The sequence below is a fragment of the Triticum aestivum genome, chromosome 7D (assembly GCF_018294505.1).
Source record: "Triticum aestivum cultivar Chinese Spring chromosome 7D, IWGSC CS RefSeq v2.1, whole genome shotgun sequence".
In the NCBI taxonomy this organism is placed as follows: Eukaryota; Viridiplantae; Streptophyta; class Magnoliopsida; order Poales; family Poaceae; genus Triticum; species Triticum aestivum.
This window is the reverse complement of record NC_057814.1, coordinates 575,169,781-575,241,869: the sequence shown is the minus strand read 5'-3', so window position 1 is coordinate 575,241,869 and position 72,089 is coordinate 575,169,781. Positions and strand designations below refer to the sequence as shown.

At 45.1% G+C, this 72,089-nt stretch overlaps 1 protein-coding gene across 2 annotated transcripts; it reads right to left on the bottom strand.

Moving 5' to 3' along the window:
- Positions 1–40,228: 40,228 nt before the first annotated feature.
- On the bottom strand, positions 40,229–42,156 carry LOC123166451 (protein G1-like2). 2 transcript variants are annotated; one of them, XM_044584256.1, is made up of 2 exons: positions 41,896–42,156; positions 40,229–41,398 (listed from the first exon to the last, which is right to left on the bottom strand). In XM_044584256.1, the coding sequence occupies exon 2, from the start codon at positions 41,367–41,369 to the stop codon at positions 40,563–40,565; it is 807 nt and encodes a 268-aa protein (XP_044440191.1). In that variant the 5' UTR covers positions 41,370–41,398; positions 41,896–42,156; the 3' UTR covers positions 40,229–40,562. The 2 variants fall into 2 exon arrangements, with proteins under 2 accessions (XP_044440191.1, XP_044440189.1); XM_044584254.1 differs by having other exon boundaries at positions 40,229–41,439; positions 41,896–42,080.
- Positions 42,157–72,089: the final 29,933 nt, after the last annotated feature.

Below are 72,089 nucleotides of genomic sequence, written 5' to 3'. Positions count from 1 at the left end.
ACTCGAGAACGAAAGGAGGAGCTACCATCACCGACGGTCGCAAATGTCAGAGAGGAATCAGTGAGGGAGAGTTCCACCATATATATATGAGAGGACGAAGAATCCCGACTGTTATCGTGGGGGTCGCTTCTCCTTTGTTCCCGTGTGCTAGACATTTTGGTGTAATGCACACGGGGACAAACGGAGGAGCGACCATCACCAACGGTCGAATGTATACACCACGTGAGCTGAGAGTTTTCAAGAAAAGACTCGACAAACCGATAGTCAACCCGTGATGAATAATAATGATCTAACTTAGGTTTTTTAGTACATATATTTAATTGTAGATGTTTAATATTTCAAATATGAACATAGAAAATGTCGTACTCGGACGACGAAAGTCTCCCGGGGGAGTGCGACTGGTGCCACGACGACCGAGGTCAGTGCGACAGGCCTCACCTGGACGAAGATTGGCGCTTCAGTATTAAGCTGGAGGAGACCTTCGATGTTGAAACGGTACGCAACGACGACAAGTGTTATTTTTTCGTAATTAAGCACGACTTCAACTATTTCAACGTGTACTTTTCATCTTTTACAATTCGGCTAGCTTATCCCATGCCATGCAAGACACTACGTCTTGGAGCGGATGGGTTTTGAAGACCATGAAAGTATGGAAACAAAGAAAATTCACCTAAGGACCCATCATGATATAGATTTTGAAGTAAAGCTGTATAATTCTGAGAGCGTAACCCATTTTGGTTGCAAAAATTGGGAAGCATTTTGCAAGATGTATGGTTTTGATGAGGGTATGCTTGTCACCATGGATCTTGGTGATCCTGACATCGAGCAAGACAATATGGACATTTGGGTCCTTGTTGATACGCCTCCAATTCTACCGCTATGTGAGTTTCTGAAACATAGTTATTAGCTAATTTATATTGTTCATTTCATAATAGTTGACAGCTTATTTTCATTGATAGCTTATTTTGATTGTTCAAACAATGTGCGGAACATGGTAGACAGAACCTACTACACCGATGGCTCTGAGTTAACTTATAAGGAGAAAACTCATCTGGTCGGATTTTGTACTGATATTGAGAATTACAATATCTACATTCAAACTCCTCAACATTATGGTCAATACATGCCACTAGTGCACGTGTTGAACTACGGTAACTACTATGGAGATACCCTGGTAAGATTTCTTACTATTACGTCATCCGTGCATATTTTGCATAGTTCTAAAACTAGTACATCATTGCTAACTATGAAGTTATTACTATGTTTTTCAACAGATAATCCCAGAGGATTGTGTGCCTCATTTGATGTATCAGAATGGTAGGCTTGATGTTTTGAATATACAACCAGGTCATCCTACAAATCTCAACTGTCCATACCGGATTTCTAAAAGAAGTGCAAACATGCAAATCAAAGAATGGAAAAATGTATGGACAGTCGCAAGGAGGTTCTTGGAAGCAAAATGAAGCGAGGCGCAAGAATTGGAGACAGGATGATCTCCATTCTCCATAATGGAGAGTCAGGGTCTATATTGTTTTATGCTATTTTACCTTAAAGAGGGTATTTCGGTCCTACCTAATACTGATGATCATGTGCTAAGAACAATTAAGTAGGGTTGGTTCGATGACTGTGAGGATGATGATCGTATGACTTGTTATTAATAACGAGTAGAAGTTGTATGATGATGATTAGTAGGACTTGTTATTATATATGATGATGCATGATGCGCGCATGAAGAGTTATTATATATCAGCAGGTGAAATGAACATGGATTGGATTGAAGTGAAGGCAACATGCATGTGGTGCGTGTCGAAAGTAGTACAATCCAAACTTGATCAAGTTAGGATTAGTATTACTTTCGACATGCACCACATGTTGCCTTCACTTCAATCTAAGCCATGTTTAGGCATAGCAGTACATAGCGTTGGTAAACCAAGCACGGAGATATAAGAGAGGACACTTCTCTCTAATAGCTACCTAATAACAACCTAAATTAACCCCCCAAAACCCCCAAACCCCCCCCCCTTTAAAAAAAAACCCCAGCCCCTGAAATGCTGATGCGTGGATGCCTATTGGTCCCGGTTGGTGTCACCAACCCGGACCAAAGGCCCTCCGTCCTGGGCTGGCCGCAGCGGCCACGTGGAGGACCTTCTGTCCCGGTTCGTGTAAGAACCGGGACTAAAGGCCAAGGGCATTAGTAACGACCTTTTAGTCCCGGTTCACAAACTGGGACAGAAGGCCCTCAAGAACCGGGACAATAGGCCCTTTTTCTACTATCTAGTACTACTCGTACTACTGCGCTTGGCTCTTCGCCTCTTCGAGAAGTCGAACAATGATGGTACTCCGCATGTTGGGTACTACAGTGTATGCCTCTGACAATCTGACACCGAATGGACTGATGCATGTCCACCGAGGGTAGGTTGCATTAGTCAAAAGGCGTAAGCGAGCTTCACCTTGTCCTGCAAGCTTCTCCTCGTTTTGCGAGTTGACGGGACACACCAAAAAGTAGTGCTAGTCCATACTCCCTCCTTTCCGGTTAATATGGCTTAATCTTTTTTGCGGGTAAATGAGAGAGCTTTATTCATATATATGCATTCTTAGGACGATCAGCCAAGACACTGGTCACTAGGAAGCGAGGTACCCCGCAAAAAAGAAGTAGGAAGCGAGGTGTTTCATCAAGCCAGCTCTCGGCCACATTCAAAGTGCAGCAAGCACGGTTCGCACGAAGATGCACCGCACGGTTCGCACGAAGATGCGCCGCAAGGTTTGCTGGCTTGTTTACTTTGCGCTTGGCTGTTCGCCTATTCGGGAAGTCGAACAATAATAGCACTAGTAGTATAGTGTATGCTTCTGGCAATCTGACACCGAATTAACTATTGCACGTCCACCGGCTGAGCAAGGGAGAGCTTGCATTAGTTAAAAGTTTCTCCTTGTCCTGCGAGCCACCGCGCGCAAGCTTCTCCCGTCCTGCAACCTTCTCCTCATTCGGAAAGTTGACGGGACACAACAAAGTAATGCTAGTCCATACTGCCTCCTCTCTGGTTAATATTGTCTTAATTTCAAACGAGATAAATACACTGTCTGTCACTGTATATTTGTAAAAATACGGTCAGTGGACTTCATAATACGCTCATTGCGCTCAATATATATATTTTCCGGTGTTTATACGGTCATTAGCTCACCCTGACTGAGTATGTGTGTGCATGCACGTGTAGGTTGAGCACTTGAGCGTGACCTTGTGTGTTCCGTCGTGTGCTCGGACATGCATGCATTAGGGCGTCGCGCGCGTTTTTGCGTCCATGTGTACGTGTGACTGTTGCATACACGTAGGGGGAGTACGTGTAGGGGCCACTAAGGAGCAGTCAAATCACACAGTAAGTTAGTCGGAAGAAGCAACCATCATTTCACTCTTGAATGACACGTACGCAATATAAAATGGTTGATATGGAGAGAAAAAGAAAACCACTATATATACACTAGCATGAGCCTAAGCTACAAGCCTGCTTGCTTAGGTTGCCCTCTTCACAAGCATAGAACGACGGGCCTGATCCCGCAGCTGGGGGAAGCGAACAATGTTCTGCGTAGACGCGGTCGACATCGGCGAGGGAGAAAACCCACAGTCAGTGCGTCCCAATCGGGTGTCACCACGGTATGGGCCGATGCCGCGTCCCAACCGCCCTTCTAGCTACAGCCTGACGTCCCAGGTAGTCCATCTTCCTTTTGGAGCCGGCTTGCTGCACTGCCGTAGCTCCATCTCCATGTCGATCTTTCTCTACTTCTACCGGCTTCTACTTGTGATGAGTTTATGTCTCATGAACTAGTGCCAGTACTATTATTCTAATCACACTTCTTCAATATCTTTGCCATCAGGGATGCTCAGGTCGATTTTAGTGGAACTGCACAAAAGCATCGTATGATCCGAGGGTGCTAGCCGTCTTTCCTTTGACAGGTTCTACCTGGCCAGGAAATTAAATCATGTTTAGGGTTTAGGGTTTAAGTCGTAGTGACCCCATCAGTAGTTTTTCTTTCGTACACGCTCTCACAACTTTTTTCTTTAGTTGTGAAGTAAATATTGGCTATGATCTGTGAATCATTGAGATGCATCAGCATGCGTGTTAGTTTTACTTTGTATTTGATGGAATGTTGTAACGCGGCAACCTTGGAATATGAATGAAAATGGAGTGGAAAGTTTCCGTTTTTCCGGAGAAGAAATGGAAACGGAGAGAAACCAACGTTTCGTTTCGTTGGATCGTGCCATCGAGCTAAACCAACGTTTAAATCACGTCTGTCGTGTTCGTGTCTCACCCTCCTCCACGACTCAACCCCACACGGTCGCTCGGCATGCCACTCACCGCAAACCGAGTATACGATAACTTTCCCGCCTGCTTGTCAATGGATCGCGCCATGGAGTACTAGCACTACTGGAAGAGATTGACGAGTTGGGGGAGGACAGCTAGCTGTAGCACGGACTCCCAAGAACTTTTTACATGCATGTTGTAGCCGGCTATTGCGACCTTTGAACGCGGAGCAGCCGCGTGCACCCGGAAGCGGCGCGGGCGACGCTCTCTCGGCTGGCGCGCCGCTTCAATGCCGGCGCCAGTGAGAGGTCGCGTCCGCTCTGGCCCGGCATGAATGCGGCACTAACCGTTTCGGGCGGGAAGCACGCGCGGGTGATGAAGAGGGTTCGGGTTGGTCAGGACCGGCCGTGGCAGCGGTCCGGACGTGCGCAAACAAGGGATGTTGTACGTTAATATTGCTGCGTATATAATTAACAACGTAAATAATGTGCCAGTTGGACAAATATGATTGGAGATGGAGATGGAAATGGAATTTTACGTAAACACGGATATGCATGTCTATGTCTATGTGTGTGTGCGCGACGACTCTCGCGACCTGGAAGCGGGGGCGTGTTTTTGATCAAGTTTTCTTTCTTGGTACGTTAGAAAAATTGTCCGCCAGTTTTCGTTTCTTTTTTCCGGGAACGCGCGTATTCTATTTAAAACCACTGCTATGGAGAGATTTTTTTACTCCATTATAGCCTCTTGTTTGACAGAGTTTCTCGCGTCTCGCTCTCTCACCCTCTCCATATCAAAACAAGATGACAGTGTCCACTCTATCTCTCTCCTCACCAGTGGTCACAGATGAGGAGGTGCAGCGTTGACGTTGTCGCCGTCGGCGACGGAGGAAGCCGATGCGCACCGTCCTCTCGGAGCCGGCGTTGGCGCGGACAAAGATCCTCCGTGCCCTTGTTCGCTGCCGTCGTGTGGGCAGATCCCGCCCGCCCGCCTAAACGACATCTCGCCCACCTGAGGTATAACTTCTTGTACTGGTCCAGCTCCCCAGGTCACTGCGTGCAGGTTTTCTTCTATGCGACTACTCCCCAGCTCCCCATGCATAGTAGCTAGGGTTCGTCGGCTGGTCCAACATCACCTACTAGTACTATTATAGAGGAAATGCCACTCGAAAAGTTGTCCTGATTTATGCCTCGGTGGAGGTATACATGTTGTTTCGACAAAAAGTACATGGTGGTTGTGCGGTCATTGTCCATATGGTGGTAGTACTATCACTGGTTAAATGAGGAAATGCTTTTTTTCTCGGGTATCCCGGTTTAGATCCCATCAAGATAATTATGATGCTTCTATTTGTTGGTGTACTTTTGATTAATTCTAATTGACAATTGAGATGTCGTTGCTAACCCTTTTTTAAATTTTTGGAAACAGCGACGCGTGTCTCCATACCTGGGCATGTCTTCCTCAATTTTAGTGGAGCTGCACAAAATTGGATGGCCATTGTTGTTCCGCCTCACTGTCCTCTGCCACGTGGTTCTTCCTACCTCGAGCTTGATTACTGAGAAGAAAGAGACCACAGTGAGGATTTGTCGAACTTCATAGGTGCCTCACCCAAACTTGATGCCAAATGGATGATGCATCACCACGATGACCTATCGATGCTCATGGTTGCGCCTCATGGTTGCGTCGGCTGGTGAAGCTGATCGATTTTCAATGAAAAACAACCTGTCTTCCATCAGTGCTCTTTGCTTGTTACGCACAAAGATGATATCTTCGTCAGTTCACCTTGGTTGCATTGGAGACGCAGTCGTCTTTCACGTTGGTGCAATTTTATCACACAATTGGCTATCAACCAAATGTTTCCTCGAAGAAGGATCGACGTTGGTACTAAGAGCATAAGTTTTGTATTGATTTCTAAGCCTTCTCACAACTTTGTCTCCAGCTCCCCTGTAATTTTATTTGTCCAGCTATTAACTTTGATTTTAAAATGGTGTGGACTAAAAACCCAAATGGACGTAGTAGCCCTCCATTTTTATTTACTCCGCATATTAGATTTGACTGAAGTCAAACTTTGTAATACTCTCAAACCTTTCCGATAATTGAAATTAAAATTCTTTATTTGTACACACTCTCACACGTTTCCGATAATTTGGCGCATGTGTGGTTGTTCACTTAAGGGAGGGTAGTGTACCACACGTGAAGGACAGGAAGTGCAACCAGGACGCGTGGGCGTGGATCGTTAGTTCATCGGAAGTAGTACTAGTTTTCTTCACTGTACATTAAATAAAGAGTTTCGTTTCGTACTTACACAATTTAAAACGATAGTTATGGAGAGAAAATGAAAACCACTCCACTATATATTAGTCGTATACACGAGAGTACTATATGGATGCAGCTTCATTGACTTAGTGCACCTGCCTTTGGATTTATGACAGGTGGGCCCAAACTGTGGCTGGCTCACCTGTCATACAGCCAAAAGCAGGTGCAGTGAAGGCACCGGAGCTCAGTCCGTACTACAGTAGTATATATATAAGCGGGAGCCTCAGCGCTTGTTCGCCAGGGTTTGCACTCTCCACACGCTCGCCGCACTACATATCTGTTACACGCTGGAGGCTCAGCGTTCATTTGCTAGGGTTTGCTATATTCACAGTCTCTCACCGTCTCTTCACCAGATCTAAACAAGACTTCGTTGGCCTCTTGTCTCTCTCTCCCCCTCACAGCTGGTGAAGGAGGCGTCCGTATCCCATCGCACCGGGAAGGGGAGGAGGTGCAGCGTTCACTCTAGCGCCTTTGGCGAGGGAGGCAATCCACTGCCGGCTGCGCTGTTCTCTTTCACCCAGCGCCTGTGCGGGAGGGCCACCGACCCCTTCTTCCTCGCTGCCGTATGTAGTGTGGGCAGATCCGACCTCCCGCCGCACGCCTTGCCACATCCCGACGACCCTAAGGTATAAGTTTATTTGAAACCGTCGTTGCTCTAGCTGCATGTGGATCTTTTTCGATCTGCAGTCGAATCTAGGTCTTGGTTCAAAGAGGAAAGAAGGGTGCGGTGGGCTGGAGCAAGAATCTAGGACGTGGTTCAATGAGGAAAGGAGGGGCGGAAAGTAGTATAGACTGGCTATCCAGCCGCTTTGTAGGTCGAAAAGGGAAAAAGAGGGTAACCCAGTACACACATCTGTAAGGAACCGATCTCTTTGTTGAAAATGGAAAGAAACTGGGGGGTCGGGTAGTTTGTGCAGGACTAGATTTGCTGCCCTCACATAGGAAGAAGGTTCAAAGAGAACAAATATGGGACCAGCGCATATATGCTGCTTGACTACATGCTTTGCATCACCCATTTATACGTGTGGACGCACATGGTGCTGGCATGTCCCATACAGCTATCTTGCTGTTGTTAATCTAAGAATGTCGCCGGAAAATTGAAGCAATGCCACTGTTAAAAGTAAATTACATTTTTTAACGAATGTTGTTTCAAGAGAATGTCTCTGTTAATATGAATCAATGCAACCGTTTTAGAAATGCTACTGTCCTACTTTGTTTTCCATCCAAGATAAGTTAGATGCTTCTTTCTGTCACCGTTTGTTTCATCCTCCTTTATCGGCAAGTAATTGTTTCCTTTTTTGCCTCTGTTAAAATAGGGCTATCGATTCAACTTGTTGCTATTGCGACATTTTGCTTCGCTACTCGAAACACTTATGTTTTAAGAGTGTTTTGTGCAGTTCAACTTGAATGTCACACTGGTGACTTTGCTTAATTTTGGTGGAACTGCACAAAAGGAGATCGAGATTCGTATTTTACCTTTGTCGGTCTCATGAAAGGTCAGTACAGGCCTTCATCCACATGATTGTGCAGTGTGCTTTGAGATGTTGTGCTACTTGTATTGGTACTGTTTTAAATAAATGTTGAATTGAAGCTATTGTATTGCTGTCTTTTCCCATTAAGTAGTGAACAAAAATGGGACCAACCCAGACATGATGCTTGTTGCTTTGTTACAACAAACTCTGCATCACCCCCTTTATAAGTAGATGGAAGCACATACCGTTGTTGCGCCCACTCTCCCCTGGAACTGTTTATGCTTTTCGTTAATCTAATGCCGCTGGTAAAATTAAGCAATGCCACTCTCAGAATTAATTAACTACTGAATCTTAGTTCAAAACTGCAACACTTGTTAGGAATGGTACTATCCTGCTTTGTAGTTCTTTCTACATGTTTAACCAAGGTATTGTTAAGATAATGTCTCTGTTAAAATGAATCAGTTGCATTGTTTTAGGAATGGTACTTTTCTGCTTTGTCGTTCTTTATACATGTTGAAACAAGGCATTGTTAAGATAATGTCTCAGTCAATATGAATGAATCACACTGATGGAGAATTGCAACTCTGCTGCTTTGATTCCCATTAAGATAAAGTAGATCAGTAGATGCTTTTCTTCTGGGAGTACAAGTCATCAACCGTTATTTCTCAGTAATTGTTTCCCTTATACCTATTGTTGCTTACAGGGATATCAAAATTAAAGCTCGGCTTTATTCCGACTTCGATTTTAGTTGAACTGCACAAAAGGAGCCAATGTGTCCAAGGCAAACTGCTGCCTTACTGGGTCCAGTTGGTCGTTCCACTTTGCAGAAAGAAGCATTCACTGTTTGCGCTACATTACAGAAGGAATGACCGAGAAGCTTTACAGAGTATTATTAGACACCGGTGACATGACTAGTCTGCAGAGACCATTGGCAATTTAACAACACGTGGAGTGCCCTGGGCAAAAAGTGCCCAAACAAGTACAAGAAGCTACGACAGGACTCCACAATCATCGGCATTACATATTTTGAATGGGAAAAGCTCGTCAAAGTTTAATCATTGATGTTAGCAAGAAGACGTTAGTTTAATATATTGGAATTGGAAAACCTTGTCAAAATTTGCTCATTGATGTTAGCCAGAAGACATGCATTTGATATTTTTGAGTAGGACGCCCTTGCTGTGAGCAGCGTCGAGTGTTTTTTCCTATTCATGTGTTCAGTTTAGAAGTAAATAGTTACTCTGCTGAGATATTCTTGTGTTAAGAGTTTGTTCTGAATATTGTCTATGTAATGCCAGGCCTTGTGTTTGATTGCAAAGTTGAGCTTGGAATGTTGTGGCATGCGGCATCACGAGCTGTTCACCGTGCCTCCTGAGAATAATGCTTCGTATTGTTTTGCATGTCGATCTAATGCCAGTGATTTGCTTGTTAAGAAGGTCATCCTCTTCTGTTGTTTCCGTGCTTAAGAAGTTCATCGTCTGATGTTTCATTCATAGCCTATACGACAAGTCGGGTAGGTTAGATGTGAAACCATATGATCTTCCGACCAACTCATGATATTAGGCCGTGATTGGATCGTCGTTTTCCAACCAAAACCGCTTGTAAAACTGACGCTTGTAAATTAAAGCAGATGGTCTCGGGCGAAGGCGCTTAGTTGGTCGATTTCGACTAGTAAAATATCGGAAGTACTTCACACACGATAAAAACGCTGAACAACACTCGGACGATTGCTAATCCAACCGTTAGCTGCTTTTTCAGCCTTGCCCATGGATGGCATGATACGCACGTTGTGCATGTATCGTCTGGTAATGTCGTCCATATAGTAGTGCTCGTAAAATATACAATGGTCTCTCAAATTACACGCGTAACCCGCCGGTTTTACTTACAGACCTCGGGCCCTCGGTTTCATTACGCCTATATTTTACACGTTGTTTCCGATGACGAGTAAATTACACTTGTATGTTAATACAGGTTTGAAATAAACGAGAGCTCCCAAGCGCGGCCTTACCGTTTCATGCCGTCTCAGTTTCTCGAAGGTGCTCATAGGTGTCCGATGATCCTGGCTTCCTGAATGAGCAGCGGGCGCTATATCAGACCATCCGTAGGGCCCGCGAGGCCCTCTCCATTGTCCTTCGAGTTGTTGCGCTCGCCGTGGCGCCGAGCATTGTTAACATCGTCAACGAACATGAGGATTTAGGAGATGACTTTATTTTGACTGGATGACACTAGGGACCCACTAGGGCCATAGTCGTACGTACGCAACTGCCTCCTTATTATGTACAACTATATTTTTTTTGCTTTCTCCTGGTTTCCTGACATCACGGTCCCACACCATTGTCAACCTATGTAGTCAATATAAACGAGAGAATTGCACAAGGCGCGGCCGACAGCTGGGACCAAGCAGCTCGAGCAGTATTTGTGTTTTTGAGGCATGAGCACTGCAGAGTTTTTCTTAGCGATGATTTCGTTGTTGTTTAGAGGAGAGCAGGGTATTAACTGGGCGGGCTGTGGCCCGTCTAGCCCAGGCCAAATATCCAGCCCATATACTAATTTTTTCAAGATGAAAATGGCTAGCCCAGCTATACGTCTTTTTGAGGAATACCCAGGCAAGGTCAACTTGTTATTCTCCGCCCTGTTCGGCTGTAAATCTTTCCTAGGAGGGATGCATTAGGCTTAACAGGAAAATGGGCTTTAAAAAATAATAAATGGGATGTAATTATAAAAACTGGGCAGTAACTATAAAAAATGCACCAAACACGAAATTAGTTTATAAAATATTATTTATGGATTTTGAAAAACTTAAATTTTCATTGTTGCGCGCGCAATGTTTCGTTGGATTTTTACGTAATACAAATTAATATTTAATCTGACTAGAAATTTCGGGATAAAAATATTTCGGATCCCATGTGGGAAGTTTTATTGAATTCTGTCTTCAACGGTTGGTTGAAATTATTAATCGTTGTCCTAGCTAGAAAATGGGTTGTACTTTTAACAAACTGTAAATGGGCTGTTGTAAGTTCCATTAGAATTCAAAAATGGGATGTACATTCTTACAAAACACAAATGGGCTATAAGTTCTCTGCCACACACTTGTGGGCCTACTAAGTGATGCGTCCCCTAAAAAAAATAAGTTGACGCGTATGCAAGGCTTTGTCAACTTATTATAGTCAACACATGGTTCTAGCAGCAGTGGCCATTGGATGTCTATCCAACGGATGTCGTGCTTCTTCTTCAATCTCGGATATTCTTAGCTTCGGCCGCCCAAAAAAGATTCCTCCCCCTGACATCTGGGGCGCACCGTTTCGGAGGCTGACCTGTGGGGCTACTAAGTTGGAGCGTACCAATGGCTTTGTCAACTTAGTCAATATAAACGATTCTAGCTTCAGTGACCGTACGATGACCATCCAACGGTCGTAGTGCTTTTTCAACCTCTGGTCTTCTTGGTCCAGGCGCCCAAAGCAGCGCCGGTCGTGCCGCCTGCTCCTGCCTCTCGTGGCCGGCTGTGCTGCCGCGGAGGCCTCACCGCCCCCATACTACTCCCACCGCTGGCCAGGCCATCCCTCCACTCACCCACACCCCCTGTTATTCTGCGGCGACGGCAGCCTCACACCGCAGCCGAACCAGTGAACCATCGTACTCCTCTCCGCGCGGGCTTCCACTGCTGCGTCTTCCCCGGCTCCGTGTCGTCCCATTCCTAGGCCTCGCCGTCGTCCACCGCCCTGGTGCTCTCGGCGCGGCGTGGTCAACGTGGTCAACGACCGACTTCCATCGAAAGAGTACTGTACGTGGAGAGGCTGACAGCTGGGTTCACGGCGGCCACAAGGAAGTGCCTCCTTATTACGCGCAAAATAATTATTCCTCCACCTGACAGCGGGGACCCACCGGACGGGCCACCAGTATTTTGCGAAAAAAATTGTTTCCCCCTGACTGCTGGGACCCACCGGACGGGCCACCGTATTTCGTGAAAAAAATGTTCCCCCCGATGTCAGCTCGGACCCACCGGAAGTGCCTCCTTATTACGCACAAAAAATGAATACTCCCCGGCTAGCTGGGACCCACCTTGGTGGGAGGCTGACTTGTGGGCCTACTAAGTTGACGGGGACGAAGGGCTTTGTCAACTTTGTCAATATGAACGATTCTAGCTCCAGTGACCGTACGATGTCCATCCAACGGCCGTAGTGCTTCTTCAACCTCTGGTCTTCTTGCTCCAGCCGCCCAAAGCAGCGCCGGTCGTGCCGCATGCTCCTGCCTCCCGTGGCCGGCTGTGCTGCCGCAGAGGCCTCACCGCCCCCTACTATTTCCACCGCTGGCCAGGCCCTGCGGCGACGGCAGCCTCACACCGCAGCCAAACCAGTGAACCCTCGTACTCCTCTCCGCGCGGGCTTCCACTGCCGCTTCTTCCCCGGCTCCGCGTCGTCCCCTTCCTAGGCCTCGCCGTCGTCCACCACCGTGGTGCTCTCCGAGCGGCGTGGTCAACGTGGTGAAGGAACGACTTCCATCGGAAAAGTACTGTACATGGAGAGGCTGATAGCTGGGTCCACGGCCACAGCCCAGTTTTTTTGTGATTTGCCAAGTCGCTTTGTCAGGCCTGTTGGGCTGCAAATCTTTCAAGACGAGGAGAGCTTTCATTCGACTGGCCGAGAAAATGGCCCATCAGTAATGAGAAATAGGCTGTACATTTTTAAAACACATCAAACCGGCAATTAGTTTCAAATATCTTTTTTTCATTTCAAGATTTTAAATTACATTAATTTTTATGTGTGGAGAATTTGTTGGATTTTATATTGATATACATTTATTTTTAATATTAGTTTGAATGTGAGTCGAAATTTCGGGATTAAAAACAGTTCGGACCGCACCGACCGCACCGAAATATGCAAAATTTCGTATAATTTTTTAACCGTGGCCACAATATGGGCTGTAATGCTAACAAAAAGAATATGGACTCCAAAAAAACCTTAAAATTAGCAAATGGGCTGTAAATTATTAGAAATAATGGCAGATGGGCTATATGCTGTTTTCCATAGATTTGAGGCTTTCCTAAAAACAGGTTGACGCACAAGCACTGACTATTGGATGTCCATCCAACGGCCATCGTGCTTCTTCAATCTCTGCTCTTCCTGCTCCAGCCGCTCAAATAAGCGTCGGCGGGACTGCCTGCTCCCTCCTCCCCGCGGCCGGCTGTGCTGCCGCGCAGGCCTCACCGCCCCACCATACTCCAATCGCTGGCCTAGCCATCCCTCTACTCACCCACAGCTGCTGTTATTCTCCGGCGACGGCAGACGAATCAGTAAACCCTCATACAGTCGTACTCCCCTCCGCGTGGGAAACAACTGCCGAGTCTTCCCTGCCTCCGTGTCGTCCCCTTCCTAGGCCTCGTCGTCGTCCACCGCCATGGTGCTCTCGGCGCGGCATGGTCAATGTGGTCAACGACCGACTTCCATCGGAAGAGTACTGTGCGTGGAGACGCTGACAGCTGGGTCCACGGCCGCAGCAAGGAAGTGCCTCCTTATTACGCGCAAAATAATTATTCCTCCACCTGACAGCGGGGACCCACCGGACGGGCCACCGTATTTGGTGAAAAAACGTTTCCCCTGACTGTTGGGACCCACCAGCTACACCTTCGCACGCAAGGAAGTGCGTCCGGGCTAAAAAAAACGATTCGCCCCCCTGACTGCTGGGACCCACCAGCTACATCTTCGCACGCAAGGAAGTGCCTGACAGTCGGGACCCACCTGGACGAAGCGTACGTAGCGTTGTCATTCTGGTCGCGAACGTGTACGTACATATATACTGGTGGATGTAGAGGCGCGCACGTGTCGTAGTAGAGGCACGCACGTAGCATGTACACATACGTACAACGACCAGGGTGCAAGAAAGAAAATACGGCCACGTGTGTGTACATACGGGCGGGGTCTCGAACGCCTACTCGCGCAAACGTACGGCGAGGGCTCGTTGACATGGGTGGGTCGGAACGGAGAAACAGCGTCGTCGTCGTGTTCATTGGGAGGCAACGGAGTACGTCGTGTTCATGGGGAGGCAACGAAATGCGTCGTGTTCATCGGGAGGCAACGGAACACGTGGGAGCCAACTCGCTGGGTGGGAACGGAATGCGTGGTCGTGTTCATCGGGAGGGCTTGGACGGAACAGGCGATGGAAACGAGGCCTGGCATACCGCACAACGGAGGAAACGGACCTCCTACGTTCGGAACAGGGTCCTGTTGATCGGAGGGGTGTGGCGTACCGCAAAACGAAGGAAACTGACCTCCTACGGTCGAAACGGGGTCCTGTTGATCGGGAGGGGTGTGGCGTACCGCAAAACGGACGAAACGGACCTCCTACGGTCGAAACGGGGGTCCTGTTGATCGGGAGGGGTGTGGCGTACCGCAAAAAGGACGAAACGGACCTCCTACGGTCGAAACGGGGTCCTGTTCATCGGGAGGGGTGTGGCGTACCGCAAAACGGGACTCCACGGGATACTGTTCATCTCCACCGTCGACCTCCTCCAGCCTCCACGGGCTACCGTCGACCTCCTCCAGCCTCCACGGACTCCTGTTCATCCAGCCTCCACCGCGCGCTACTCCACCGGCTACTGTTCAACCACCCCTCCACGGGCACCTCTCCACCGTCTACTGTTTATCCAGCCATCCACACCACGGGGTCCTGTTCAACCTGTTGGGGAACGTAGTAATTTCAAAAAATTTCCTACGCACACGCAAGATCATGGTGATGCATAGCAACGAGAGGGGAGAGTGTTGTCCACGTACCATCGTAGACCGACAGCGGAAGCGTTATCACAACGCGGTTGATGTAGTCGTACGTCTTCACGATCCGACCGATCAAGTACCGAACGTACGGCACGTCCGAGTTCTACACACGTTCAGCTCGATGACGTCCCTCGAACTCCGATCCAGCCGAGTGTTGAGGAGAGTTTCGTTAGCATGACGGCGTGGTGACGATGATGATGTTCCACCGACGCAGGGCTTCGCCTAAGCTCCGCAACGGTATTATCGAGGTGTAATATGGTGGAGGGGGGCACCGCACATGGATAAGAGATCTCAAGGATCAATTGTTGTGTCTCTGGGGTGCCCCCCTGCCCCCGTATATAAAGGAGCAAGGGAGGAGGAGGCCGGCCCTAGGAGGGGGCGCACCAAGTGTGGAGTCCTACGAGGACTCCCTAGTCCTAGTAGGATTCCACCTCCCATATGGAATAGGAAAAGAGGAAGGGAAAAAGAGAAGGAAGGAAGGGGCGCCCCCTTCCCTAGTCCAATTCGGACCAGACCAAGGGGAGGGGTGCGGCCACCCTTGAGGCCCTTTTCCTTCTTTCCCGTATGGCCCAATAAGGCCCAATACGTATTCCCGTAACTCTCCGGTACTCCGAAAAATACCCGAATCACTCGGAACCTTTCCGAAGTCCGAATATAGTCGTCCAATATATCGATCTTTACGTCTCGACCATTTCGAGACTCCTCGTCATGTCCCCGATCTCAGCCGGGACTCCGAACTCCTTCGGTACATCAACATACATAAACTCATAATAAAACTGTCATCGTAACTTTAAGCGTGCGGACCCTACGGGTTCGAGAACTATGTAGACATGACCGAGACACGTCTCTGGTCAATAACCAATAGTGGGACCTGGATGCCCATATTGGCTCCCACATATTGTAGGAAGATCTTTATCGGTCAGATCGCATAACAACATACGTTGTTCCCTTTGTCACCGGTATGTTACTTGCCCGAGATTTGATCGTCGGTATCTCAATACCTAGTTCAATCTCGTTACCGGCAAGTCTCTTTACTCGTTCCGTAACACATCATCCCGCAACTAACTCATTAGTCACAATGCTTGCAAGGCTTATAGTGATGTGCATTACCGAGTGGGCCCAGAGATACCTCTCCAACAATTGGAGTGACAAATCCTAATCTCGAAATACGCCAACCCAACAAGTACCTTTGGAGACACCTGTAGAGCACCTTTATAATCACCCATTTACGTTGTGACGTTTGGTAGCACACAAAGTGTTCCTCCGGTAAACGGGAGTTGCATAATCTCATAGTCATAGGAACATGTATAAGTCATGAAGAAAGCAATAGCAACATACTAAACGATCGGGTGCTAAGCTAACGTAATGGGTCAAGTCAATCACGCCATTCTCCTAATGAGGTGATCTCGTTAATCAAATGACAACTCATGTCTATGGCTAGGAAACATAACCATCTTTGATTAACGAGCTAGTCAAGTAGAGGCATACTAGTGACACTCTGTTCGTCTATGTATTCACACATGTATTATGTTTCCGGTTAATACAATTCTAGCATGAATAATAAACATTTATCATGATATAAGGAAATATATAATACTTTATTATTGCCTCTAGGGCATATTTCCTTCAGTCTCCCACTTGCACTAGAGTCAATAATCTAGTTCACATCGCCATGTGATTTAACATCAATAATTCACATCACCATGTGATTAACACCCATAGTTCACATCTCTATGTGACCAACACTCAAAGGGTTTACTAGAGTCAATAATCTAGTTCACATCGCTATGTGATTAACACCCAAAGAGTACTAAGGTGTGATCATGTTTTGATTGTGAGATCATTTTAGTCAACGGGTCTGTCACATTCAGATCCGTAAGGATTTTGCAAATTTCTATGTCTACAATGCTCTGCACGGAGCTACTCTAGCTAATTGCTCCCACTTTCAATATGTATCTAGACCGAGACTTAGAGTCATCTAGATTTAGTGTCAAAACTTGTATCGACGTAACCCTTTACGACGAACCTTTTGTCACTTCCATAATCGAGAAACATATCCTTATTCCACTAAGGATAATTTTGACCGCTGTCCAGTGATCTACTCCTAGATCACTATTGTACTCCCTTGCCAAAATCAGTGTAGGGTATACAATAGATCTGGTACACAGCATGGCATACTTTATAGAACCTATGGCCAAGGCATAGGGAATGACTTTCATTCTCTTTCTATCTTTTGCCGTGGTCGGGCTTTGAGTCTTTACTCAATTTCACACCTTGTTACACAGGCAAGAACTCTTTCTTTGACTGTTCCATTTTGAACTATTTCAAAATCTTGTTAAGGTATGTACTCACTGAAAAAACTTATCAAGCGTCTTGATCTATCTCTATAGATCTTGATGCTAAATACGTAAGCAGCTTCACCGAGGTCTTTCTTTGAAAAACTCTTTTCAAACACTCCTTTATGCTTTGCAGAATAATTCTACATTATTTCCGATCAACAATATGTCATTCACATATACTTATCAGAAATGTTGTAGTGCTCCCACTCACTTTCTTGTAAATACAGGCTTCATCGCAAGTCTGTATAAAACTATATCCTTTGGTCAACTTATCAAAGTGTATATTCCAACTCTGAGATACTTGCACCAGTCCATAGATGGATTGCTGGAGCTTGCATATTTTGTTAGCACCTTTAGGATTGACAAAACCTCCTGGTTGCATCATATACAACTCTTCTTTAATAAATCCATTAAGGAATGCAGTTTTGTTTATCCATTTGCCAGATTTCATAAAATGCGGCAATTGCTAACATGATTCGGACAGACTTAAGCATAGATACGAGTGAGAAACTCTCATCGTAGTCAACACCTTGAACTTGTCGAAAAACCTTTTTGCGACAATTCTAGCTTTGTAGATAGTAACACTACTATCAGCGTCCGTCTTCCTCTTGAAGATCCATTTAATCTCAATGACTCGCCGATCATTGGGCAAATCAATCAAAGTTCGTACTTTGTTCTCATACATGGATCTCATCTCAGATTTCGTGGCCTCAAGCCATTTTGCGGAATTTGGGCTCACCTTTGCTTCTTCATAGTTCGTAGGTTCGTCATGGTCTAGTAACATGATCTTCAGAATAGGATTACCGCACCACTCTGGTGCGGATCTTACTCTGGTTTACCTACGAGGTTTGGTAGTAACTTGATCTGAAGTTACATGATCATCATCATTAACTTCCTCACTAATTGGTGTAGGAGTCACAGGAACAGATTTCTGTGATGAACTACTTTCCAATAAGGGAGCAGGTACAGTTACCTCATCAAGTTCTACTTTCCTCCCACTCACTTCTTTCGAGAGAAACTCCTTCTCTAGAAAGGATCCATACTTAGCAACAAATGTCTTGCCTTCGGATCTGTGATAGAAGGTGTACCCAACTGTCTCCTTTGGGTATCCTATGAAGACACATTTCTTCGATTTGGGTTTGAGCTTATCAGGATGAAACCTTTTTTCACATAAGCATTGCAACCCCAAAATTTTAAGAAACGACAACTTTGGTTTCTTGCCAAACCACAGTTCATAAGGCGTCGTCTCAACGGATTTTGATGGTGCCCTATTTAACGTGAATGCAGCTATCTCTAATGCATAACCCCAAAACGATTAGTGGTAAATTGGTAAGAGACATCATAGATTGCACTATATCCAATAAAGTACGGTTATGACGTTCGGACACACCATTATGCTGTGGTGTTCCAGGTGGCGTGAGTAGTGAAACTATTTCACATTGTTTTAACTGAAGGCCAAACTCGTAACTAAAATACTCTTCTCCACGATCAAATCGTAGAAACTTTATTTTCTTGTTACGATGATTTTCTACTTCACTCTGAAATTATATGAACTTTTCAAATGTTTCAGACTTCTGTTTCATTAAGAAGATATACCCATATCTGCTCAAATCATCTGTGAAGGTCAGAAAATAATGATACCTGCTACGAGCCTCAATATTCATCGGACCACATACATCTGTATGTATGATTTCCAACAAATCTGTTGCTCTCTTCCATAGTTCCGGAGAACGGCGTTTCAGTCATCTTGCCCATGAGGCACGGTTCGCAAGCATCAAGTGATTCATAATCAAGTGATTCCAAAATCCCATCAGTATGGAGTTTCTTCATGCGCTTTACACCAATATGACCTAAACGTCAGTACCACAAATAAGTTGCACTATCATTATTAACTTTGCATCTTTTGGCTTCAATATTATGAATATGTGTATCATTACGATCGAGATCCAACAAACCATTTTCGTTGGTGTGTATGACCATAAAGGTTTTATTCATGTAAACAGAACAACAATTGTTCTCTAACTTAAATGAATAACCGTATTGCAATAAACATGATCAAATCATATTCATGCTCAACGCAAACACAAAATAACACTTATTTAGTTTCAACACTAATCCCGAAAGTACAGGGAGTGTGCGATGATGATCATATCAATCTTGGAACTACTTCCAACACACATCGTCACCTCGCCTTTTACTAGTCTCTGTTTATTCTGCAACTCCCGTTTCGAGTTACTACTCTTAGCAACTGAACCAGTATCAATTACCGAGGGGTTTCTATAAACATTAGTAAAGTACACATCAATAATCTGTATACCAAATATACCTTTGTTCACTTTTACTAGTCTCTGTTTATTCTGCAACTCCCGTTTCGAGTTACTACTCTTAGCAACTGAACCAGTATCAATTACCGAGGGGTTGCTATAAACACTAGTAAAGTATACATCAATAATCTGTATATCAAATATACCTTTGTTCACTTTGCCATCCTTCTTATCCACCAAATAGTTGGGGTAGTTCCGCTTCAGTGACCAGTCCCTTTGCAGTAGAAGCACTTAGTCTCAGGCTTAGGTACAGACTTGGGCTTCTTCACTTGAGTAGCAACTTGCTTGCCGTTCTTTTTGAAGTTCCCCTTCTTCCCTTTGCCCTTTTCTTGAAACTAGTGGTCTCGTCAACCATCAACACTTGATGTTTTTCTTGATTTCTACCTTCGTCGATTTCAGCATCACGAAGAGCTCAGGAATTACTTTCGTCATCCCTTGCATACTATAGTTCATCATGAAGTTCTACTAACTTGGTGATGGTGACTAGAGAATTCTGTCAATCACTATTTTATCTGGAAGATAAATTCCCACTTGATTCAAGCGATTGTAGTACCCAGACAATCTGAGCACATGCTCACTAGTTGAGCGATTCTCCTCCATCTTTTAGCTATAGAACTTGTTGGAGACTTCATATCTCTCAACTCGGGTATTTGCTTGAAATATTAACTTCAACTCCTGGAACATCTCATATGGTCCATGACGTTCAAAACGTCTTTGAAGTCCCGATTCTAAGCCGTTAAGCATGGTGCACTAAACTATCAAGTAGTCATCATATTGAGCTAGCCAAACGTTCATAACGTGTGCATCTGCTCCTGCAATAGGTCTGTCACCTAGCGATGCATCAAGGACATAATTCTTGCAGCAATGAGGATAATCCTCAGATCACGGATCCAATCCGCATCATTGCTACTAACATCTTTCAACATAATTTTTCTCTAGGAACATATAAAAATAAACACAGGGAAGCAACAACGCGAGCTATTGATCTACAACATAATTTGCAAAATACTATCAGGACTAAGTTCATGATAAATTTAAGTTCAATTAATCATATTACTTAAGAACTCCCACTTAGATAGACATCCCTCTAATCATCTAAGTGATTACGTGATCCAAAGCAACTAAACCATGTCCGATTAACACGTGAGATGGAGTAGTTTCAATGGTGAACATCACTATGTTGATCATATCTACTATATGATTCACGCTCGACCTTTCGGTCTCTGTGTTCCGAGGCCATATCTGTATATGCTAGGCTCGTCAAGTTTAACCTGAGTATTCCGCGTGTGCAACTGTTTTGCACCCGTTGTATTTGAACGTAGAGCCTATCACACCCGATTAACACGTGGTGTCTCAGCACGAAGAACTTTTGCAACGGTGCATACTCAAGGAGAACACTTTTATCTTGAAATTTTAGTGAGAGATCATCTTATAATGCTACCGTCAATCAAAGCAAGATAAGATGCATAAAGGATTAACATCACATGCAATCAATATAAGTGATATGATATGGCCATCATCATCTTGTGCTTGTGATCTCCATCTCCGAAGCACCGTGCTTGTGATCTCCATCTCCGAAGCACCGTCATGATCACCATCGTCACCGGCGCGACACCTTGATCTCCATCGTAGCATCGTTGTCGTCTCGCCACCTTATTGCTTTTACGACTATCGCTACCGCTTAGGGATAAAGTAAAACTATTACATGGCGATCGCATCTCATACAATAAAGCGACAACCATATGGCTCCTGCCAGTTGCCGATAACTCGGTTACAAAACATGATCATCTCATACAACACATTATATCACATCATGTCTTGACCATATCACATCACAACATGCCCTGCAAAAACAAGTTAGACGTCCTCTACTTTGTTGTTGCATGTTTTTACGTGGCTGCTACGGGCTTAGCAAGAACCGTTCTTACCTACGCATCAAAACCACAACGATAGTTTGTCAAGTTGGTGCTGTTTAAACTTCGCAAGGACCGGGCGTAGCCACACTCGGTTCAACTAAAGTGAGAGAGACAGACACCCGCCGGTCACCTTTAAGCAACGAGTGCTCCGAACGGTGAAACCCGTCTCACGTAAGCGTACGGGTAATGTCGGTCCGGGCCGCTTCATCTCACAATACCGTTGAACCAAAGTATGACATGCTCGTAAGCAGTATGACTTATATCGCCCACAACTCACTTGTGTTCTACTCGTGCATAGCATCAACGCATAAAACCAGGCTCGGATGCCACTGTTGGGGAACGTAGTAATTTCAAAAAAAATCCTACGCACACGCAAGATCATGGTGATGCATAGCAACGAGAGGGGAGAGTGTTGTCCACGTACCCTCGTAGACCGACAGCGGAAGTGTTATCACAACGCGGTTGATGTAGTCGTACGTCTTCACGATCCGACCGATCAAGTACCGAACGTACGGCACCTCCGAGTTCTACACACGTTCAGCTCGATGACGTCCCTCGAACTCCGATCCAGCCGAGTGTTGAGGGAGAGTTTCGTCAGCACGACGGCGTGGTGACGATGATGATGTTCCACCGACGCAGGGCTTCGCCTAAGCTCCGCAACGTTATTATCGAGGTGTAATATGGTGGAGGGGGGCACCGCACACGGCTAAGAGATCTCAAGGATCAATTGTTGTGTCTCTGGGGTGCCCCCTGCCCCCGTATATAAAGGAGCAAGGGAGGAGGAGGCCGGCCCTAGGAGGGGGCGCACCAAGTGTGGAGTCCTACTAGGACTCCCTAGTCCTAGTAGGATTCCACCTCCCATATGGAATAGGAAAAGAGGAAGGGAAAAAGAGAAGGAAGGAAGGGGGCGCCCCCCTTCCCTAGTCCAATTCGGACCAGACCAAGGGGAGGGGTGCGGCCACCCTTGAGGCTCTTTTCCTTCTTTCCCGTATGGCCCAATAAGGCCCAATACGTATTCCCGTAACTCTCCGGTACTCCGAAAAATACCCGAATCACTCGGAACCTTTCCGAAGTCCGAATATAGTCGTCCAATATATCGATCTTTACGTCTCGACCATTTCGAGACTCCTCGTCATGTCCCCGATCTCAGCCGGGACTCCGAACTCCTTCGGTACATCAACATACATAAACTCATAATAAAACTGTCATCGTAACTTTAAGCGTGCGGACCCTACGGGTTCGAGAACTATGTAGACATGACCGAGACACGTCTCCGGTCAATAACCAATAGCGGGACCTGGATGCCCATATTGGCTCCCACATATACTACGAAGATCTTTATCGGTCAGACCGCATAACAACATACGTTGTTCCCTTTGTCACCGGTATGTTACTTGCCCGAGATTTGATCATCGGTATCTCGATACCTAGTTCAATGTCGTTACCGGCAAGTCTCTTTACTCGTTCCGTAACACATCATCCCGCAACTAACTCATTAGTCACAATGCTTGGAAGGCTTATAGTGATGTGCATTACCGAGTGGGCCCAGAGATACCTCTCCAACAATTGGAGTGACAAATCCTAATCTCGAAATACGCCAACCCAACAAGTACCTTTGGAGACACCTGTAGAGCACCTTTATAATCACTCATTTAGGTTGTGACATTTGGTAGCACACAAAGTCTTCCTCCGGTAAACGGGAGTTGCATAATCTCATAGTCATAGGAACATGTATAAGTCATGAAGAAAGCAATAGCTGTTGGAAATATGCCCTAGAGGCAATAATAAATGGTTATTATTATATTTCTTTGTTCATGATAATGGTCTATTATTCATGCTATAATTGTATTGTCCGGAAATCGTAATACATGTGTGAATGCATAGACCGCAACGTGTCCCTAGTAAGCCTCTAGTTGACTAGCTCGTTGATCAATAGATAGTCATGGTTTCCTGACTATGGACATTGGATGTCATTGATAACGGGATCACATCATTAGGAGAATGATGTGATGGACAAGACCCAATCCTAAGCATAGCATAAAAGGTCGTGTAGTTTCGTTTGCTAGAGCTTTTCCAATGTCAAGTATCTTTTCCTTAGACCATGAGATCGTGCAACTCCCGGGTACCGTAGGAGTGCTTTGGGTGTGCCAAATGTCACAACGTAACTGGGTGACTATAAAGGTGCACTACGGGTATCTCCGAAAGTGTCTGTTGGGTTGGCACGGATCGAGACTAGGATTTGTCACTCCTGTGACGGAGAGGTATCTCTGGGCCCACTCGGCAATGCATCATCATAATGAGCTCAATGTGACTAAGGCGTTAGTCACGGGATCATGCATTGCGGTACGAGTAAAGAGAGTTGCCGGTAACGATATTGAACAAGGTATTGGGATACCGACGATCGAATCTCGGGCAAGTAACATACCGATTGACAAAGGGAATTGCATACGGGATTGATTGAATCCTCGACACCGTGGTTCATCCGATGAGATCATCGTGGAACATGTGGGAGCCAACATGGGTATCCAGATCCCGCTGTTGGTTATTGACCGGAGAGGCGTCTCGGTCATGTCTGCATGTCTCCCGAACCCGTAGGGTCTACACACTTAAGGTTCGGTGACGCTAGGGTTGTAGAGATATGTGTATGCGGAAACCCGAAAGTTGTTCGGAGTCCCGGATGAGATCCCGGACGTCACGAGAGGTTCCGGAATGGTCCTGAGGTGAAGAATTATATACAGGAAGTCCAGTTTCGGCCACCGGGAAAGTTTCGGGGGTTACCGGTATTGTACCGGGACCACCGGAAGGGTCCCGGGGGTCCACCGGGTGGGGCCACCTATCCCGGAGGGCCCCATGGGCTGAAAGTGGAAGGAAACCAGCCCCTAGTGGGCTGGGCGCCCCCCCATGGGCCTCCCCCCATGCGCCTAGGGTTGCAAACCCTAGGGTGGGGGGACTTCCCCCTTGCCTTGGGGGGCAAGGCAACCCCTTCCCCCCCTTTGGCCGCCGCCCCCCCTTGAGATCCCATCTTTAGGGGCCGGCGCCCCCCCCCCAGGGGGCCTATATAAAGGGGGGGAGGGAGGGCAGCAACATACAGCCTTGGGCGCCTCCCTCCTCCCCTGCAACACATCTCTCTCTCTCGCAGAAGCTCGGCGAAGCCCTGTCGGAGACCCGCTACATCCACCACCACGCCGTCGTGCTGTTGGATCTCCATCAACCTCTCCTTCCCCCTTGCTGGATCAAGAAGGAGGAGACGTCGCTGCACAGTACGTGTGTTGAACGCGGAGGTGCCGTCCGTTCGGAACTCGGTCATCGGTGATTTGGATCACGGCGAGTACGACTCCATCATCCACGTTCATAGGAACGCTTCCGCTCGCGATCTACAAGGGTATGTAGATGCACTCCTTTCCCCTCGTTGCTAGTAGACTCCATAGATGCATCTTAGTGAGCGTAGGAAAATTTAAAATTATGCTACGATTCCCAACAGTGGCATCATGAGCCAGGCCTATGCGTAGTTACTATGCACGAGTAGAACACAAAGCAGTTGTGGGCGTTGAGTTTGCCAATTCTTCTTGCCGCTACTAGTCTTTTCTTGTTTCGGCGGTATTGTAGGATGAAGCGGCCCGGACCGACCTTACACGTACACTTACGTGAGACAGGTTCCACCGATTGACATGCACAAGTTGCATATGGTGGCTAGCGGGTGTCTGTCTCTCCTACTTTAGTCGGAACGGATTCGATGAAAAGGGTCCTTATGAAGGGTAAATAGAAATTGGCAAATCACGTTGTGGTCATACGTAGGTAAGAAACGTTCTTGCTAGAAACCTACAAACCACGTAAAAACTTGCAACAACAATTAGAGGACGTCTAACTTGTTTTTGCAGCAAGTGCTATGTGATGTGATATGGCCAGAAGATGTGATGAATGATATATGTGATGTATGAGATTGATCATATTCTTGTAATAGGAATCACGACTTGCATGTCGATGAGTATGACAACCGGCAGGAGCCATAGGAGTTGTCTTTATTATTTTGTATGACCTGCGTGTCATTGAATAACGCCATGTAAATTACTTTACTTTGTTGCTAAACGCGTTAGCCATAGAAGTAGAAGTAATCGTTGGCGTGATGACTTCATGAAGACACAGTGATGGAGATCATGATGATGGAGATCATGGTGTCATGCCGGTGACGAAGATGATCATGGTGCCCCGAAGATGGAGATCAAAGGAGCATAATGATATTGGCCATATCATGTCACTATTTGATTGCATGTGATGTTTATCATGTTTTGCATCTTATTTGCTTAGAACGACGGTAGTAAGTAAGATGATCCCTTTTAATAATTTCAATAAAGTGTTCACCCTAACTGTGCACCGTTGCGAAGGTTCGTTGTTTCGAAGCACCACGTGATGATCGGGTGTGATAGATTCTAACGTTCGAATACAACGGGTGTTGACGAGCCTAGCATGTACAGACATGGCCTCGGAACACACGCAATGCACTTAGGTTGACTTGACGAGCCTAGCATGTACAGACATGGCCTCGGAACACGGAGGACCGAAAGGTCGAGCATGAGTCGTATAGAAGATACGATCAACATGGAGATGTTCACCGATCTTGACTAGTCCGTCTCACGTGATGATCGGACACGACCTAGTTAAACTCGGATCATGTTTCACTTAGATGACGAGAGGGATGTCTATCTGAGTGGGAGTTCATTAAATAATTTGATTAGATGAACTTAATTATCATGAACTTAGTCTAAAATCTTTACACTATGTATTGTAGATCAAATGGCCAATGTTGTCCTCAATTTAAACGCGTTCCTAGAGAAAACCAAGCTGAAAGATGATGGCAGCAACTATACGGACTGGGTCCGGAACCTGAGGCTCATCCTCATAGTAGCCAAGAAAGATTATGTCTTAGAAGCACCGCTAGGTGAAGCACCAATCCCACAGAACCAAGACGTTATGAATGCTTGGCAATCACGTGCTGATGATTACTCCCTCGTTCAGTGCGGCATGCTTTACAGCTTAGAACCGGGTCTCCAAAAGCGTTTTGAGAAACATGGAGCATATGAGATGTTCGAGGAGCTGAAATTGGTTTTCCAAGCTCATGCCCGGGTCGAGAGATATGATGTCTCCGACAAGTTCTTCAGCTTTAAAATGGAGGAGAACAGTTCTGTTAGTGAGAACATACTCAGAATGTCTGGATTGCATAACCGCTTGTCTCAGCTGGGAGTTAATCTCCCGGATGAAGCGGTCATTGACAGAATCCTCCAGTCGCTTCCACCAAGCTACAAGAGCTTTGTGATGAACTACAATATGCAGGGGATGGAAAAGACCATTCCTGAGGTATATTCAATGCTGAAATCAGCGGAAGGGGAGATCAGAAAAGAACATCAAGTGTTGATGATGAATAAAACCACTAAGTTCAAGAAGGGCAAGGGTAAGAAGAACTTCAAGAAGGACGGCAAGGGAGTTGCCGTGCCCGGTAAACCAGTTACTGGGAAGAAGTCAAAGAATGGACCCAAGCCCGAGACTGAGTGCTTTTATTGCAAGGGAAGTGGTCACTGGAAGCGGAACTGCCCCAAATACTTAGCGGACAAGAGGAAGGCCGGCAACACCAAAGGTATATGTGATATACATGTAATTGATGTGTACCTTACCAGTACTCGTAGTAGCTCCTGGGTATTTGATACAGGTGCGGTTGCTCATATTTGTAACTCAAAATAGGAACTACGGAATAAACGGAGACTGGCGAAGGACGAGGTGACGATGCGCGTCGGGAATGGTTCCAAGGTCGATGTGATCGCCGTCGGCACGCTACCTCTGCATCTACCCACGGGATTAGTTTTGAACCTCAATAATTGTTATTTAGTGCCAGCTTTGAGCATGAACATTGTACCTGGATCTCGTTTAATTCGAGATGGCTACTCATTTAAATCCGAGAATAATGGTTGTTCTATTTATTTGAGAGATATGTTTTATGGTCATGCCCCGCTGGTCAATGGTTTATTTTTGATGAATCTCGAACGTGATGTTACACATGTTCATAGTGTGAATACCAAAAGATGTAAAGTTGATAACAATAGTCCCACATACTTGTGGCACTGCCGCCTTGGTCACATTAGTGTCAAGCGCATGAAAAAGCTCCATGCAGATGGACTTTTGGAGTCTCTTGATTACGAATCATTTGACACGTGCGAACAATGCCTCATGGGTAAGATGACCAAGACTCCGTTCTCCGGAACAATGGAGCGAGCAACCAACTTATTGGAAATCATACATACCGATGTGTGTGGTCCAATGAGTGTTGAGGCTCGCGGAGGATATCGTTATGTTCTCACTCTCACAGATGATTTAAGTAGATATGGGTATGTCTACCTAATGAAACACAAGTCTGAAACCTTTGAAAAATTCAAGGAATTTCAGAGTGAAGTTGAGAATCAACGTGACAGGAAAATAAAATTCTTACGATCAGATCGTGGTGGAGAATATTTAAGTCACGAATTTGGTACACACTTAAGGAAATGTGGAATAGTTTCACAACTCACGCCGCCTGGAACACCTCAGAGAAATGGTGTGTCCGAACGTCGTAATCGCACTCTATTGGATATGGTGCGATCTATGATGTCTCTTACCGATTTACCGCTCTCATTTTGGGGTTATGCTTTAGAGACTGCCGCATTCACTTTAAATAGGGCTCCGTCGAAATCCGTTGAGACGACACCGTATGAATTATGGTTTGGGAAGAAACCTAAGCTGTCGTTTCTAAAAGTTTGGGGATGCGATGCTTATGTCAAGAAACTTCAACCTGAAAAGCTCGAACCCAAATCGGAAAAATGCGTCTTCATAGGATACCCTAAGGAAACCATTGGGTATACCTTCTACCTCAGATCCGAAGGCAAGATCTTCGTTGCCAAGAACGGGTCCTTTCTGGAGAAGGAGTTTCTCTCGAAAGAATTGAGTGGGAGGAAAGTGGAACTTGATGAGGTGATAGTCACCCCTTCCGAACCGGAAAGTAGCGCAGCGCGGGAAAATGTTCCTGTGGTGCCTACACCGACTGGGGAGGAAGTTAATGATGATGATCATGAAGCTTCGGATCAAGTTACTGAACTTCGTAGGTCCACAAGGACACGTTCCGCACCAGAGTGGTACGGCAACCCTGTCCTAGAAATCATGTTGTTAGACAACGGTGAACCTTCGAACTATGAAGAAGCGATGGCGGGCCCGGATTCCGACAAATGGCTAGAAGCCATGAAATCCGAGATAGAATCCATGTATGAAAACAAAGTATGGACTTTGACTGACTTGCCCGATGAGCGGCGAGCCATAGAAAACAAATGGATCTTTAAGAAGAAGACGGACGCGGATGGTAATGTGACCATCTACAAAGCTCGACTTGTCGCTAAGGGTTATCGACAAGTTCAAGGGGTTGACTACGATGAGACTTTCTCACCCGTAGCGAAGCTGAAGTCCGTCCGAATCATGTTAGCAATTGCCGCATACTATGATTATGAGATATGGCAGATGGACGTCAAAACGGCATTCCTTAACGGCTTCCTTAAGGAAGAGTTGTATATGATGCAGCCGGAAGGTTTTGTCGATCCTAAGAATGCTAACAAAGTATGCAAGCTCCAGCGCTCAATCTATGGGCTGGTGCAAGCATCTCGGAGTTGGAACATTCGCTTTGATGAGATGATCAAAGCGTTTGGGTTTACACAGACTTATGGAGAAGCCTGTGTTTACAAGAAAGTGAGTGGGAGCTCTGTAGCATTTCTCATATTATATGTGGATGACATATTATTGATGGGAAATGATATAGAATTCTTGGAAAGTATAAAGGCCTATTTGAATAAGTGTTTTTCAATGAAGGACCTTGGAGAAGCTGCTTATATATTAGGCATCAAGATCTATAGAGATAGATCAAGACGCCTCATTGGTCTTTCACAGAGTACATACCTTGACAAGATATTGAAGAAGTTCAATATGGATCAGTCCAAGAAGGGGTTCTTGCCTGTATTGCAAGGTGTGCAATTGAGCACGGCTCAATGCCCGACCACGGCAGAAGATATAGAAAAGATGAGTGTCATCCCCTATGCCTCGGCCATAGGGTCTATTATGTATGCCATGCTGTGTACCAGACCTGATGTAAACCTTGCCGTAAGTTTGGTAGGAAGGTACCAAAGTAATCCCGGCATGGAACACTGGACAGCGGTCAAGAATATCCTGAAGTACCTGAAAAGGACTAAGGATATGTTTCTCGTTTATGGAGGTGACGAAGAGCTCGTCGTAAAGGGTTACGTCGACGCTAGCTTCGACACAGATCTGGATGACTCGAAGTCACAGACCGGATACGTGTATATTTTGAATGGAGGAGCAGTAAGCTGGTGCAGTTGCAAGCAAAGCGTCGTGGCGGGATCTACATGTGAAGCGGAGTACATGGCAGCCTCGGAGGCAGCACAGGAAGCAGTCTGGATGAAGGAGTTCATTACCGACCTAGGGGTGATTCCCAATGCGTCGGGCCCGATGACTCTCTTCTGTGACAACACTGGAGCCATTGCCCTTGCGAAGGAGCCCAGGTTTCACAGGAAGACCAGGCATATCAAGCGTCGCTTCAACTCCATTCGTGAAAGTGTTCAAAATGGAGACATAGATATTTGTAAAGTACATACGGACCTGAATGTAGCAGATCCGTTGACTAAACCTCTCCCTAGGGCAAAACATGATCAACACCAGGACGCAATGGGTGTTCGATTCATCACAATGTAAATAGATTATTGACTCTAGTGCAAGTGGGAGACTGTTGGAAATATGCCCTAGAGGCAATAATAAATGGTTATTATTATATTTCTTTGTTCATGATAATGGTCTATTATTCATGCTATAATTGTATTGTCCGGAAATCGTAATACATGTGTGAATGCATAGACGGCAACGTGTCCCTAGAAGCCTCTAGTTGACTAGCTCGTTGATCAATAGATAGTCATGGTTTCCTGACTATGGACATTGGATGTCATTGATAACGGGATCACATCATTAGGAGAATGATGTGATGGACAAGACCCAATCCTAAGCATAGCATAAAAGGTCGTGTAGTTTCGTTTGCTAGAGCTTTTCCAATGTCAAGTATCTTTTCCTTAGACCATGAGATCGTGCAACTCCCGGGTACCGTAGGAGTGCTTTGGGTGTGCCAAACGTCACAACGTAACTGGGTGACTATAAAGGTGCACTACGGGTATCTCCGAAAGTGTCTGTTGGGTTGGCACGGATCGAGACTGTGATTTGTCACTCCGTGTGACGGAGAGGTATCTCTGGGCCCACTCGGTAATGCATCATCATAATGAGCTCAATGTGACTAAGGCGTTAGTCACGGGATCATGCATTGCGGGACGAGTAAAGAGACTTGCCGGTAACGAGATTGAACAAGGTATTGGGATACCGACGATCGAATCTCGGGCAAGTAACATACCGATTGACAAAGGGAATTGCATACGGGATTGATTGAATCCTCGACACCGTGGTTCATCCGATGAGATCATCGTGGAACATGTGGGAGCCAACATGGGTATCCAGATCCCGCTGTTGGTTATTGACCGGAGAGGCGTCTCGGTCATGTCTGCATGTCTCCCGAACCCGTAGGGTCTACACACTTAAGGTTCGGTGACGCTAGGGTTGTAGAGATATGTGTATGCGGAAACCCGAAAGTTGTTCGGACTCCCGGATGAGATCCCGGACATCACGAGAGGTTCCGGAATGGTCCTGAGGTGAAGAATTATATATAGGAAGTCCAGTTTCAGCCACCGGGAAAGTTTCGGGGGTTACCGGTATTGTACCGGGACCACCGGAAGGGCCCCGGGGGTCCACCGGGTGGGGCCACCTATCCCGGAGGGCCCCATGGGCTGAAAGTGGAAGGGAACCAGCCCCTAGTGGGCTGGGCGCCCCCCCCCATGGGCCTCCCCCCATGCGCCTAGGGTTGCAAACCCTAGGGTGGGGTGACTTCCCCCTTGCCTTGGGGGGCAAGGCAACCCCTTCCCCCCCTTTGGCCGCCGCCCCCCCCCCTTGAGATCCCATCTTTAGGGGCCGGCGCCCCCCCCCCCCGGGCCTATATAAAGGGGGGGGAGGGAGGGCAGCAACATACAGCGTTGGGCGCCTCCCTCCTCCCCTGCAACACCTCTCTCTCTCTCTCTCTCAGAAGCTCGGCGAAGCCCTGCCAGAGACCCGCTCCATCCACCACCACGCCGTCGTGCTGTTGGATCTCCATCAACCTCTCCTTCCCCCTTGCTGGATCAAGAAGGAGGAGACGTCGCTGCACCGTACGTGTGTTGAACGCGGAGGTGCCGTCCGTTCGGCACTCGGTCATCGGTGATTTGGATCACGGCAAGTACGACTCCGTCATCCACATTCATTGGAACGCTTCCGCTCGCGATCTACAAGGGTATGTAGATGCACTCCTTTCCCCTCGTTGCTAGTAGACTCCATAGATGCATCTTGGTGAGCGTAGGAAAATTTTAAAATTATGTTACGATTCCCAATAATAGCAACATACTAAACGATCGGGTGCTAAGCTAACGGAATGGGTCAAGTCAATCACGCCATTCTCCTAATGAGGTGATCTCGTTAATCAAATGACAACTCATGTCTATGGCTAGGAAACATAACCATTTTTGATTAACGAGCTAGTCAAGTAGAGGCATACTAGTGACACTCTGTTCGTCTATGTATTCACACATGTATTATGTTTCCGGTTAATACAATTCTAGCATGAATAATAAACATTTATCATGATATAAGGAAATATATAATACTTTATTATTGCCTCTAGGGCATATTTCATGGGGAGGCAACGAAATACGTCGTGTTCATGGGGAGGCAACGAAATGCGTCGTGTTCATCGGGAGGCAACGGAACGCGTGGGAGCCAACCGGCTGGGTCGGCACGGAATGCGTGGTCGTGTTCATCGGGAGGGCTTGGACGGAACAGGCGATGGAAACGAGGCCTGGCATACCGCACAACGGAGGAAACGGACCTCCTACGTTCGGAACAGGGTCCTGTTGATCGGAGGGGTGTGGCGTACCGCAAAACGGAGGAAACTGACCTCCTACGGTCGAAACGGGGTCCTGTTGATCGGGAGGGGTGTGGCGTACCGCAAAACGGACGAAACGGACCTCCTACGGTCGAAACGGGGGTCCTGTTGATCGGGAGGGGTGTGGCGTACCGCAAAAAGGACGAAACGGACCTCCTACGGTCGAAACGGGGTCCTGTTCATCGGGAGGGGTGTGGCGTACCGCAAAACGGGACTCCACGGGATACTGTTCATCTCCACCGTCGACCTCCTCCAGCCTCCACGGGCTACCGTCGACCTCCTCCAGCCTCCACGGACTCCTGTTCATCCAGCCTCCACCGCGCGCTACTCCACCGGCTACTGTTCAACCACCCCTCCACGGGCACCCCTCCACCGTCTACTGTTTATCCAGCCATCCACACCACGGGGTCCTGTTGAACCACCCCTCCACGGGCACCCCTCCACCGTCTACTGTTCATCCAGCCCTCCACCACACCACGGGGTCCTGTTCATCCAGAGGCAATGCCACCGCTCACTGTTCATCCAACCCCCCCCCCCCCCCGCGCAACGCTCACTGTTCATCCCAGAGGCAGCATCGATCGGCTTCAGTTAGCAGTAGTAGCGAAGGAATCGCTCGATCGGGTTCAGTTAACAGCCATCGATCGATCGCTCGGGTTCAGTAACGCATAGCCTGCAGTGCAATCGCTCGGGTTCAGTTAGAGCCCAACGCCTCGCTCGGGTTCAGTTAGAGCCAACGCCTCGCACACACGCGCGTACGTGTACGAGAGAAACGCGCATCGCTCGGCCCCCGACCTCCCACCGTAACCGGGAACTCCCCGAAATTTTCCTCGCCCTCGCTTCTACCACGGTTTTTTCCGTCATGGACGACCCAAAGAATGTCATGCAGCTGCGTCTCCGGCCCGCCCAGGATGAAAAGCCCATTTTCTGTCATGATTTTTTGTCATAGAAGTAGGAGCCCACCACATCTATGATGATACCGGGTTTTGTCACAATTATCGTCATAGAAGTGTCATATGTATGACAGAAAAAAAAATCGTTCGACCCAAAATGTCACGGATGTGTCTTTTTTTTGTAGTGGATAGTCTGGCTGTCTGATTGGTTTCTTATTCTTTTGGATGAATTAATCCCTACTATGCGTGACCTAATTATATTCATTTTCTGGAGAGCCTGGCATTGAGAAACAACATGGTTTTTGGTAAGGGAAAGGAATCCGTGTCAGCCTCTGCAAGTTTTGTACATAATTATTGGGCGTCTTTTGGTAAGGGAAAGGAATCCGTGTCAGCCTCTGCTAGTCTTATACATAATTATTGGACGTCGTTTGTCTCTTGTCATTCATACCTAGAGGTTGACTCGAAAAATAAAGGTTCTTTACTCCTTTTTTCAGGTATAATATTGTACATATATATACACGAAGCTGCCGACCTAACGATCACGCTAGCTTACCTATATATGTAGCATAGTCTGACTCTAACTTAGACTTCTAAGCCTACCCGGACATACACACTGGCATGATGGGTAGATTAACGAGGTGCTCAGCTCGGCTCGTTAAGCTCATGCTCGTTAAGACTCAGCTCGTTACGAGTAGAAAACCCTTCGGCTCGGTTCATTTGAAGCTCGTGAGCCCTTGTTAAGAGATTATGTCATGTTACGGTCTGTAGGATGAGTGTGTAGGTATGGTTTTCATGAAGGATGATGGTGACTACAAAAAAATTACACTACTTTGTTGCCTTCTATGCCGATTAGATTGAATCGTTGGGCTGAGATGCTACGAAATTTCTGTCATGTAAGATGAAAATATATATTGTGTAGTTAGTAATGAGCTTAACGGGCTACTCATGAAGCTCGTTAGCTCATTCGTTAAGTTTAATGAGCTGAAATTGATGATTGATTATGTTTATTGAGAAGCGAACTATAAACTTAGCGAGCCGAACTATCGAATGCTCATGAAGCTCACGAGCTTTAAGTTCTTGGTCTAGCCCTATGAGACGGACTCAACCAAGAGACACGGCGTGCAAAACCATACTACTAGTACACGAAGAACCCAGACTCACCTACGCTGTTATTTTTCCTAATCTAATCATCCGGCGACCTTGATCAACTTCACCTTCTCTCTCTAAATCTTGACATTTGTATTCCAGGTACTCCGGAAACAATATTTTTCCTGTAGTGGTACATGTGGATTTGTTTTCCAAAAAAAGTTTTGAATTTGATGTTTTGAATATTTTTTTAAAAGCTCCATGAAGCCTGAAATTTCAAAACTAATTTCCCCTTTGAATGTTTTAGCACGAAGATTATCTTTGAAATTCTCTGAAATTTTCATTGATAAAATAAACAACACAATATATTAAAAAAACCTCGGGTTTCTGACGGGCTAACTAGGAGGAACATGAGGATCCAAGAGATCGTGAGTGAGCATGTCCTACCGCGTGGCGACATTACAGCAATACTTGGTCGCATCCCAGCTGACAAGACGTTTATGCCGGTTAATTAACCAAATCCAAACTAGCTCTCTGCCCCACGCTTGAGATGACATATCTGTATGCAATAATAAAATTAAACAGTGCCTGCCCAGAAGCATAGTACACAAAGGAAGGCGACAAAGAACAATTGGGTACATGGCCAAATAAAAAAGGTTACAACAAAAGCAGGATCAAGATCATTAGTACCATCCAAAGTTACATGACCATCCAAAGGTTATCCTTTTGCACTATGCAATATAAAAGCATGCACCAACAGCATCTACTAGATTCTAGATCATGCACTGCAATATGTTAAAAAGGCTACGCTATTCACACATGACAATCATATGTGTGCATGCATGCAATTGCTTCCCATGGCCTCACCACTACGTGTTGTCTTGCTACGGTGTGTACTATTGGCATCGCTCTGCCCTCAGGACCACCCTGTGCTCCTTGTGTTGGATGTCATGGATGTGTAGTACCGGGTCAACTCGAGTCTAATACTGTGGGTGGCTACCTAGGGTCCTGCTCCTGTGTGGTTCTTGCCTCTTGGAGCAAGACGACAGAGAAAGAGCACTGTTGGTCACGAAGACATAGAACAGTGCAAGGTCAGGCTTCCCAATAGGGTATCATCTTATTCTGTTTGAATGCATCAAATTACTCCAACTAATAATTAATTAAGCCTGAGGTTTTGGGCATGCAATGACCAAGGTGCTGTTTTGGAGGTCTGCAATTGTTTTACCAGTAGTAAAATGGTGTGCCGTGCAGAGAGACTGTGCTGTTTGAAAACGAGAGCCCTTGCTTTGTTTGTATATGTGTGTTCACAAAGACTGCTCAGGTGGGTGAGATAGGCCCCCTTCCTGTTATGTTGTTTGCACATTTATATTCGATATTACTCCAAAGCATTGTAAACGACAAGTTGCAAAAAATTTACATGGCTACCTATGTCGGTAAATGGGACCTGCGCCAAGGCACATGTAGGTGAAAAGTGTACTATGACTCAAACCTCCCTGTAGTACTACTCCTTACCTACTCAAATGAATGACATATGTGAATGACCAGCTGCAAAAAGTTACTTCCTCCATGCGGGTATATTGGGCGCCTTCATATTTGGGTAAAACTTTGGTCATCTACATAACTAACAAAATACAATGTATATGACACAGAAAGTTTATTGTTGGATTTGTATTTAAAGGAGGTTTCAACTGTTCAATTTTTTTTGACATATAATTTAGATTTATTTAGTTAAATTTGTAGTACAAGTTTACAGATAATATGAGAAGCCCAAGTAAACCTGGATGGAGGAAGTACATGCTTAACTATGTCGTCAAACAGATGTATAACTCGTATAAGCTACCGACTTGTAGTATATTTGCTAGTGCTACCAAAATTTACGCGCGTTAGATAAAAGATGTACCATTAACATTTTCATGAAAAATAGTTTACGTACGTACATATTCACACAAGGATTGATCGTTAAAGCCGCTCCTTAGATACTGTGTAAAATCCATACATCTTCTGTTTTGCAAATGATGGGGGTACATAAATACACTCTGGCAGCCAAGGCAAATTCATGTATAATCATGCTCATTAAACAGAACAAAATACGCCACTGTGTACATGTAATTGGTTAGTACTACTATGTACTCCTACCAAACTACCAGATGAGAGACTTCGCTACTGCGCCCTGGACTGGAGTTCACTCACAGATGTGACATCGACTTGGCCTGGGCAGGCCACTGTGCAGTGTGCACCTATCCTACCTAGCTACGGGTACCCCAGTGTGCACTTATCTTACCATCGAAAGACAAGACACAAGCAATCCGGCGAACAATCCAGTGAGAATTCACCGGCCACAGGCTGGCGACCGATTGGACGTGGTATACCAAAAGACCGATTCTTTTTCCTGCGGTTAATGAGTGCCACCCTCGCAAAAATAGGAAGAAGAACAGTGCTGCGTGCGTACCCTCGTGTTTCTCCGTCCGGTCTCTTCAGGAATCAAATGATTTGAGAATCCATTGCCCATTTGGCCCTAATCATCAGGCACAAGGAAAGCAGACGGGCTCCCACGCCATGGCTTTGATGGCATCATAGCGATCTAGGTGTTCCATCAGCCTCGGCGGGAAGACACACGTCGACATTTCGACCAATTATACGTACGGCCGTCGAGCATTGACCATGATACGTTCCTTTCCTCATTTGAGATGGAAACTGTTCCACTGGACGTCTCTCAATCCCCTAGGCCGACAAAGGGTTGCGTCTGTGGATTTGTGGCTACCTGCGATTAGGATTCCAGCAAAGGGAGTAGTGGAGGTCAATGGGCCACTTGAGACGGACGTGCGCAAAATGGATATGCAAAGACGTCAATTTCTTTTAGCAAATGATCCGAACTTTGGACTAGGCAAAATACATACAAAGATCCATGATGAAACTAGTAGTACTAATTACATCAAGATTTTCAAAGTTTTCGGCTCGATATAGATAGACCTCTGACATTGATTCTTGTCATGGTACAACTCTTTGATTTTTGACATAGACACTGCTTAACTGATAATGATCCACAACTATCTAACACGTGGAACCTTTCAAGATTGTCAACCACACCTATCTCATGCATATGCACATTTACAATTTATGCCACGCGTACGTTCACTTCAGTAGTAAGATGACAGGTAATATCAAGTCAAGAAAAAAAAAAGATGGCCGGTCAAATCAAGTAAGAAAAAGACGACTCTGCTTAACTGATTATGTAGAGTTTATTAATTTATCCAGAAATCATGCAATGAATGCAAAGGAATGGAAAGGATTTCTATGTTTTTTGTAGGGCTTCGAGCACCAAAATTTGAGAAATATATACCTTATGAAAGCTAAGTAGAAAAATCAAATGCATATTTGACCAATGGAAAGAAGTGAATTTATATGTGCAAGACATACTGGCATACTAAGTAGCCCTTAAGACATTTGAGCTTATCTGCGTACATGATATGATGTTTAACTTCTTATCGTCTGTATCAAAATAGCTAGCTCTCACTCTATTTATCTCAACATGTAAGTATGCCACCTCAGCATGCAACTTGCAAGGGAAAAAGTCCACCTCACACATGCAACAATACATAAGAAAAGACCCACCTCAACATGTGAAAGTGCATGTGAATTTTCATTCATTTATGCTATTAATATTTGATAAATATTTCAACTGTACTATAAACAAATACGTTAACTCAAATGTACTCTCATATTATTACTCCAAGTGTTCATGTTTCGTACAACCAAATATGACTGAAATGCATTGCAGAACATTCCTGCAACAATGTGAGAGGTATCATCTAGTTGTGAATTTATGGATACCATGCATGAACCTCACTATGTGTTTTCAAACATTTTTCTTACAATATTTTGCTTAGTTTAAGAGTTGCAAATGTCACTGCAAAAAATATTTTACTTAGTTTAAGGAACATTTTGGTTGTGTGCATCGTGTTATGTAGAGGCGGGCATTCGCTTAGTGCAATTGTATCACCTCAGTATACCGACTGAATGAAAATGTCCTTTTCACAGAAAAAATCATGTGAAGAAACCGAGTTTTCACTAAATATGCTCGAAATTATAAAGATCAAGAAGTCCCTAGATATGCCACTCAACATGTAAGGCATGGTAGATTCTTCTGAAGTCATGTACAATAATAATGCTAGATGTAGGAGCTGTGTTAGATTTTCGAAAGGTGGAAGGAAGGGAATAAAACGAGATGATGTCGTTATTTGTCTACTCATCCTCCTCCTCCTAGTGGTCTGGCGCTTCCTCACGTTCATCATCTTCATCCTACCCCCCCCCCCCCCCTCCCGCTGCTCCGCCTCTTCGCCCTCCTACTTCTGCGCCTCCTCCTCCGGACTATCTGAATGCATACCGGTTGCAATGCGTGTGGCGCGATGCGCGGTGCGGGCCTCCTCCTCCGCCTGGCGCTCCGGCATCAAGAGCTTGTAGTAGGTCACCTTGTCGCGGACCATCGTGCAACCAACGTTGGATCTCGGACTATGGTGGAATAGGGATAGGTGGGGGAAGCAACATCGCAGGCAGGAGGGTAAGAATGGACTAGGGTTGCCTGGTAAGCCGGACTAGGTCGCTTGGGCAATAATGCATCATCACCTAAACCGGTGGAGGTGCTCGTCAATCCAACAAGTATTAGTATTTAGTCTCAGCCGTCAGTCCTACATGGCGGCCTGTCCAGATGTCCCCATATCTGCCCCATATATTGGCTGGTTATCAGGGTTACCGGAGAGCCCCGACATTTGGGTTGGATTTGCACGGCCCGGTTGGGTGCCAAATTCGTGGCCGGGCAGGCCACCCCTGCTTTTGGGGTGGATACGAGGCGTCCAGTTGTAAATGCTCTTAATTACAGGGGCACATACAACGCTAATTTTCCCCTTGTAGGTAAGTTGTCTATATCTTACACATAAGACACAAGTTGTGAGGTCTATTTTAACTTTTATAGGCATATCGTCATATGGTTATCTACAGCGTTGAAAACTGTAAAAAAGTATACTTTATGCCGCTCCAAATGCTTCACCAGTGTACCATCTCTTTGCCCAGCACAGCACATAAGTATGATTTTTGTCTGTGTGGCGTATATCTAGTGGCGAGAGATATAGAACTGTCTCTTATCTTAGATATGGTCTCCACACCCAAATGATTGATATATTAGTAACTCTCATATTACCATCCAATTAGACTCAAATAATCTTAATAAAAGTAGGGTCTACAATGAAATACCAAACCCCTGTCAGATACCAAACATCTAACATGCATTAAGATATGGTGTTAAGAGAAGATGCATCGGAAATGGTCTTAGGCCCCACTTGTAATGAAGAAATGTGCAAAGACTTCAATGGTAGCTGTGTGGATTTTCTATGCAAATCCATGCAAGATTTATCATATAAATTCGATATCCTTTTGATCACCAACGTGCAAACCAATTGGAAGCACGCAACCAACATCATATCATATGAATCAAGATTTTTCTTGCCCACAGATAGAGAAATATACAGTGAAAGCATACGAGAAATCAAGGCAAAATAAAAGAAAGATGAAACATACAGATGACGCAAAATTCTGCAGAAAATGTCATGACAATGCTAGTCATAAGAACAAGTTAAAATCCTAGGAACACATCAGTAAGATCTGTTCAACGACAGGAAGAACGCAACAAATTAAATGCATGGAGCCATGAATCAATCGATCAGCAGTGCACATTCTAGCAGTGGAAATCCCCTTGACATTTCAATCGAGCCTTGGATTAATTATATCTGCATACACAAATCAACCAAGCATGCACGAACGCTGCTAGAAAGTAGAAACCCTACAGTAGCAAGGAGGAGGAGCACCACTAGCTCCCAGCAGGAAATGTAGCCAAAAGGGTGAATAGTGTTGGTAAGAAGAACAATAGTACGTTCATCGATCGATCTCGATGACACTCATCCTTCCATCGTTCCAATGATCGATCAAGATTACGGCTAGATATATAGACCTCCGAATTAACTTACTTAAGCCCTACCTTGCGATTGCTTTTGCTAGGATCGCATCCATGGATGCGGCCGGAAAGCTCGCTAGTTGAACACGGAGAGCGGCAGCATGCACCCCGCCGCGTGCGCCTCCGCCGCTGCCGCCATCGCCATGGCCATCTCGTCGCCGGTGCCGCCGCTGTGGCCATTGCTGTGGCCGTTGCTGTTGCCGCTGGAGCTGCTCGGGACGGCGGCGTCCGCCTCGTGGCCGCCTGGCATCAGGAAATGCGCGTGCATGTAGTGCTGCGGGTGCGGGATGAAGTAGTGCCCCTGCGCTGGCACGGCCCGCGCGACGAGGACCTCCGGGGCTCTCTCTGGGGGCGGCGCTGCTACATGCGTGGAGGCGGGTGGGGGTGGGGACGGCGCGGCCTTGGCCGCCTTCTGGGACGACGACGGCGGCGGGCGCTTCCGGCGCTTCTTCTCGTAGGCGATGCCACGTGCCTTGGCCTGGGAGTCGCGCACCTCGCGGAGGTAGAGGCGGACGGCGCGCGCGCCGAACGGGTTGGCCTCGGGCCGCCCGCCGTGCTCCTCGAAGGCGGCGCGCAGGCGGCCGACGAGCGCGTCGAGGCTGCCCGAGGCCTGGCGGAGTGGGCACGGGCACGGCGCCGGCGGGGAAGGGTGGCCGAAGAAGGGGCAGCCCGCGGCGTGCACCTTGGTCTTGCCGAACTGGTCGAGGTAGCGGAGGAACTCGAGGACATGGGCGCCGCTGCACCGCGAGAGCTCCAGTGGCGGGCGGTGGTTGCGAAGGTACTGCCCGAACGTGTGCCAGTCCCGGCGCTTCTGCGACTCGTACCGGCTCGGCCGCGCCGCCGCCTCCGCCGCCCCCGGGCTGTCCACCGGCGCTCCCTGCATGTCCGTCCTCTCCTGCTTTGACTTCAGATCTGCATGCGAGACGGCCGCCCGTTAGTACACACGGAGCTGCCTGAAACCAAAAGCATCTTAATTATCACTCAGCAGCCAGCCAGTGAGCTAGCTGCCCATCAGTTCGCGGCATGGTTCTTCAGCTCAGCTGATGGTGAGCCGACGAATCAAGCTAAGCATCGGCGAGAGTCTGTAGCTGTACATGCTATCTCTCTCGAGGGTGCACGAAAATCTGACACTAGGGTTTCCTAAAGGGGGAATCGAAGTGGATCGGCAGCAGCTGGTCCTGAGCTAGCTTGGAGTACGGTGCAGGCCCGGACCAGAGCGTGGCATCCAAGACGGCCTGAATCTGCTGAGCTCGGCCGCTGCAGCACAGCAGCATCAGCTAAGAAACTGACACACACGCGCGCGCGCACGCGCTGGACCGCGGTCACCTCAGCCGCACAACCAGCAGCTAGCCGCTGGCCGCCGGAGGGCCCGGAGCTACAGTACGAGGAAGATCGACCACACATCTCACCTGGCAAGCACGCGGTCGACGGCGCCGTCCGGACGACGGAGCAGCTCGGGTAGAAGGAGAGATCGATCGACGCCGAGCCGAGGGAGCGAGCGGGCGATTGGGTGTGGTGGCGAGGGGAGGAGGAGGAGAGGGAGGAGGGACAGTGGGGTGGGCGGGGGTGTGTGTATATAGGTGGGTAGATAGCCGCGGCACGGGCGCGCGGAGGGGGGAGGGGAGCCGTGGGAAAGCTGCTGTGGGGGTGAGGGGACGGAATTGAGCTGGGGGGAGCTAGCTAGCTACTGTAGCTAGCTTTGTTGATGATGCGGGCGGGTGAGAGTGAGTGGGGAGACGGAGACCGACCTGACCGGTGGCGGTGAGTGACCCCAATCATTTAAGCCCATGGCAGGTGCAACAGTGTTCCTGATGTATCTACGTACGTACGTATGCACCCACCCGCCCGCCCGTGTTTGTATTTCTGCATGCGATTTATGAATTTATGTACGTCCATTCTCCGAAAGTTCTTCTCGTGTGCATGTGAACTATATGTTCAAACCATTTTTTTGTAATCCTGTATATATATACGAGAGTCATCTCATTAGCGAATTTATCTCAACATGCAAATACAAGCATGTCACCAGACCATATACAATTATATATAAAAAAAAGGATAAGACGACCTCAACATCCAATCATGTATAGAAATAAACACACCACAGCCACGCTTGAATTATTCTACTTATATTTAATAAATATTTTTACAAATATGCATAAGCAAATACCTCTTTCGTCACAAAATAAGTGTCACTCACTTGGTCCAAAGCCCAAAGTAAGTGTCGCTGACTTGGTACAGCTTTGTACAAGTTAGCGACACTTATTTTTGGACAGAGGGAGTATAATAGAGTTAATTCTATTTTTCACCCCATGATTCACCCTAGTGGCAAAATATACCCAATTTTGAGAAATCTTCAATTTATATCCCCATTTTCACCTTTGTGCCAAATTTTATCCATAAGCGAAATTTTCCCCAATTGAGTTTTGACTAGGCATGTCATGTAGATGGTTTTTATTTGTCTAAAAAGATGTATATGATTTTTATTCTGTGTTAGGTCCCGTTTGGTTTTTCTACATGCGAAAACCAGTTCAGCGACGCACCATACCCTGGTCCGTGCCACACCCGGGTCGAACCGCACGCACCTCGCCGCATCCTCATCCTCGTACAGCGCCGCACCGCATCACCCTCTTCGCTCGATCACCCCCTCCCGAATCCCTAGTTCCCAAATCACCCGAACTCGCGAGCCACCGTTTGCCTGAATCATCGCTGCCACGAGCCAGCCTCACCATCGTCACCATCACTTCTTCCACCATGTCTACCTCTAACTCGATCCAATCAGGTCTGCGCAACCGCTCATTTGTGGTGCCATTGATTCCTTTGTCCTGAATGTGGCAAAATGGTCAAATTCTACCTCTCCACCACTAAGGAGCATGACTGTTGGGTGCTTTACAAGTGCAAGAAGCACGGTGTAAGTTCTAATCTGGTCCATGTCAATGATGTATGTTTTATTTCTGCTAGCTGCAAAGTTCTGATTTTTTTTTCTTTGTGCTTCATAGGTAACTTTTGATTTCTAGCGTTCTGAGCTAGAGTCTGTGCAGCATCTAGTTAATACACAGATCCATCTTGGTGATGTTGTTGCTGATGTAATTGGTGCAACAAAGTTAAAAATGGAAGAAGTTGAGCTGGCAAGAGGGTGAGGAATGTAGGTAGCAACAGAGGCATTGCAGGCAGAGGGAATCGATGTAGAGTCAATTTTTGCAGTAGCTATAGTTAGTGCAATGCAGCTGTCATGACCAAGCAACGAGTAGCTATGTTGTTAGGACTAGGGAGAGAAGTGTTGTTTGTGCTGAAGCTAGTGTTTGCAAGTGTGATGGTGCCGTGTGTGGTCTGTTTGTTCTTAGTTCTGAAGAAATGAAGTGTTAGTTTGTAAGTAGCAAGGTTGTAAGGGATGATCATTGGTACTTTTTCCTATGGTTGTAATATGATCAATGAATGGAAATTTGCACTAGTTTGACACTATCGCTGGTACAATTCTGTTTTGAATTTGTATTCGCAAATGTGAAGGCCAATTAATGCATAAGCACATGTTACTAAATTTGCACATGAAAGTGGGCGCCAATGTGGACATGCCAAAATGGTATTTCCAAGTACAGTCAAGTTAGCTTGTGCTTGCAAGTACCCATTGACAAACAAAGATAGCATACGGGCTTGTAGTTTCAGACAACGTGTTTTCGGAGAAGTTCAAAGATAGCAGGGCATAATGGCATAGATTGTTCATATAGATAGCAAATTGGCACTTTCAAGCTAACATAGCACTAAAATAGATAACATGGATCATAACAAATTTGTCACTTACTAAAACTGAAACTTAAGATACTCTTACTTAAACTTAACATTACACTAAAATACATTGTACATACATTGACAAACATATACACTTACTGAAGTTGACTTGAAAACACTGATTTTTCAAGTGGTAGAACCTGAATCTTCATGAGCTACTACAGTGCACTAGTGAGACGCGTCGAGCAGCGGTACCCATGACGGCGGTATCCCGGTGCGTCCAACTCCATTGGCATGGTGGTGCTGCCTGGCTGTGGTGGTACGACGACCATGCCCAGCTCCGCTACCAATGGTGCCACCACCTCCACCTCCTCCTACACCTTGTCGTTGTTATCCAGGGCAATGATCAGCGGCCTTCCATAGCCTGGCCTGCAGGGCCACATTCTGCACCGCTTCCTAGTGGCGTGAGCAGTGCCCTACCCACGGAGCAAGCTATCATGGGTTGCGAAGGCTGCCTCCTTGATTGCTAGAGTAGCACATTCATTGGAAAGACACCTTTTAGTTCATCTCCTTCATCATTTCATTGGCCACAACGGCGTCGACAGTGTTACCAAGCGTCTGCATACTGGTGAACTTTGTGGCGATCTCCATATTGTCCACAAACTTACCGTAGTCGCTGCGTGGGCTCGCGAGGATCATGGCCACCCTTCCCAGACCGACGGGGAATGGGTTCGATATGCTTGATGGACCAGCCTTGGTGGTATTCTGTGTTGAGGAAGACAAAGATAGAGTGTTGGTGTTTTCCTATGATGGGGAAGAGGAAGAGAGAGTGGTGGTGCAGTGGTTAGCTAGGAAGATAGGACTTGAGTTAAAGATAGATGGAGTGCTGAAGCGGTGAAGAGTTAAAGAGAGAAGTAATGCAATGGTAGTTGGGGTTAAATTGGCGCCCAATTTCAAAGATTAGAGCTAACTCAAATTTGAATAACTAATGTGTTGGTTAAATATTGATGTGATTCAAATTTGGTCTGTAACAGTACAGTCCAAAGTTGGATATATAGAGTTTGAGAAGAAAACAGTTTTATACATGTAGTTTTAGACAATGGCACTAATTTATTTTTGCTCTGCATTGCATTTCAATATGGTGACTATTAGTTAGTTTCTTCCAGTATTTCAACTAATTAATGGATGTAATTTTATGTCAGTAAATGGAACTTTTTTGTGTAATTGTTTCACGGCCTTTAGAATTCTCTACTTTCAGAACAGTTTAGGCTAGGAACTGAACTATAACTGTGACCTCTGGGACAACAACAATTCATAGTTTTGGACAATGCACATGTATAGCTAGGATGATAATGGAAACTATAGGTTCACATACACATCACAATAGACAATGCATCACATCAACTAAAGGAACTACAGGTTCACATACACATTTCTGGCAGTTCAAACTAGTTCCACAAAAACTTGAAGTTCACATACACCATACATAGTAAATGGTAGCACCACACACAATCTATTAAACTCAGCAATCATGAACTCTAGCATCTTGTTTTCTTCCTTGATCTTGTCCCTCGCTTTCTCTATCTTTGATCTAGGCATCTGGTGCATGGTTGCGGCTGAATTGTCAGCCATATTCTTTTTCTCCAGCTCTGCCTTGAGGCCACTCACAACCAGTTGTGCAATGCCTAACTCGGAGATTGCCCGCTCCTTTCCATCCACCATTTTTGCAAAGGCCATGTTCAAAAACCTGAGATCATTCTCCATCTTTGTATTCTCTCCAAGTATCCTACAATTTTCTTTAGCATTTAGACCATTTCCTCCGAGCCTCTCTCTATTCTACTCATCATACGTGCTACATAGCTTCAGCTAGGATCCTCTTGAAAGTGTTTGGGCACTCGGGATTAACCCACTCCAGAAAGTTGCACTTAAATTTTTCCTATGGAAGTTACAAAATATGAAAAGCAAATGTCTTGGTTTCATGCAAAATCTACACTAAAGCAATTGAACCGTGCACTGATATTGCTCTGAAACCAACATATGTTACAACACTACACTGAATATCTTTGATACTATACTACTTTGAAACCAATTTCTATGAAAATTTACAACAATGTAGAGTGCACTGAATAGATCTCAACCTACACTACAACACTGAATATATCTGAACCTAAACTGAATTTCTGAAACTAAACACTGAATACACACTGAATATGTGTGAAACTAAACACAAAACCTACACTACACAATGAATATGTTTGCAACTTAACACTGAGTATGTACACATAGAATAATGCTGCAAATTCAATATGTCTGCAACTTAACAATGAATGTGTCTCCAACTAAGCATTCAATATGGCTACACTAAACAACTAATATGGCTACATAGACTATGTCTGAATATCCCTGGATATGACAGAATAGTCTGTTAAATTGGTCAATCACCACTAACCTTTTCCGCGCAAGCCAAGAACCTCCTACCACTATCCAGTGAATCAATGGCAACAAGCTTTCCATAGACCAGCTAGTTTTGCCTCACCTCTTCTCACTGCATGACATTCTTGAGTAGGTAATGTGGTCACAAAAAGGAAAAACCGAGTCAATATTTAGCCATAATAACCCACAAGTGTATGGGATCGTTTGTAGCCTTCTTCGATAAATAAGAGTGTCGAACCCAACGAGGAGATAAAGGTAGAACAAATATTCCCTCAAGTTCTATCGACCACCGATACAACTCTATGCACACTTGACGTCTGCTTTACCTAAAACAAGTATGAAACTATTTTGCAAGAATAAAACTACGAGTACTTTGCGAGAATAAAACTACGAATAAATTGCAAGATAACAAGAGTGGATAGCTTTTGTCAACAAGAAAGTCATTTGTCCCTAGGTGATCGATAACTAAACCGGTGATCATTGTTTCAATTTTATATGAGGGAGAGGCATGAGCTAACATACTTTCTCTACTTGGATCATATGCCCTTATGATTGAAGTCTAGCAAGCATCCGCAACTAATAAAGATCATTAAGGTCATGAAACCCAACCATAGCATTAAGTATCAAGTCCTCTTTATCCCATATGCAATGACCCCCAAACTCGGGTATGTGTATTCTGTCACTCACGCCACCCACCATAAGCGAACCATTAACGTATTGCAACACCCTATAGCGTGGTTCCCTCCGTTTGCACGACACGGAGGGCACCGTTGGACAGCACCAAAATAAAATATACAGCTCAAACCAATCATGATCATCTATCAACCCATAGGACAAAACGAATCTACTCAAACATCATTGGATAACCATAGATCATTGGGAAATAATATATGGAGTTGACCACCATGTCTAAGTAGAGATTACAGCGGGGAGAAGGGTGTTACACCGCTGCATAGAGGGGGAGAAAGTTGATGCTAATGGTAGCCAGATTGTTGATGTAGATCGCCGTCACGATCCTTGCCCCGGCGGCGCTCCGGCACCATCAGGAGAGAAGGGAGAGAGACCCCTCCTTCTTCTTCTTCCTTGGCATCCCCCTAGATGGGAGGAGAGTTCCCCCTCTGGTCCATGGCCTCCATGGCAGCGGAGGCGCGGGAGCCCCTCCGAGATTGGATCTATCCCTCTGTTCTCTTCTGTTTCGCGTTCCTCAGATCTGACCCTTCACCGTTTCTTAAATTCCCGGAGATCCGTAACTCCGGTTGCGCTGAAAGTTTTACACGATTTTTTCCATAAACTATCTTTCTTGCGCCCGAAGAAGGGCCCCAACCGACTTACGAGGAGGGCATAAGACACCTGGGAGCGCCAGGGGGTGCCTGGCTCGCCTTGGTGGGTTGTGGTTGCTATGGGCCCCCATTTGCATTCATTCCAAGTCCCAAAAATCACATATATTCTAAAAAAATCTCCGTAAATTTTTATCGCGTTTGGACTTCGTTTGATATGGATTTTCTGCGAGACAGAAAACATGCAACATATACAAGAACTGGCACTGGGCACTGGATCAATATGTTAGTCCAAATAAATCATATAAAATGTTTCCAAAAGTGTATAAAAGTTGTATAATATTGGCATGAAACAATCAAAAATTATAGAAACGACGGAGACGTATCAAGCCACAACAGGACAATCGACAATAGAAAATCATAAACTGAATTGCAGGTATGTCACTTACCACATGATTCCTGGCCCTTAGAGTAAGATAATACCTGAGTGGCACATTGCAATCACTAATATTGTGACTCATTTTATTGCAGTTGCCACACTGAACTTGGATTTTTCTGCGCTCTCCCAATTGCAGGAAATTTCTCATTAGCCCTTTCCTTCTACTTTGTTCGGTCTCGTGTTTGCTGGTGATAAAGAGGAGGATGATATCCAGCACGCCTGCATTAACCCATTCCAGCTTATGTAGAATAGGGAAAATCATGTGTGCATAATTGATACGTTTCATGACCCATAAGTATAGTGGATCGCAACAGTTTTTGAGGGTAGTATGTCAACTCAAATTTATTGATTTGACACAAGGGGAGCCAAAGATTATTTATAAGCCTTAGCAGTTAAGTTGTCAATTGAACCACACCTAACAAATAACTTTCTTGCAACAACTTATTAGCAGCACAGTAATATGACACTAGTGATACCAGAGTAACAGTACCAACAATAGTAATAAGTTTGCAAAGGAGTAGCAATGTGTTGTAGTATTAGTTGTAATGGAAACCATAGCAGAATATCGCAGGGATGGAGTAGCGATGGGGTGTTCACATGAGATTCAACATACAACTGTCATAACCTAGAGCGACAACAAACTAGCTCCAATTCATCAATGAAATGTAGGCATGTATTCCGTATATTGTCATATGTGCTTGTAATAGGAACTTGCGAAACATCTTTTGTCCTACCCTCCAGTGGTCGCGGGGTCCTAATGGAAACTAAGGGTAATTAAGGCACTCCTTTTAGTAGAGAACTGAAACAAAGTATTAACATAGTGAATACATGTAATCCTTAAGAAAATGTCATCCCCGCAGAGTATCCCAATTCTTGGGTTCTAGGGTTTAGAACGATAGCAGGTGCATACAACTTGCAGGTAAGATCAAGAACACAAATATATTCATGAAAACATAAAGAGTTCAGATCTAAAGTCATGGCACTCGGGCGCAAGTGACAAGCATTAAGCATATCAAAGTTATAGAACATCAATCTCAGAACATAGTGGATACTACGGATCAAGCCGTAACAAATTCAACAATGATTACATAAGAAATCTCATCCAAATCACATCTACCTCCATATGCCTACAGAATATTACTTACACATGGATGTGAGCATCGTGAAATTGTTGATGGAGGCGGGTTGGTGATGACGACGGTGATGAATCCCTCTCTCTGGAGCAAAAAAGGAATCCAGATTAGGGCTCCCAACAAAGAACAATAGGTGGCGGCGGCTCCGTATCATAAAACGCGATGAAACATTTCTATGTTTTTTCGGAGGAGATGTGAATTTACAGTGCTAGAATCAGGTCAAGGCAGTGGCCAAGGCCCCACAAGGACAAGTGGCGCGCCTTGGGGTGTGGCCGTGCTACCTGGCTGTGTGGCCACCTGGTGGACCCCCGCTGGTACTTCTTCACCCCAATATTCTTATTTATTCCAAAATAAAGTTAGTTTTACTCAAACCATGCAAATTAGATGACAAAATAATAGCAAACGTGTTTGGAAAAGTAGATACATAGGAGAAGTATCAACGTCTCAAAATTATCTGTAGGTTTTTATTGTTTCATCCTATATTATACCACTTTTAGATACTTTCTATAGCAATTTATATTATTTAGATATTGATACTATTTAGTGAGCATCTCTTGCCATTATCCTCTGAATATTATTTAGTGAGCATCTCTTACCATAATCCATTAATCGTTTCCATTTTTACAAAGCCATTTGGTTACTGACAATTGGTTCATGACCTCCAGATCAAGAACCCACAAACCACCAAAGCTCTTAGGCGTGCATATTGCAGGCCAATTCCCCAGGTGGTATTTTTTAACATCTTTAGATTCCTGCCAAAGCATTCTAGTCCTGCTGGAGTCCATACTTTTCAGGACACCCTTAGGATCTTCCAAAAATGAAAGCATGGATAAAGGTATATTGGTCAAGCAGGAAATAACCAAGATCACTCTGTTACCAATTGCGAGAAGATTCCATTTCTATACATCCATCATCTTACAAATCTTCTCATCCACTCGCTCCCATGGAACTCTAGTGAGTCTTTTTGCATCAACATGCATCACAAGATATTTCATGGAGAGTTTTTTCATCACTACAAGTAAAAATCTAACAATAACCAGCTTCCCTTGTAACAACATGTCCTAAGCAAAAGTCTCTCTCGTATGAAAGTTGATCTTCAAACCAGAAACTTGCTCAAACACACACATGCTAAACATGAGGTTCTTTGCATTTTATAGATTGTCTTCAAAATGGAGTATAGTGTCAATTGCATACTATAATAAAACTAAGCCCCCATCAACTCGATTCCGTATGAATGCACAGATCAGACCATTCTGTTGAGCCTTCCTCATCATCAAAGCTAATCCATCAGCAATGATATTAAAAAGTGGAGATAAGGACCCACATGATCATTAACCTTGATAACAACCTTTCTCCCCAAACTTACTTCATGACCAATCACACAAACATATCCAAATCCCTTAGCTTGCATCATCTAATATAAGAAAGGTCATTTGACTTTGTCATACGCTTTTTGAAAATTAATCTTCAACACAACATCCGATTTTTTTCTTTGATTGAATTCATGAACATTATCATGTAGTAAAACTACCACTTTCATGATGGATCTATCTTTTATAAAAGTAGTTCAAGTATTAGCAATCAGTACTTCGATGACCAAACTCAGCCTTACTGCTACTTTTTGTCAATATCTTATAACTGGCATTCAACACGCATATAGGTCTGAAGTGTTGAATCAACTCAGCATTTTGAACTTTAGAATCAAAGCAATTACACCATGATTTAATCTCCTCACATCCAAAACAGCATTATGGAAAGCATGAAATAGCTATTTCAAGTCATAATTTATATCCTCCAAGAATTTCTGGTGAAACTCAATGGGCAATCCATCCGGGCAAGCTGCCGGCTTATTATGTTTCATACCAAAAACCAACCTCCTTTATCTCTTCCAAACAAAAATCTCTGGTAAGAAACACCAATCCTCTTCAGATAATTGATTGCACTCCAAACCCTCTAATTTATTAGAGGTAACATCAAGAGCTTCAATTCTTCATAGAAATCAGTAATATGTTCCACAAGGTCATCATCACCCTTAATTTCCACTCCATCTTAGAGCAAAACAACAATATGATTCTTCTTTTTCCTATCACTAGCCTTGATTTGAAATACCTAGTGTTTCCATCTCCTTCCAGTAGATCTATTTCACTAGCCCATTATCTCCACTGCATCTCTAAAAATTTCTTTAAATTGGTATCAAGAACTAACTTAAGCTCTATTTCACCATGTGACAAAGGTTGAACCTCCCTTTTTTGTAGAGTTCAATCCAACTTAGACATAATTTATTTCTTAAGACTCCTGTACACCTCAACATTCAAATGCCAACCTTTCAAATGTCTACTCAATCTTATAACTTTCTCTTGCCACTTATCTAAATCATGTATGCAAAAAGCAGGAACATGCCAACTTTTCATGACTACATTCATGTAAAGGCTCTCTCTCAAAACCGAACATATCACTATGGGAGGTGAAACCCTAAACTCATGTGAAGGGAGCATTGATTATGTGCATCTTTGTCATACAAAGGACATGTGTCCTTATTGTGATGTATCCAGTTGAAGTTACATTATGATTCAATGAAAGTGTCATTTCACAGAGGGTGTTCTATCAAGGGGCGGAGACACGGACACCGGGGGGTGGGGTGGGGGATGCTATTAGGCCTTGTTGATTGTTGCATAGACTTAAGTTGAAGGGTGTTTACCTGGTGCATGTAGTGAAGTAGTATTTTATAGGGGTAAAGCAACGCATGGGGTTGCATGAGCGACACATGATGCCCCTAATCTAAATAAAGAGAAAGTCCACCTAACTTTGAGTTCCATTAGTAACTAAACGTCCCTCAAAAGTAAAGTTACATGTACAACTTGATGCTCCAGAAATAATTTCTGAGATGATTGCACTGTGTCAACCTTGGCTGCTATTTGCCAAATTACTCACTACCTGTTTCACGTCCGACACTATGATGAACTTTTGAGACCTAGGACCTCCAGAAAATGATAGTGCTTCACGGCATGCGACTACTTCGAGAGTAGGGACATGCTGCATACTGAAAATAACAAGAGAGTAACTCCCCAAGTAATTCCCGTGATTTTTAGGGGTGTAACAACTCTTTTTTCAAGGAAGTTAAACCGAATCTTTACAATGTCATGTGGTTGAAGGAACCACACATGACTTCCTAAACCTGAAGATAAAGAAAATTTGGCTATAATACCAGCCTCAAAATTTGTAGACCTTCACTCATGAAAAAATTTACATTCCAAAAACTCTACAGAAGTAGCTTGAATCTCTTGAATAACAGCTACATGTTTCCCGCCTTGGTTTGTTTCAATGTCCTTGACCACCCTGACACTGTTCGAAGAAATAATCACCCGAGAGATGTTCAAGTCAATTGCCATAGCCTCGCCACAAGCTAGGGCTTCCAAAGTAGATACATCTGTCACACCCATAAACATAATTGACGATGAGCCAAAGTAGTTACCAAGATGATCCCGACAGATAGCAGCAGGAGCTCCTCTATCTCCATATCTCCCCATCGCACCATCCACATTGATCTTCATAGTACCAGGCGGTTGTCTAATACAAGTTTCTCGGACATGAGCCTGAGCTGGTTGGCGCTCGACTTGCTGTTTATAGGGGATGGAGTTAATATCAGGGGTGAAGTGTTTAATAAAAAGACAAGTGGACATTAGTGACTGCTACCTCTTGAGCATGTGTTGGTTTTCCCTTGAAGAGGAAAGGGTGATGCAGCAAAGTAGCGTAAGTATTTCCCTCAGTTTTTGAGAACCAAGGTATCAATCCAGTAGGAGGCTACACGCAAGTCGCCTGGTACCTGCACAAACAAACAAGAACCTTGCAACCAACGTGATAAAGGGGTTGTCAATCCCTTCACGGCTACTTGCAAAAGTGAGATCTGATAAAGATAATAAGATAATTTTTTTGGTATTTTTGTTGTATAGATTGAAAATTAAAGATTGCAAAAATAAACGGCGACAGAAATAGCTAGTTGACGGGAGGTTAATATGATGGAAAATAGACCCGGGGGCCATAGGTTTCACTAATGGCTTCTCTGAAGATAGCAAATTCTACGGTGGGTGAACAAATTACTGTCGAGCAATTGATAGAAAAGTGCATAGTTATGAGAATATCTAGGCATGATCATGTACATAGGCATCACGTCTGTGTCAAGTAGACCGAAACGATTCTGCATCTAATACTATTACTCCACACATCGACCGCTATCCAGCATGCATCTAGAGTATTAAGTTCATAAGAACAGAGTAACGCATTAGGCAAGATGACATGACGTAGAGGGATAAACTCAAGCAATATGATATAAACCCCATCTTTTTATCCTCGATGGCAACAATACAATACGTGCCTTGCTGCCCCTGCTGTCACTGGGAAAGGACACCGCAAGATTGAACCCAAAGCTAAGCACTTCTCCCATTGCAAGAAAGATCAATCTAGTAGGCCAAACTAAACCGATAATTCGAAGAGACTTGCAAAGATATCAAATCATGCATATAAGAATTCAGAGAAGAATCAAATATTGTTCATAGATAATCTTGATCATAAACCCACAATTCATCGGATCTCGACAAACACACCGCAAAAAGAATTACATCGAATAGATCTCCAGGAGAATTGAGGAGAACTTTGTATTGAGATCGAAAGAGAGAGAAGAAGCCATCTAGCTAATAACTATGGACCCGAAGGTCTGTAGTAAACTACTCACGCATCTTCGGAGATGCCATGGTGTTGATGTAGTACCCCTCCGTGATCGATTCCCCCTCCGGCAGAGCGCCGGAAAAGGCCCCAAGATGGGATCTCACGGGTACAGAAGGTTGCGGCGGGTGGAAATAGGGTTTTGTGGTGCTCTCGGATGTTTTCAGGGTATATGAGTATATATAGGCGAAAGAAGTAGGACGGTGGAGCCACGAGGGGCCCACGAGGGTGGGGGGCGCGCCCTCCTACCTCGTGGCCGCCTCGTTCCTTCCTTGACGTCCACTCCAATTCTCCTGGATTGCGTTTGTTCTAAAAACAATCCTCGCGAAGGTTTCATTCCGTTTGGATTCCGGTTGACATTCCTTTTCTGCGAAACACTGAAATAGGCAAAAAAACAGCAATTTGTACTGGGCTTTCGGTTAATAGGTTAGTCCCAAAAATAATATAAAAGTGCATAATAAAGCCCATTAAACATCAAAACAGATAATATAATAGCATGGAACAATAAAAAATTATAGATATGTTGGAGACGTATCAAGCATCCCCAAGCTTAATTCCTGCTCGTCCTCGAGTAGGTAAATGATAAAAACAGAATTTTTGATGTGGAATGCTACCTAACATAATTTTCAATGTAATTCTCTTTATTGTGGCATGAATGTTCAGATCCAAAAGATTCAAGATAAAAGTTTAATATTGACATAAAAATAGTAACACTTCAAGCATACTAGCCAAGCAATTATGTCTTATCAAAATAACATAGCCAAAGAAAGCTCATCCCTACAAAATCATATAGTTTGGCCATGCTTCATTTTTGTCACACAAAATGCTCCCATTATGCATAACCCGGATGACAAGCCGAGCAATTGGTTCATACTTTTTAACGCGCTTCACCTTTTCAACCCTTACGCAATACATCAGCGCAAGCCATGGATATAGCACTATAGGTGGAATAGCATATGATGATGGGGGTTATGAGAGAAGACAAAATAGGGAGAGAGTCTCACATTGACGCAGCTAATCAACGGGCTATGGAGATGCCCATCAATTGATGTCAACGCGAGGAGTAGGGATTTCCATGCAACGGATGCACTAGAGCTATAAGTGTATGAAAGCTCAAACTGAAAACTAAGTGGGTGTCCATCCAACTTGCTTGCTCATGAAGACCTCGGGCATTTGAGGAAGCCCATCATTGGAATATACAAGCCAAGTTCTATAATGAAAGATTCCCACTAGTATATGAAAGTAACAAAATAAGAAACTCTCTATTATGAAGATCATGGTGCTATTTTGAAGCACACGTGTCGAAAAAGGATAGTAACATTGTCCCTTCTCTCTTTTTCTCTCATTTTTTTGTTTGGGCTTCTTTGGCCTCTTTTTTTATTTGGCTTCTTTGGCCTCTTTTTTCATTTTTATAATCTTTCCTCACATGGGACAATGCTCTATAATGATGATCATGACACTTTTATTTACTCATAACACAATGTTACAACTCGATACTAGAACAAAAATATGACTCTATGTGAATGCCTCCGATGGTGTACTGGGATATGCGATGAATCAAGAGCGACATGTATGAAAGAATTATGAAAGTGGATTTGCGACAAATACTATGTCAACTACAAGATCATGCAAAGCAATATGACAATGATGGAGCGTGTCATAATAAACGGAACGGTGGAAAGTTGCATGGCAATTAATCTCGGAATGGCTATGGAAATGCCATAATAGGTAGGTATGGTGGCAGTTTTGAGGAAGATATAAGGAGGCTTATGTGTGATAGAGCGTATCGTATCACAGGGTTTGGATGCACCGGCGAAGTTTGCACCAACTCTCAAGGTGAGAAAGGGCAATGCACGGTACCGTAGAGGCTAGCAAATTGCGGAAAGTTAAGAGTGCGTATGATCCATGGACTCGCATTAGTCATAAAGAACTCATATACTTATTGCAAAAGTTTATTAGCCCTCGAAGCAAAGTACTACTACGCATGCCCCTAGAAGGATAGATTAGGAAAAGACCATCGCTCGTCCCCGACCGCCACTCATAAGGAAAGCACTCAAAGAACACCCCATGCTTCAAATTTGTCACACAACGTTTACCATACGTGCATGCTACGGGACTTGCCAACTTTAACACAAGTATTTCTCAATTTCACAATTACCCAACTAGCACGACTCTAACATTACCACCTTTATATCTCAAAACCATTATCAAGTATCATAGTATTCTATATGAAAGTTTTTATCATACCCATCTTGAATGCCTATCATATTAGGACTAATTTTATAGGCAAAGAAAATTACCATGCTGTTCTAAAAGACTCTCAAGATAATATAAGTGAAGCATGAGAGATAAATAATTTCTATAAAATAAAACCGCCACCGTGCTCTCAAAAAAATATAAGTGAAGCTCTAGAGCAAAATTATCTAGCTCAAAAGATATAAGTGAAGCACATAGAGTATTCTAATAAATTCCGATTCATGTGTGTCTCTCTCAAAAGGTGTGTACAGCAAGGATGATTGTGGTAAGCTAAAAAGCAAAGACTCAAATCATACAAGACGCTCCAAGAAAAACACATATCATGTGGTGAATAAAAATATAGCCTCAAGTAAAGTTACCGATAGACGAAGATGAAAGAGGGGATACCTTCCGGGGCATCCCCAAGCTTAGGCTTTTGGTTGTCCTTGAATTTTACCTTGGGGTGCCTTGGGCATCCTCAAGCTTAGGCTTTTGGTTGTCCTTGAATTTTGCCTTGGGGTGCCTTGGGCATCCCCAAGCTTAGGCTCTTGCCACTCCTTATTCCATAATCCATCAAATCTTTACCCAAAAACTTGTAAACTTCACAACACAAAACTCAACAGCAAATCTCATGAGCTCCGTTAGTATAAGAAAACAAATCATAACCTTAAGGTACTGTAATGAACTCATTATTTATTTATATTGGTGTTAAACCTACCGTATTCCAACTTCTCTATGGTTCATACCCCCCGATACTAGCCATAGATTCATTAAAATAAGCAAACAACACACGAAAAACAGAATCTGTCAAAAACAGAACAATCTGTAGTAATCTGTATCAAACGTATACTTATGTAACTCCAAAAATTCTGAAATAAATTGGTGGACGTGAGGAATTTTTCTATTAATCATCTGCAAAAATAATCAACCTAAAATCACTCTCCAGTAAAAAATGGCAGCTAATCTCGTGAGCGTTAAAGTTTCTTTTTTTTACAGCAAGATCAAAAAGACTTCACCCAAGTCTTCCCAAAGGTTCTACTTGGCACAAACACTAATTAAAACATAAAACCACATCCAAAAAGAGGCTAGATGAATTATTTATTACTAAACAGGAACAAAAAGCAAGGAACAGAATAAAATTGGGTTGCCTCCCAACAAGCGCTATAGTTTAACGCCCCTAGCTAGGCATTGATAATTTTAATGACGCTCACAAGAAAGATAGCAATTGAAACATAAAGAGAGCATCATATAGCATGTGAAGAACACATCTAAGTCTAACATACTTCCTATGCATAGGCATCTTATAGGCAAAAAATTTATCAAGGCAAGCAAATCCTAGCATAAGCAAAGGAGAAGAAGGAAACGAGATCAATCTCAACAAGAAGAGAGGTAATTTAGTAACATGAAAATTTCTACAAATATTTTCCTCTCTCATAATAATTACATGTGGGATCATAAGAAAATTCAACAAAATAGCTATCACATAAAATATTTTCAACAGTACCCACATGCATGCGAAGTTTACACTCTTCCAAAATAGTGGGATTAACATTAACTAAAGTCATGACCTCTCCAAATCCACTTTTATCAAAAATTCCATAAGATTGAACATTCTCCAAATATGTGGGATCTAAAGTTCACACTCTTACAAACCCATTTTCAATATTATTGCAAACACTATTATCAATCTCATATTCATCATGGGGCTTAAATAAATTTTCAAGATCATAAGAAGAATCACCCCAATCATGATCATTGCAACAAGTACTAGTCATAGCAAAACTAGCATCCCCAAGCTTGAGGTTTTGCATATCATTAACACAATTGACATCAATAGAATTTATAATAACATCATTGCAATCATGCTTTTCATCAAAGGAACTATCGTGAATCTCTTCATAAATTTCTTCCTCACAATTTTCAGATTCATGAATTTCCAGCAAAACCTCATAAAGATAATTCAGTGCACTCAAATCACTAGAAATTGGTTCATCCTAATTGGGTCTCTTAAAGAGATTAGAAATGGGATGAGGATCCATAAAATTTTAGCAAGCAAAGATGCAAGAAAAAAGAAGACACATGGTAACACAAGATCGAACGGAAGGAGGGCGAATAAAACGGCAAGGGTGAAGTGGGGGAGAGGAAAACGAGAGGCAAATGGCAAATAATGTAATGCGAGGGATAAGAGTTTGTGATGGGCACTTGGTATGTCTTGACTTGTGCGTAGATATCCCCGGCAACGGCGCCAGAAATCCGCACATTGGCGGGAGATCAAATCTTGCCTTTACTTGGCGTAAACCTCCCCGGCAACGGCGCCAAAAATCCGCACGTTGGTGGGACATTAAAATCTTGACTTGACATGGCGTAAAAACCTCCCCGGCAACGGCGCCAGAAATCCTTCTTGCTACCTCTTGAGCATGCGTTGGTTTTCCCTTGAAGAGGAAAGGGTGATGCAGCAAAGTAGCGTAAGTATTTCCCTTAGTTTTTTAGAACCAAGGTATCAATCCAGTAGGAGGCTACACGCAAGTCGCCTTGTACCTACACAAACAAATAAGAACCTCGAAACCAACGCGATAAAGGGGTTGTCAATCCCTTCACGGCCACTTGCAAAAGTGAGATCTGATAAAGATAATAAGATAAATATTTTTTGTATTTTTGTTGTATAGATTGAAAAGTAAAGATTGCAAAAATAAACGACGACAGAAATAGCTAGTTGACGGGAGATTAATATGATGGAAAATAGACCCAGGGGCCATAGGTTTCACGAGTGGCTTCTCTCAAGATAGCAAATTCTACGGTGGGTGAACAAATTACTGTCGAGCAATTTATAGAAAAGCGCATAGTTATGAGAATATCTAGGCATGATCATGTATATAGGCATCACGTCCGTGTCAAGTAGACCGAAACGATTCTGCATCTACTACTATTACTCCACACATCGACCGCTATCCAGCATGCATCTAGAGTATTAAGTTCATAAGAACAGAGTAACGCATTAGGCAAGATGACTTGATGTAGAGGGATAAACTCAAGCAATATGATATAAACCCCATCTTTTTATCCTCGATGGCAACAATACAATACGTGCCTTGCTGCCCCTGCTGTCACTGGGAAAGGACACCGCAAGATTGAACCCAAAGCTAAGCACTTCTCCCATTGCAAGAAAGATCAATCTAGTAGGCCAAACTAAATCGATAATTCGAAGAGACTTGCAAAGATATCAAATCATGCATATAAGAATTCAGAGAAGAATCAAATATTGTTCATAGATAATTTTGATCATAAACCCAATTCATCGGATCTCGACAGACACACCGCAAAAATCGAGGAGAATCGAGGAGAACTTTGTATTGAGATCCAAAGAGAGAGAAGAAGCCATCTAGCTAGTAACTATGGACCCAAAGGTCTATGGTAAACTACTCACGCATAATCGGACAGGCCATGGTGTTGACGTAGAAGCCCTCCGTGATCGATTCCCCCTCCGGCAGAGCGCCGGAAAAGGCCCCAAGATGGGATCTCACGGGTACAGAAGGTTGCGGCGGTGGAAATAGGGTTTTGTGGTGCTCTCGGATGTTTTCAGGGTATATGAGTATATATAGGCGAAAGAAGTATGTCGGTGGAGCCACGAGGGGCCCACGAGGGTGGGGGCGTGCCTACCCCCTGGGCGCGCCCTCCTACCTCATGGCCGCCTCATTGTTTCCTTGACGTCCACTCCAAGTCTCCTGGATTGCGTTTGTTCCAAAAACGATCCTCGCGAAGGTTTCATTCCGTTTGGATTCCGTTTGACATTCCTTTTCTGCGAAACACTGAAATAGGCAAAAAACAACAATTTGCACTGGGCTTTCGGTTAATAGGTTAGTCCCAAAAATAATATAAAAGTGCATAATAAAGCCCATTAAACATCCAAAACAGATAATATAATAGCATGGAACAATCGAAAATTATAGATACGTTGGAGACGTATCAGTGACTGAAATTCCTATTCATATAAGTTTTCCTTCATGCATACCATACTGCCCACAAGCTCACTACTGATACGTCTCCAACGTATCTATAATTTTTGATTATTCCATGCTATTTATTATCTATTTCAGATATTTTATATGCGTTAATATGCTATTTTATATTATTTTTTGGACAAACTTATTAACCTAGAGCCCAGTGCCAATTCCTGTTTTTTTCCTTGTTTTAGAGTTTCACAGAAAAGGAATACCAAACGGAGTCCAAACGAAATGAAACTTTCACGAAGATTTTTCTTGGACCAGAAGACATCCAGAGGACTTGGGGTACGCATCAGGGAAGCTACAAGTCACCCTGCCTGTCGTGGTGGGCGCACGGCAGATGCCAAGGGATGGCTAAAGAGAGGAGGAGGCTCGAGGGTGCTGGTGGACTCTAGAGGCGAGGTTGGCATGAGCGGGCGCGGGACGCAGGACATACCCAGGTTCGGGGCTCTCCGGAGAGATAATACCCCTAGTCCTGCCGAGTATAGTTGGATGATCGATAGTACAATGTTGCTCCTGGAGCTGTATGGAGGAGAAAGGAAGCTGGCCAAGGCTTGGGTTGCTCCTTCTCTCCGGTGTTGCTGTTTTTTGGCTAGTCCTCTTGCTCGCCCCTCGAATGACCGTGGGCTTCAGGGGGTTTTATAGTTCAACCCCCCGGGGTACAATGGTAATGTTATAAGTCGGTGGGTCCGGGGACCCGGGCTGGGTCCCGCTGAGGGCTTGTGGTTCGCCGGGTTCCCCTAGGTGTGGGCCCTGCAAGCCTAGGGGGACTATGCGCCGTCTTGTCGATCGTCAGGGCGTGGCCGGGTTGAGTCGCGTACAGTGCTCTCCGTCAGGTTGCCTCTTGCTGTCGTCAGCGGTGAGGGCGGGGGCATTGTAGCCATGCCGGCCCTGGTCAGCGGGTAGGTGAGGGGCACTGTTGCCACGTTTGAAAGATCGTGGATGTCACCTAGAGGGGGGGTGAATAGGCGCTTTAAAATAATTACGGTTTAGGCTTGAACAAATGCGGAATAAATCTAACGGTTAATTTGACAAGCACAAAACCTAAAACAACTAGGGTCACCTATGTGCACCAACAACTTATGCTAAGCAAGGTAAACAACTAAGTGATAGCAAGATATATGACAAGAAACAATATGGCTATCACAAAGTAAAGTGCATAAGTAAAGGGCTCGGGTAAGAGATAACCGAGGCACGCGGAGACGACGATGTATCCCGAAGTTCACACCATTGCGGATGCTAATCTCCCTTTGGAGCGGTGTGGAGGCACAATGTTCCCAAGAAGCCACTAGGGCCACCGTAATCTCCTCACGCCCTCGCACAATGCAAGATGCCGTGATTCCACTAAGGGACCCTTGAGGGCGGTCACCGAACCTGTACAAATGGCAACCCGTGGGGGCGGTCACCGAACCCGTACACTTTGGCAACCCTTGGGGGCGGTCACCGGTACCCGTCAAATTGTTCGGGGCGATCTCCACAACCTAATTGGAGACCCCGACGCTTGCCCGGAGCTTTACACCACAATGATTGAGCTCCGAACACCACCAACCGTCTCGGGCGCCCAAGCACCCAAGAGGAACAAGCTCAAGGGCACCAAGCACCCAAGAGTAATAAGCTTCTCAACTTGTAACTTCCACGTATCACGTGGAGAACTCAAACCAATGCACCAAATGCAATGGCAAGGGCACACGAAGTGCCCAAATCCTTCTCTCTCAAATCCCACCGAAGCAACTAATGCTAGGGAGGAAGATGAGAGGAAGAACAAGAAGGAGAACGCCAAGAACTCCAAGATCTAGATCCAAGGGGTTCCCCTCACATAGAGGAGAAAGTGATTGGTGGAAATGTGGATCTAGATCTCCTCTCTCTTTTCCCTCAAAAACTAGCAAGAATCCATGGAGGGATTGAGAGTTAGCAAGCTCAAAGAAGGTCAACAATGGGGGAAGAACACGAGCTCAAAGGATAAGGTAGAATGGGGAAGAAGACCCCCTTATATAGTGGGGGGGGGAACAATCGAACCGTTACCGCCAAAACAGCCCCGCAGAGGGCGGTACTACCGCAGGAGGCAGCGGTACTACCGCTGATCACAGCGGTACTACCGCTCCCCCGGGCGGTACTACCGTGGAGTCTGGAGGGCAGGAGAGTGACAGACCCGAGCGGTACTGCCGCGGTGGTTGGGCGGTACTACCGCTAGTGAGCGGTACTGCCGCCCTACTGCCGCTGCGAAGTACCGCACTATCCGACACGAAAAATGACCCCTCGAGTCGACGCGGTAGGGGCCTGGTACCGTAGCGGTACTACTCCTAAGGACCCACCAGCGGTACTACCGCTGCGGAGCGGTACTGCCGCTTGTGACCCCTAAGCGGTACTACCGCTGGGTACCGCGGTACTACCGCTGGGACCATCCTAAAGCCACTTCCACGAAAACAAGAATACTCCACGGGAAACCAAAACTGCCATAACTTCTGCATATGAGCTCCGAATTGAGCAAACTCAAGCTTGTTGGATACAAGATGACGAGTAGCATCAAAACAGCGAGTATGCCAAAAAAATAGAGGAGTGAAACGTCCAACCGAGAAGAATCGGCATAACCTTCCAACATTGAAAACATCATAGAAGATGCGAGTGAACTCCGTTTTCGATGAACTCGAGCTTGTCATCAAGATGACCATAAGCTCCAAAACTCACAAAGAGAAGAACCAAACAAGAACCAAGAAAGAAGATGCAAGGATGCAATGGTTTGAGCTCTCTACAAATGATACGATCAAGCTACTCATCTAGAGCCCCCCTTGATAGTACGGAAATCGATCCTATAACCCGGTCTCCCAACTACCATCATGAGACCGGTAAAATAGAAAACCTATCAAGGGCATGTTGGAAATATGCCCTAGAGGCAATAATAAATTAGTTATTATTATATTTCCTTGTTCACGATAATCGTTTATTATCCATGCTAGAATTGTATTGATAGGAAACTCAGATACATGTGTGGATACATAGACAACACCATGTCCCTAGTAAGCCTCTAGTTGACTAGCTCGTTGATCAATAGATGGTTACGGTTTCCTGACCATGGACATTGGATGTCGTTGATAACGGGATCACATCATTAGGAGAATGATGTGATGGACAAGACCCAATCCTAAGCCTAGCACAAGATCGTGTAGTTCGTTTGCTAAGAGCTTTTCTAATGTCAAGTATCATTTCCTTAGACCATGAGATTGTGCAACTCCCGGATACCGTAGGAATGCTTTGGGTGTACCAAACGTCACAACGTAACTGGGTGACTATAAAGGTGCACTACAGGTATCTCCGAAAGTGTCTGTTGGGTTGGCACGAATCGAGACTGGGATTTGTCACTCCGTGTAAACGGAGAGGTATCTCTAGGCCCACTTGGTAGGACATCATCATAATGTGCACAATGTGACCAAGGAGTTGATCACGGGATGATGTGAGTTACGGAACGAGTAAAGAGACTTGCCGGTAACGAGATTGAACAAGGTATCGGGATACCGACGATCGAATCTCGGGCAAGTAACATACCGATAGACAAAGGGAATTGTATACGGGATTGATTGAATCCTCAACATCGTGGTTCATCCGATGAGATCATCGAGGAGCATGTGGGAGCCAACATGGGTATCCAGATCCCGCTGTTGGTTATTGACCGGAGAGTCGTCTCGGTCATGTCTGCGTGTCTCCCGAACCCGTAGGGTCTACACACTTAAGGTTCGGTGACGCTAGGGTTGTAGAGATATTAGTATGCGGTAACCCGAAAGTTGTTCGGAGTCCCGAATGAGATCCCGGACGTCACGAGGAGTTCCGGAATGGTCCGGAGGTAAAGATTTATATATGGGAAGTCTTGTTTTGGTCGCCGGAAAAGTTTCGCACTTTATTGGTATTGTACCGGGAGTGCCGAAAGGGGTCCGGGGGTCCACCAAGGGGGTCCACCAGCCCCGGGGGGCCACATGGGCTGTAGGGGGTGCGCCTTGGCCTATATGGGCCAAGGGCACCAGCCCCAAGAGGCCCATGCGCCAAGAGATAAGATAAAAGGAGAGTCCTAAAGGGGGAAGGCACCTCCGAGGTGCCTTGGGGGGGAAGGACTCCTCCCTGGCCGCACCCTTCCTTGGAGGAAGGGCCAAGGCTGCGCCCCCCCTCTCCCTTGGCCTTATATATAGTGGGGGGAAGGGAGGGCAGCAATACCTAAGCCCTGGCGCCTCCCTCTCCCTCCCGTGACGCACCTCCCTCCTCCCGCAGCGCTTGGCGAAGCCCTGTTGGAATCCCGCTACTTCCACCACCACGCCGTCGTGCTGCTGGATCTCCATCAACCTCTCCTCCCCCCTTGCTGGATCAAGAAGGAGGAGACGTCGCTGCTCCGTACGTGTGGTGAACGCGGAGGTGCCGTCCGTTCGGCGCTAGGATCATCAGTGATTTGGATCACGACGAGTACGACTCCATCAACCCCGTTCTCTTGAACGCTTTCGCTCGCGATCTACAAGGGTATGTAGATGCACTCCTCTCTCTCGTTGCTAGATGACTCCATAGATTGATCTTGGTGATGCGTAGAAAATTTTGAATTATTGCTACGTTCCCCAAACAGTGGCATCATGAGCTAGGTCTATGCGTAGTTTCTATGCACGAGTAGAACACAAAGTAGTTGTGGGCGTAGATGTTGCCAATTCTTCTTGCCGCTACTAGTCTTATCTTGTTTCGGCGGCATTGTGGGATGAAGCGGCCCGGACCGACCTTACACGTACGCTTACGTGAGACAGGTTCCACCGACTGACATGCACTAGTTGCATAAGGTGGCTAGCGGGTGTCTGTCTCTCCCACTTTAGTCGGAACGGATTCGATGAAAAGGGTCCTTATGAAGGGTAAATAGAAATTGGCATATCACGTTGTGGTTTTACGTAGGTAAGAAACGTTCTTGCTAGAAACCTATACAAGCCACGTAAAAACGTGCAACAACAATTAGAGGACGTCTAACTTGTTTTTGCAGCATGTGCTATGTGATGTGATATGGCCAGAAGATGTGATGAATGATATATGTGATGTATGAGATTGATCATATTCTTGTAATAGGAATCACGACTTGCATGTCGATGAGTATGACAACCGGCAGGAGCCATAGGAGTTGTCTTTATTTTTGTATGACCTGCGTGTCATTGAATAACGCCATGTAAATTACTTTACTTTATTGCTAAGCGCGTTAGCCATAGAAGTAGAAGTAATCGTTGGCGTGACAACCTCATAAAGACACAATGATGGAGATCATGGTGTCATGCCGGTGACGAAGATGATCATGGTGCCCCGAAGATGGAGATCTAAGGAGCAAAATGATATTGGCCATATCATGTCACTATTTGATTGCATGTGATGTTTATCATGTTATGCATCTTATTTGCTTAGAACGACGGTAGTAAGTAAGATGATCCCTCACTAAAAATTTCAAGGGACGTGTTCCCCCTAACTGTGCATTGTTGCGAAGGTTCGTTGTTTCGAAGCACCACGTGATGATCGGGTGTGATAGATTCTAACGTTCGAATACAACGGGTGTTGACGAGCCTAGCATGTACAGACATGGCCTCGGAACACATGCGAAACACTTAGGTTGACTTGACGAGCCTAGCATGTACAGACATGGCCTCGGAATAGAAGAGACCAAAAGGTCGAACATGAGTCGTATAGTAGATACGATCAACATGGAGATGTTCACCGATGATGACTAGTCCGTCTCACGTGATGATCGGACACGCCCTAGTTTGACTCGGATCATGTATCACTTAGATGACTAGAGGGATGTCTATCTGAGTGGGAGTTCATTAATCAGATGAACTTAATTATCATGAACATAGTCAAAAGGTCTTTGCAAATTATGTCATACGCTTTAGTTCTACTGTTTAAGATATGTTCCTAGAGAAAATTTAGTTGAAAGTTGGTAGTAGCAATTATGCGGACTGGGTCCGTAAACTGAGGATTGTCCTCATTGCTGCACAGAAGGCTTATGTCCTTAATGCACCGCTCGGTGTGCTGAACCTCAGCGTCATCTGTAGATGTTGCGAAACATCTGACATACACGTTTTGATGACTACGTGATAGTTCAGTGAGTAATGCTAACGGTTTAGAATTGTGGCACGAGAGACGTTTTTGAAACGTCGCAGAACATATGAGATGTTCCGAAGACTGAAATTGGGATTTCAGACTAGTGCCCACATCAAGAGGTATGAGACCTCTGACAAGTTTCTTAAGCCTGCAAACTAAGGGAGAAAAGCTCAATCGTTGAGCATGTGCTCAGATTGTCTGAGTGCCACAATCGCTTGAATCGAGTGGGAGTTAATCTCCCATATGAGATAGTGATGGTTCTCCATAGTCACTGCCACCAAGCTAGTAGAGCTTCGTGATGAACTATAACATATCAGGGATAGTTATGATGATCCTTGAGCTATTCGCGATGTTTGACACCGCGAGAGTAGAAATCAATAAGGAGCATCAATTGTTGATGGTTAGTAAAACCACTAGTTTCTTGAAGGGCAAGGGCAAAAGGGATACTTCATGAAACAGCAAGTCGTTTTCTGCTCTAGTGAAGAATCCCAAGGTTGAACCCAAACCCGAGGCTAAGTGCTTCTTAATGAGGGGAACGGTCACTAAAGCAGTACTACCCTAGATACTTGGTACATGAGAAGGCAGACAAGGTCGACAGAAGTATATTGGATAGACATTATATGAATGTGTACTTTACTAGTACTCCTAGCAGCACCAGGGTATTAGATACCGGTTCGGTTGCTAAGTGTTAGTAACTCGAAATAAAAGCTGCGGAATAAACGGAGACTAGCTAAAGGTGAGATGACGATGTGTGTTGGAAGTGTTTCCAAGGTTGATGTGATCAAGCAGCGCATGCTCCCTCTACCATCGAGATTGGTGTTTGCGTTGAGCATAAACATGATTGGATTATGTTTATCGCAATACGGTCATTCATTTAAGGAGAATAATGGTTACTCTTTTATTTGAATAATACCTTCAATGGTCTTGCACCTAAAAATAAATGGTTCATTGAATCTCGATCGTAGTGATACACATGTTCATACCAAAAGTAATGATAGTACCACATACTTGTGAAACTGCCATTTGAGTCATATTGGTATAGAACGCATGAAGAAGATCCATGTAGATGGATCTTTGGACTCAGTCGTTTTTGAAAAGATTGAGGCATGCGAACCATGTCTATTGGTATATATGCGTGAAGAAACTCCATGCAGATGGATCGTTTGGACTCACTTGATTTTGAATCACTTGAGACATGCAAATCATACCACATGGGCAAGATGACTGAAAGGCCTCGTTTTCAGTAAGATGGAACAAGAGAGCAACTTGTTGGATGTAATACATTTTGATGTGTGCAGTCCAATGAGTGCTGAGGCATGCAGTGGATATTGTTATGTTCTTACTTCACAGATGATTTGAGTAGATGCTGAGTGTATTTACTTGATGAAACACAAGTCTGAATTATTGAAAGGTTCAAGTAATTTCAGAGTGAAGTTGAAGATCGTCGTGACAAGAGGATAAAATGTCTGTGATATGATCATAGAGATGAGTATCTGAGTTACGAGTTTGGCATACAATTAAGACATTGTGGAAAGTGTTTCACAATTAATACCGCCTGGAACACCATAGTGTGATGGTGTGTCCGAACATCATAGCTGCACCCTATTGGATATGGTGCATACCATGATGTCTCTTATCGAATTACCACTATCGTTTATGGGTTAGGCATTAGAGACAACCGCATTAACTTTAAAAGGGGCACCACGCAATTCCGTTGAGACGACACCGTTTAGAGAAACCTAAGTTGTCGTTTCTTAAAAGTTTGGGGCTGCGATGCTTATGTCAAAAAGTTTCAAGCTGATAAGCTCGAACCCAAAGCGGATAAATACATCTTCATAGAAAACCCAAAACAGTTGGGTATACCTCCTATTTCAGATCTGGAAGCAAAAGTAATTGTTTCTAGAAACGAGTCCTTTCTCGAGGAAAAGTTTCTCTCGAAAGAATTGAGTGGGAGGATGGTGGAGACTTGATAAGGTTATTGAACCGTCACTTCAACTAGGGTGTAGCAGGGCACAGGAAGTTGTTCCTGTGGCACCTACACCAATTGAAGTGGAAGCTTATGATAGTGATCATGAAACTTCGGATCAAGTCACTACCAAACCTCGTAGGACGACGAGGATGCGTAATACTTCAGAGTAGTGCGTGATCCTATCTTGGAAGTCATGTTGTTGGACAACGATGAACCTATGAGCTATGGAGAAGCGATGGTGGGCCCATATTCCGACAAATGGTTAGAAGCCATGAAATCCGAGATAAATGGATCTTTAAGAAGAAGACGGACATGGACGGTAATGTTACCGTCTATGAAGCTCGACTTGTGGAAAAGAGTATTTTCACAAGTTCAAGGAGTTGACTACGATGAGATTTTCTCATCCGTAGCGATGCTTAAGTCCGTCGGAATCATGTTAGCATTAGCTGCATTTATGAAATCTGGCAGATGGATGTCAAAACAAGTTTCCTTACCAGTTTTCGTAAGGAAAGGTTGTATGTGATACAATCAGAAAGGTTTTGTCGATCCTAAGGATGCTAAAAGGTATGCTAGCTCCAGCGATCCTTCCATGGATTAGAGCAAGCATCTCGGAGTCAGAATATACGCTTTGATGGAGTGATCAAAGTTTTTGGGTTTATACAAAGTTTGTTAGAAACTTGTATTTACAATAAAGTGAGTGGGAGCGCTACAACATTTCTGATAAGTATATGTGAATGACATATTGTTGATCCGAAATGATGTAAAATTTCTGGAAAGCATAAAGGGTTGTTTGAAAGGAGTTTTTCAAAGGAAGACCTGGATAAAGCTGCTTACATATTGGGCATCAAGATCTATAGAGATAGATCAAGACGCTTGATGATACTTTCAAAGAACGCACACCTTGACATGATTTTGAAAGAGTTCAAAATAGATCAGCAAAGAAGGAGTTCTTGGCTGTGTTACAAGGTGTGAGTATTGAGTAAGACTCAAGACCTGACCACAGCAGAAGAGAGAGAAAGGACGAAGGTCGTCCCCTATGCTTTAGACATAGGCTCTACAGTATGCTATGCTGTGTACCGCACATGAAGTGTGCCTTGCCATGAGTTGGTCAAGGGGTACAATAGTGATCCGGGAATGGATCACATGACAGCGGTCGAACTTATCCTTAGTATCTAGTGGACTAAGGAATTTTCTCGATTATGGAGGTGAAAAGGAGTTCGTCGTAAAGGGTTACGTCGATGCGAACTTTGACACTAATCCGGATGATTCTGAGTAGTAAACCGGATTCGTATAGTAGAGCAATTATTTGAAATGGCTCCAAATAGCGCGTGGTAGCATCCACAAGATGACATAGATATTCGTAAAGCACACACGGATCTGAAAGGTTCAGACCCGTTGACTAATAACCTCTCTCACAAGCATAACATGATCAAATCAAAACTCATTGAGTGTTAATCACATAGAGATGTGAACTAGATTGTTGACTCTAGTAAACTCTTTGGATGTTGGTCACATGGTGATGTGACCGGTGAGTGTTAATCACATGGTGATGTGAACTAGATTATTGACTCTAGTGCAAGTGGGAGATTGTTGGAAATATGCCCTAGAGGCAATAATAAATTAGTTATTATTATATTTCCTTGTTCACGATAATCGTTTATTATCCATGCTAGAATTGTATTGATAGGAAACTCAGATACATGTGTGGATACATAGACAACACCATGTCCCTAGTAAGCCTCTAGTTGACTAGCTCGTTGATCAATAGATGTTTACGGTTTCCTGACCATGGACATTGGATGTCGTTGATAACGGGATCACATCATTAGGAGAATGATGTGATGGACAAGACCCAATCCTAAGCCTAGCACAAGATCGTGTAGTTCGTTTGCTAAGAGCTTTTCTAATGTCAAGTATCATTCCTTAGACCATGAGATTGTGCAACTCCCGGATACCGTAGGAATGCTTTGGGTGTACCAAACGTCACAACGTAACGGGGTGACTATAAAGGTGCACTACAGGTATCTCCGAAAGTGTCTGTTGGGTTGGCACGAATCGAGACTGGGATTTGTCACTCCGTGTAAACGGAGAGGTATCTCTGGGCCCACTCGGTAGGACATCATCATAATGTGCACAATGTGACCAAGGAGTTGATCACGGGATGATGTGAGTTACGGAACGAGTAAAGAGACTTGCCGGTAACGAGATTGAACAAGGTATCGGGATACCGACGATCGAATCTCGGGCAAGTAACATACCGATAGACAAAGGAAATTGTATACGGGATTGATTGAATCCTCAACATCGTGGTTCATCCGATGAGATCATCGAGGAGCATGTGGGAGCCAACATGGGTATCCAGATCCCGCTGTTGGTTATTGACCGGAGAGTCGTCTCGGTCATGTCTGCGTGTCTCCCGAACCCGTAGGGTCTACACACTTAAGGTTCGGTGACGCTAGGGTTGTAGAGATATTAGTATGCGGTAACCCGAAAGTTGTTCGGAGTCCCGTATGAGATCCCGGACATCACGAGGAGTTCCGGAATGGTCCGGAGGTAAAGATTTATATATGGGAAGTCTTGTTTTGGTCGCTGGAAAAGTTTCGCACTTTATCGGTATTGTACCGGGAGGCCGAAAGGGGTCCGGGGGTCCACCAAGGGGGTCCACCAGCCCCGGGGGGCACATGGGCTGTAGGGGGTGCGCCTTGGCCTATATGGGCCAAGGGCACCAGCCCCAAGAGGCCCATGCGCCAAGAGATAAGATAAAAGGAGAGTCCTAAAGGGGGAAGGCACCTCCGAGGTGCCTTGGGGGGGAAGGACTCCTCCCTGGCCGCACCCTTCCTTGGAGGAAGGGCCAAGGCTGCGCCCCCCTCTCCCTTGGCCCTATATATAGTGGGGGGAAGGGAGGGCAGCAATACCTAAGCCCTGGCGCCTCCCTCTCCCTCCCGTGACGCACCTCCCTCCTCCCGCAGCGCTTGGCGAAGCCCTGTTGGAATCCCGCTACTTCCACCACCACGCCGTCGTGCTGCTGGATCTCCATCAACCTCTCCTCCCACCTTGCTGGATCAAGAAGGAGGAGACGTCGCTGCTCCGTACGTGTGGTGAACGCGGAGGTGCCGTCCGTTCGGCGCTAGGATCATCGGTGATTTGGATCACGACGAGTACGACTCCATCAACCCCGTTCTCTTGAACGCTTCCGCTTGCGATCTACAAGGGTATGTAGATGCACTCCTCTCTCTCTCGTTGCTAGATGACTCCATAGATTGATCTTGGTGATGCGTAGAAAATTTTGAATTATTGCTACGTTCCCCAACAGGGCAAACCTTTGCCTTGCACATGGTCCACTTGAGCTAGATGATGACGATCTTGACTCCCTCAAGTTGGACCACCTTTCTTGGTTGCGTTGGCTCGATGAAGACTAGTTGATTGCTCCCCCATACTCCACTATGGGTGAGCCACTCTTCCGCACATCTTCACAAGTCCATTGTCACCACAATGGATGGCAAGCTTCAAGCACTTGATCTCTTCGTGATGCTCCACTTGAACTTGCACACGGCAATCTTGATGATGATCACCAC

Coding starts and splice junctions, on each gene's coding strand:
- LOC123166451 (XM_044584256.1), bottom strand. CDS start 41,369: ATGCAGGGAGCGCCGGTGGACAGCCCGGGGGCGGCGGAGGCGGCGGCG.